This window comes from Natrix helvetica (genome assembly GCF_964273705.1).
Source record: "Natrix helvetica genome assembly, chromosome: 2".
Lineage (NCBI taxonomy): Eukaryota > Metazoa > Chordata > Lepidosauria > Squamata > Natricidae > Natrix > Natrix helvetica.
The window spans coordinates 298,437,970-298,502,378 of record NC_138552.1 but is presented as its reverse complement, the minus strand read 5'-3'; the positions used below and the strand labels follow the sequence as shown (position 1 = coordinate 298,502,378).

At 55.6% G+C, this 64,409-nt stretch overlaps 2 protein-coding genes across 2 annotated transcripts; both read left to right on the top strand.

Annotated features, from left to right (window-relative positions):
- Positions 1–3,680: 3,680 nt before the first annotated feature.
- Positions 3,681–36,891, top strand: DPH1 (diphthamide biosynthesis 1). Its single transcript, XM_081945524.1, has 12 exons — positions 3,681–3,773; positions 11,378–11,530; positions 12,544–12,607; positions 15,771–15,892; positions 19,696–19,850; positions 20,688–20,809; positions 25,193–25,261; positions 30,913–31,069; positions 31,522–31,622; positions 31,892–31,970; positions 32,157–32,288; positions 36,027–36,891. Exons 1-12 carry the CDS (start codon positions 3,719–3,721, stop codon positions 36,189–36,191), a joined length of 1,374 nt encoding a protein of 457 aa, XP_081801650.1. The 5' UTR covers positions 3,681–3,718; the 3' UTR covers positions 36,192–36,891.
- Positions 36,892–36,934: 43 nt separating this feature from the next.
- On the top strand, positions 36,935–39,472 carry OVCA2 (OVCA2 serine hydrolase domain containing). Its single transcript, XM_081945525.1, is given in 4 exon segments — positions 36,935–37,876; positions 37,878–38,020; positions 38,023–38,203; positions 38,205–39,472. Coding segments are annotated over 4 exon segments (945 nt in total). The 5' UTR covers positions 36,935–37,853; the 3' UTR covers positions 38,803–39,472.
- Positions 39,473–64,409: the final 24,937 nt, after the last annotated feature.

Below are 64,409 nucleotides of genomic sequence, written 5' to 3'. Positions count from 1 at the left end.
GCCCCAGCATTTAGCAGCATCAGGAAAGGATCAGCCGTTTCTCAGGGTATTTTCTCTCAAAAGCCCTCCTGCTTTTCCCCCTGCTCAGCTCCAGGATTCAAGCTTCCTGCCAGGAAGTAGCAGAAAGACCCCGGACTCCCTGTCCACCCACAGGCTGAAGCCCACAGGCCACCCGAAGGGGGCAGCCCCAGGGCAGGAGCCGTTTCTGAGAGGGCTTTTTTTGCTGGGGATGGGGACGGGCTGTGGACCTCCACTTCCTTGCAGTGACCCATAGGACCTGGCAGAGGGTCTGGATGGGACAGGACCCTAATGAACACAGACTGGAGTCCCCGGACCAGTCCTGGAATGGGCTGTGACCTTGACCCTTGGGGCTGCTGAATCTCCCTCTGGGTAAAGGGGAGCCATGCTGCCCAGTGGGGTATTCAGGCCTCTGGGCAGACCCCAGACGGAGGTCTTTCCCCAAGGAGTTTGGAGGTGCCTTGTCTCTCCCTTTTCTGCCCCCAAAGCTTCTGCCCAATTATTCCCTGGGGGCCCAAAAGTTTAGCCAAGGAAGTAAGAGCCACCCCCCCCCACCCCGAGACCACACCTGGGGACCGTACAGATCTAGCAGTCCATGGCCTGCTGCCCTCTTTCCCTCTGCCAAAGGCAGAACGACAGCCTTTGGAGGGGACACTGCCCGCTGGCTCTGCAACCCCCCCCAGCTTCTGTGGGTACATGACGAATGAGCCCTTCTGTTCTGCGTTGACGTTGGGGCCAACAGATTGCAACACACAGCACAGACTGTGTTGTTTTTGTGTTGCTCTCCTTGGAGGGAGGAGGCAGTTCTGGCCCAGATGCCGTCCTACCCTTCTTCCCACTGACCAAGACAGTCCTGGCAGGCAGGGCCAGAGCTGCTCCTTCTGTGGGGAGGAGGCAGACATGGATGGGGTGCACTCAGCAGGCCTGGGGGCTCAGACGGCCCAGCCACAGCTGGATTCTCCACCAGGAGACCCTCCTCTTTTGTGGTGAAGACCCCCTGTGTCACTTCTGTAGAAGCCCTCCAAGACCTGGGTGGGGAAGGGGCTCTCTTGCCCCAGATTAAGCCATGGGCTTCATTGATCTGCAGGAACCCACCCCCATCACGTGGCTGGTCTTAGCAGGTGGGGATCAGGCAGTCGGGGAGGGGGGGAAGGGGCTTCCTTGGCCAAGGTCAAATAAGGTGCCCCCTCCAAGAGGAGGAGGATAGCTGTGGTGAGTGGGAACTGCCAAGTGGTGGAAGCTGCAAGCAGAGCCCAACCCACGGGCTGGCCAGCCCCAGAGAGGTGTTGTGAATTACTCAAGCGCTGAGTAAGAGGAGCAGGGAGGGGGCAGAGCAGCTGTCACTCAGCCGGGGAGGGGGAGAGGGGTCTGGTTAGCATGTGATTGGAGGCAGGCCCACCAGGAGGGGAAGGGTGCAGGGAGCGTGGCCCAAAATGCCCCAAGGGGGGCAGCCAGCACAGGGAGAGGCAGCTGCTCTGGCTGGCAGGCAGGCCCAGGGTGGGGGGGGGGCCACCGGAGAGCCCTACTCCAGGGAGGCTGGTTGTGCTGGACTTTGGCCAGGGCAAAGAGGGAAGATGAATAAAGGCTGCCCCCTTTGGTCTGGGGAGCAGGTGGATTGTGTGGATGGAGAGAGATAAAGGGACAGAAAGATCATCCTTCAGGAAGGCAAGTTGCACCTGGATAAACAGATGAGGCAGCAGCAAGTAAGTCTCCTGGACTACAGGCTGGCCCTGAGGACACTGGGGGGGGGGGACCTGGGAGGGAGGGAAAGGCCGTGTATTTCCTCCTCCACCCCACCCCCTGCACGAAAGGGGGAGGCGGCCATCAGCTATGGTGGATCTGCTTATTCATGGGGCTGCTACAGAAATCCTGGGTGTCCCCTTCTCTTCCCTGCCCCAGTTCTGTTCACCCCTTTCCAGGGGGGCAGGAGAAAGTGCTTTCTCTCGGCTGGGGGGGACCTCCTCTCCTCCTCTTCTGGACGTGCCAGGATTGCCAGCCTGTATTGGCAATTAGATTTCCTCTGGTACCACTTGTGGGTGGCCTGGCTCCAAAGCTCCTATTTGTAGGGTGGCAGCAGGGTGGCTCCGGTGTAGCAAAGCAGGAGGGCTGGACGTGTCCCCCTGCCCACCTCCCCGGCTGTCCTGGTCAGGGAAAGGCAACCGAGGTCGGGCGTGTCCTCTTGCCCTCCAGGGGTCTCTAAAGAAGAACCTTTGGTCTGACCCTCGAGGGAAAGTCAGGGAATTCTGACCGCACGGATGGGTTTTTGCTGATTTGCAATCTCTGAGCTTTACCCCAAATTATATTTCTGAGCCCTCAGGATGTGAAATGAAGTGCCAGCCGCATGGGCCTCATTCTCACCCCCCTTTGAAACACCCCCCCCAATTATTAATGCTACCTTTATATGTCCTCCAGCTGCCCAGCTGCCACCTGCCTGGTGCAGGGGCCAACTGACAGAGGGATTAACGGAGGGACGCCTGTCTCCCACGGGGTCTGTCCTGCGGATTGAAGCTGAGAGGGCCAGCGCCCCCCCCCATCCCTTTGGTTAAACAGCACCGGACTTTGGGGCCCTGGAAGCGCCCCTGTCCTGTCCCTGTCCCCTGGAACGAGGCTGCCGAAGGAATCCACACAGCTCTGACCCGCTGGCACTCCAGAGGGCTCTTCTCCCAGGCTTTGGGGCAGGGAGGCTGGCACCCAACGTATAGAGGGTGTTGCTGCATATAATTTGATTTAATATAACTGTCTTTTCCGGAAGAATCTTGGGCAGTTTACAAAATCCATAAAAAAGGAATTAAACCCACAATGATAGCCAGGCCGGACGGAAGCATGGACCGTAGATTTAATGAAAGAAACAGTACAACAGGGGCACAACCAATGAACACCCCCCCCCATTAACCCCCAGCCTGGGAAAGTCTTCAAGGCTTCTCAAAATCCCAGGAAATTGGACACTGCCTGAATCTTGGGGAGGGGGCGATGGGGGCTGTTCTACATGTTTTGGCTGGATTTACCATTTTGTTCTTTTTAAAAAAAATATTGTTCCCTTCTTTAGCTTGTTATTCGTTTCTTCCCGAACACATATTGTATTTCAGTCCATAATCAGCTGCCCAGAGTTGACCTGGAACTGGGAAGCGCCTAAATCAAAGAAATGACATAAAACGGGGGGGGGGGGGGGGCGCAAACTTGGCAACTAAAACTTGTGGACTTCAACTCCCAGAATTCTCCAGCCAGCTCTGCTTCTCGGGGGCGCTTCTCGGCCTTAAGACCCTTTTGCTCGCCGCCAGCATTGCGGGGCCACAGGGGGGGGCAGTCGGGTCCGGCCCCTCCCCTCAAGGAGAGCCCCCCCGCTCTCCCTCGCGGCCAGCACCGGGGGCGAGGACGGCTGGCCGCGGGGTCGCCGGGCTCCCCTCCCCAAAGCCGGGTCGCAGGTGGGAAGTTCCCCCTCTGTGGACGGCCTGCGGGCGGGGATTATGGGAGCTGTAGTCCCCAAGAAGTAGCAGACGCCGCGGGAGCGATTGTGGGGAGGCTGCGAGGTCCGCTCGACCCTCGCTCCCCACCTTCTTCCCCGGCGGCCGCGAAGGCGCTCTGCGCGCACTCAGGAACCCGTCGCCTCCGCCCATCGGCGGCTCGGCGCTCCTCTGGCCGGCCTGGCTCGATCGGCGCTCGATCGGCGCTGCCTGGGCGGCTCCACGTGGGCGCGGCGGCCATGGCGGCGGACGCGGAGGGAGGCGGCGGCGGCGGCCCTCCGGCCCTGGCGGCAGGTGAGCGCTCCCCCGGGTGGGTGGGGGGCTTCGGGGCCGGGGGGAGGGGAGGGGAGGGGGTGGGGGTTGTGGACGGAGGTGGGGGGTGTCCTGGATGGAGGGGGGGCAGGAGGCTTTGGGGTGGTGGTCGCAGGCGGGGGGGGCTCCCTTTGGCAGAGAGAGACGCCACGGCCTTTATCCCCCTCCCAAAGGAAGCCTAAGAATAACAGGATTGAAAGGAACCTTGGAGGTCTTCTAGTCCATCCTTCTGCTGGAGTAGGAGACCCCATTCCAGGGCGTCCAATCTTGGAACTTTAAGACCTGTGGATGGACTTCAACTCCGAGAACTCCCCAGCTGGCCAAGGGCCTCCCAAGGCTGGTTAGATGTCAGAGGACAATCGCAGCATTCCCTGCGAATCCTCCAGATTCTTAGCCTGTATAGACAGCAGCCGGGCATCTTCTCATACAGACCTTCATGCCCCAAACCGTCATTGTTGTGAACCACCCAGAGTCACTGAGAGGGAGCGGTTGGCCATATACATCTTTCTTAATTCCTGTAAGAGCGCCAGGACCATATTTGTGGCTTTATCCACAGCTACGTCACCTATCCACTCACACTGAGCCCTTTACTAAATACTCCCGTTTTTTTCATTCGTGCTTTATTTCCAACGTCAACTTTTGCTGCATGCAGCGGCCAAGTGTTAATCCCATATTCACACGGAACATCCCACAATTCAAGGCTATGAATTTTATCCTGCGTTTTATCTAAATCTGCCTAAACTCACCTTCTGGCCCCTACAGGAGGAATTCTGCAAATGGCTTCCCACTCGTGGGTGGCAAAGTAATAATCCCCTTGGGGAGTTTGTGCTCCCTGTTGCTATGCTTCTCTTTGTGTAGGGGAACAAATTGACATTCTTGTAATCATCGGGCACAGACCCAATCGATGTCTCTCTCTCTCTCTCTCACACACACACAGAATGTGTCACACCACCTCTCTGCCAGCAAACCACATCCATGGTTTTAATATTTCTCCAGTTACACCAACTACACCTGCAGCCCTTTCAGCTTTCTCCTGGCATTTATAATTTTCTTTTTCCACTATCTCTTCCTTGGATGGTAATATTTATAGCAGGGCTGTCCCAAGCAAGCTTTGCCGGCTGGGGAATTCTGGGAGTTGAAGTCCACAGGTCTTAAAGTTGCCAAGGTTGGACACCCTTACATGTATAGCTTTATCTTCAAGTCTGCTTCGCCCCTAATAATTTAATCCACTTGGCATTTTTAATTGCATTTCATTTAGCTAGTGGTGTTTTGCTAAGTTCTTTGAGTTCCAAATCAGTATTTTATCACCATCAGAATTGCTCCACATTTTCTCTGCCTCTTTTAACTTTCCCCATTCCTTGTTTTTCTGCCTCATCCAGTCTTGTGACCCGAGTGGGCAGCAATTGCAGGTTGAAGTCTCGCGTTGCCCGATAGTGATGGGTGTTCTGCTCGTTCCTTGCCCTGAAAGTTTAACTCTTCTCTTCCAAATTCCAGGGAATGTTAAAATGGAGTTGCTTTAGCCACCCTTATGATGCTTCGTGTTCGCCTAACTGCCCACTGTCCTAGGGATATAGAATAACAGAGTAGGAAGGGGCCCTGGAGATCTTCTAGTCCAGGGGTGGTGAACACGCGGCTCTCTAGCCGCATGCGGCTCCCGGCCAAAATGAATGAGGCTCTTTGCCTCTTATCATTATTTTGTATACTGTGGCTCGGATCGCGTGCTCCCTTTCGGAAGCTGGGGAGGTTCTTTGCAGGCAGCTAGAACGGGCCGCCTGCAAAGGACTTCCCCAGACTTGCTTTGAGGAGCACGGGGCGACTGAGGCTAGTTGTGAAGCCCCAAAGCCCCCACCGCCACCAGAAGAACTGCTGCCACCTCCTCCTCCTCCTCCTCTAACAGGCAGCACTACCGGATTTGCCGCCCGGCGCTGCGGCTGAAATGAAGCCGCCAAAGCTCCAGCCGGCATCTCCGCGCGTGGCAGCAGCGCCTCCCCTCTGCTCGGAGCAGCTGAGCTCAGTCAGCGCTGGGTTACCCCTGCCCCCTCCTCCTCCTCCGCCGTGCTTTTGAGGAGCCATGAGGCTGCAGGAGCCATTAGGAAGGCGGGGGGGGGGAGCAGGGGAAAAAAAGCCTCATGGCTCCTCAAAAGCACGGAGGAGGGGGAGGGGGCAGAGGTAACCCAGCGCTGAGCTCAGGAGCAAATCTGGTGATTCTGTTGGAGGAGGAGGAGGAGGAGGTAGCAGCAGTTATTCTGGTGGCATCTCGTACTCGTCGGCATCTTCAGCAGAAGCCCTGCCCACAATGAAGAAAGCAAAGATGGAGCAGATCCACGCAGATGACGTTGCTGCAACATGACTGGAGGAGGAATTCTGGGAGTTGAAGTCCACAAGTGTTAAAGCTGTCAGGTTTGAAGACCTCTGCATTTTTTTTCTAGGGGTGGAAGGGTCTTGTAACTTGACAGCTTTAAGACTTCCATGCTTCAAATGCCAGAGTTCCTGAGCCAACAGGACTGGAGGAGAAATTCTGGGAGTTGAAGTCCACAAATCTTAAAGCTGTCAGGTTTGAAGACCCCTGGGGTTTTTTTCCCCTAAAGGGTTAGGGGTGCAAGGGTCTTGTAACTTGACAGCTTTAAGAGTTGCGTGCTTCAAATGCCAGAGTTTCTGAGCCAACATTTTGGTTGCTAATCAGGAGCGTTGTTAAGTGATACTGATATTATATAACACTTTGAATTAAGCGGGTACCTTGAAGAAACATAACTTTGAGTTTCAAATAATACTGATTTCGTTGTTGTCTTAGGTGACATCTGTGAAAAAAATTCGGGTGCTCAGGCATGAAAATGTGCCGCTCAAACACTATACTTTTCTGCTCACATCGAAAAAAAATTAGAGGGAACATTGCTTCCGGGTCTGTTTTGGCAGGTCACTGCGTGGTGTGGCTCTCTGACTCTCACAGTTTAAAATTTTGGCTCTTTTTGTCGAACTTGTTTGCCACCCCTGTTCTAGTCCAACCTCCTGCTCAAGCAGAAGATACTATATCATACTTTCAGACAAATGGCTGTCCAGTTTCTTCTAAAAAATCTCCAGTGATGAAGTACCCACAGCTTCTGGTGGCAAGCTGTTCCACTGGTTAATTGTTCTAACTGTGGGGAAATTTCTCCTTAGTTCTAGGTTGCTTCTCTCCTTGCTTAGTTTCTTTTCATCTATTTTCACTTCCCTCTTTATATTCTTTATATTCCAGGAAAGAAAGAAAAAAAATTAACAAGAAAATATTATAGAGCATTGAAAAGAGAAAAAGAATGAAATTCTTAAAAAAAGAGAAAAATAAAATCAGTCCAGTTTAAAAAATAAGCATTTGTAGAAATTCCAGCAGTAAAAGGATTAAAGAAAAATAACACACTAAGTTTGACTCAGGCTTAATCTCGCCACTTGACCTCTTCTGTCTTCAATTTTAGCTTTACTTTTGATATTTGGGGTGTTCTCTCATCTAATAGTAAAAAATTGTCTCACCAATTCAACACACTTTCTCTCCTGCTTGTCTTCCGTTTCTGGAGCTGTCCCAACTTTCAGCATCTTCAATGGCTGCATCTTTGTTGCCGGAAAAAAAGGCTTCTCCTGGATCTACGAGGGAATTTGCAATGTCCCTGGGATCAGCAGGATGTGCCCTTCTCTATCACCGTCTCTACGGGTTGGTTTAGGTCCAGAAGGACCATCCAGCGACAGAGATCTCGACGGCAATCTTGGAGCTTCCAGATCGCACGTTGTACCGTCGCTACGTCAGCCCCGCCTTCTCCTCTCCTTGCTTACTTTGGAGAATAGGTGGACCCACATCTCTTCTCCCTGATAGTCCCTCACACCTGCTATCATGTTTCCCCCCCCCCCCCCCCGCCCCGGTCCTTCTTTTCACTAGACTAGACATGCCCAATTCCTTCTCCGGCCTCAATGAAGATTGGGGGAGTGAACTGAAGAGCAACCTGTCTCCCTCTTTGAACCAGGTTGGTACGTCCGCAGAGGGGCCGCCAGATTCCTGCCGATCCTTTGCCCCCATGGACCACCCTGGCTCTCCTCTGGTGCTTTCCCCGTCCTTGGCTCCTTTGCTGAAGCAGGAGTTGGTTTTCTTATAAAGAATCAGCTCAGTTGTGCTTTTACACCAGGGCTGTGGAACTACGGCCCTTTTAGTGACTTGTGACTTCAACTCAACTCCCAGGATTCCATTCTGGCTCAGGATTCTGGGAGTGGAAGTCCACCAGTCATAAATGGGCCCATCGCCACCTCTGTTTTACCACCATTCTTGTGCCTTGTGCCCCTGCGCAGAGCCTTTGAAGAGGCAGAGACTGGCCAAAGGCTGCCCTTCTCTGGGCCTGTGAAGGGCCCGGCTGCGTTTTCTGCACCTTCTTTCCGTCCGTCCGCTCAGGCCATCCTGATAGAATAATTTTTGCTCTGGATCTTATTATTTAGAACGTTGTACGATTCCCCAGCCACCCACCTCCATCTCTGATTCTTCCTTCTCCCATCACCCTGAGGATCCCTGTTCCTCTATGCAACGTATGACCACAATTGAGCTCAAAATTCCCATTGCAAAGTGAGACACTAGTTAAGTGAGTTTTGCCCCAAGTTACGACCATTCTTACTATGGTTGCTAAGCGAATTCCTGCAGTTGTTACCGTGTTTCCCCGAAAATAAGACAGTGTCTTATTTTCTTTCGACCGCCTCCAAAATAAGCGCTTGGCCTTATTTTCAAGGAGGTCTTATTACTTTTGAGGTGCAGGAGGCAGCAAGCATGGTCACCTCATGCCTACTGCTGTGTTGCAATATTTTCAGGGATGGGCTTATTTTCAGGGGAGGGCTTATTTTAGCCCATGCGCTCAAAAGCCCGATTGGGCTTATTATCTGGGGAGGTCTTATTTTCAGGGAAACAGGGTAGTAACGTGGTTGTTAAGTGAATCTGGCTTCCCCGTTGAGTTTGCTTGTCAGAAGGTCGTAAAAGAGGATTGCATTACCCCAGGGCACTGCGACCGTCATAAGTATGAGTCAGTTGCCAAGCGTCTGAAGTTTGATTATGTGATCATGGGATCGTGAGTGTGAATAATGGTCATAAGTCACTTTTTTCAATGTTGTTGTAACTTTGAATTGGTCACTAAATGAACTGTTATAAGTCGAAGACTACCTGTGGAAGCAGTCCTTGTTTTACGACCAGTTCCAATGGACTCAGAGAAAAGGTACTAGGGGCCCCAGACTCAGAGTTTGGTGCCTCTTGGTCACGTGATCCCACTCTGGAGGCTCGGCAACTGACCTGCCCCGGTGGCTGTTTGCAGACCCTGTGGTGACACGACCCCAGTTTACTCTCTTTTTTGGCTAGAAACAGTGTTTATTCCTGGTCTCAGTGGCTTCACTTAATGGCAACGAAGGTTGGTTAACAACCATGATGATTTGTTAATAACTACTGCAAAAATGTCGTAAAATTTGGTTGGCCACATGATGTTTAATGACCAGCACAGTTTCCGACTGTAATTCCTGACTCAATTATAGGCAATCCTCAGCAGTTCATTTAGTGACGCTCAAAGTTATAATGGCACTGAGAAATGAGGCTTGATGACCATTTTTCACACTTGCAACCTTTGTATCATCTCCATGATCATGCAATCAAAATCCAGGCACCTGGCAACGGATTCAGAGGCTGGACTCGTATTTACGACGGCTGCCCTGTCCCTGGGTCATGGGATCACTTTTTGTGACCTTCTTGCAATAAAAATCAGTGGGGAAGCTCCATTCACTTAATAACTGGGTTACCAATTTAACAAAACTGCAGTTATTCACTTAACAACTGTGGCAGAAAAGGCAGAAAGTCACAACAAATGTCTCACTGAATGAAACGGGCTCCGTTTTGGTTGTAAGTCAAGGACTGCCTGTGTAGCCCCAGGAGTCTGAATGGCCCCAGTTGATCCTTTCTGATAGACAGCCCTTCCCTGCTGACCGAAGCCCACCCACCCACCCCCGCCATCCGGATCCCCCTTCCCTTCTGTTCCTGCTGCGGTTTTCCTGCCCCACATCTCTCGCTTTCCCAGAGGGGCTGCCTGCCCGTTTCCCTTTCCTCCCATTTCTTGTCTAATTCCTGCTTTTTGTCCCCTCTCCCTTTCTCATTCCCAGCTGGCAAAGGGCCAGGGGATGGCGGTTCCCACGGCTGGGCCACCTGGATGAAGGGGCTTCGCCCTGCCTCTCTGCCCACTGCAGCTGTGCCCGGAAAGCTTGCTCGGAGTTCGGGTTCTCCATTCTCTGCCCGTCGGTTGGCAAAAGAGCCAGTCTCTGCTTGCCCTCTGCTTCCTCTGGAGCCTCTTGTCTCCGGGGCACTGCCATGCAGCCGTCAGCCATCCCCCACCCCAATTTCTTCCCTCCCTCCCTCCCTCTCTCTGGAGCGCCTTCCATGCCAACTGCCCTCCTCCGTGAGGCTGTTGCTCTGCTGATTCACAGAACACCGACAGAGCTGTGCCAAAGGGGGAAGGGGCTGCGAGAGCCACTTGGAAGACCCAGGCCTGCTGGTCCTTCTGGCGTCGTGGGTGGCGGTGCCAACATCCCTCTTGAAATGTGTTTCGGCTCCTGCTGGCCGTGGTCCAACTGCGTTTCTCGCCCCTGGGCCCCCCATCCTCCCTGCTGCCCTCCGGACGGAGGGAACTGTAATGGGCCACTCAAGGCAAGATCCTGCCGGCCCTGGAAAGACACGAGGGCTTCACCCTTTGCGGAAGACCCTCTGCCGCCTTCTGCTTCGGTCCTGGGCACCATCCTCTTTCTCTCCCGCAGGGAGGAGCCCAGCCCGAAGACCCCGTCTAGGCAGCTTCCTTCCCCGCGTGGCCAAAGCGATGGGCATTCCTCTGTGGCAGATTTCCTGAGCAGTCGGGAGCCACCTGGACGGGAGAGGCCGAAGGGTCCTCTCTTAGCCCCACGGAGGACCCCTCCTTTCAACCCTGAGCTCCCAATCTTCTCCTTTGTCGTCTCCCCTGTCACACGCACGTCATAGGCTCCCCATCCCTGGGCTAGGAGGCCTTCAGTAGCAGCGGCCCTCAGGCCTACAGGCTGCTTCGCAGGGTTTTCCAGTCAGCAACAATTTGCCTCCTCATTTTACCGGCCTCGGAAGGACGGAAGGCTGAATTAACCTCAAGCCGGTCAGGATCGAACTCCAGGCGGTGGGCACAGTTGGCCTGGGATATTAGCCTGCGATACGGAGCCCCCCTCCCTCCTGTCATCCAGCCTTGCGTTTCAGTGGTGCACAGAGTCCGTGCCTCAGAGACCCTCAGGGTCCTCCAGCCGGATGGCGCTATAATTCACCAGCACCCAGAGGCAGCCGCTGCTGGGGAACGGTGGGCCTGGCCCCTTTTACAGCATGGGTGGCTTCCAGGCATCTGCTTCATCGGGGGGGGGGGCATTGGCCTGAGCAGCCTGGTTCCCTCGGCCATTCTTGGGGCTGAGTGTGGAAGCATAATGGCCAGGAGGGCCCTTGCCCAGGAATGGCGCTGTGAGTGAAGTAGGGAGGCAGGGGGGCTGGTGTGAGGGCTCGGTTTCCCCCCCACGTGGCCCTTGGCATCATTTCTGCCCTCCTGTAGCCAGGCGAGCCCCCCGACGAGTGGCCCACCATGTCCCCCAGGAGATCCTCTCTGATCCGGAGATCCAGGATGCCGTGGGACGCCTGCCTGACAACTACAACTTTGAGGTCTACAAAACGGTGTGGCGGGTCCGTCAGGCCCAAGCCAGGAGGGGTGAGTGCCTTGGGGCAGGCTCTGCACATTGGGCGGGGCGCCCCGGAGACCCCCAGGCCCACTTTGCCCACGGGGATCGGGCACTGAAGTATCCCTGCGTGGAAGCTCAGCTCCCCTCGCCTGCCTCGGTTCCATGGATGGCTCCCTCTGTGTGTGTGTGTGTGTGTGTGTGAACATGGCTCTAAGTGGGTGGCCCCTGGGGGTGGGGATAAGCCACACGGAGCCACGTGCGCTGTGGCTGACGGCTGCCACACGTGCCAAGGAGAGCTGCCTACAGAGCCCTTGCCCAGGCAATCTGCCTCCTGCCAGATAGCAGCTTCTCCGATTAGGATGCTGTGTGGGTCTCATGAGGTGTTGGCACCAGGGGGCTCCCTGCACCCGGATCTGCCTGCCCAGCTGTGGGTGACTGGCAGGGCAGCAGCTTTGCCCTCTTCCTGATCTCTCAGCGGCCAGAAAGGGCCAGAGGCCGGAGCGGGCAGCTGGATTCGGGGCTATGCAAGGGACCTGGGCATGCCTGTCAGAGCTTCTCTTACCTGCCTGCTGTCTGAATCTTGCCTGGAGCAGAGCCAGATGCCACCCTGTCGCTCCGCTTCTCTCCCCTCTGGGTGGTGCCAGGACTTCTCTTCTGCCAGCTCATCCTGGGGAACTGCAGAACTGGGCCACCCTTTGGCCTCACCCTGTCCCTGAGCTGCAACCTCCCCCACCCCCCACCCCCCACCCCCCACCCCCCACCCCCCACCCCCAACCCGATGCTCTCAGGTGGGAGTGCAGCACCCAGAATCCTCAGCCAGGGAGTCTCCCCAGGTCCCCTCCATTCTCCAGGCAGGGGGAGGTCAGCTTCTGCCAGCTTCCAGAGGCCCCTCTTGGCCGAGGTGGGAATGGAGGGTGGGGGGGCTGGGGGCATGCTTGGAGTCACCCCCCCCCCCCGAGGGTGGGCTTGAGCCCTGCTGGGGGAAAGGGAGCCCCAACTCCTGATGGGCCTCCTCTCCCCCCCCCTTCCTTCTTCCTTGCAGTGGCTCTGCAGATGCCGGAGGGGCTCCTGATGTTTGCTTGCACCCTGGCTGACATCGTTGAGAGGTGAGCTGGGGGGGGGGGGAGGCATAGGAGAGATGCCTTGGGGGTGGATTGGCGTGTGTGTGTGTGTGTGTGTGTGTGTGTGATTCAAGGCAGCCCCTCAGCTCTGCCGGCCCAGGGGCTGACTGCGGTGGGGGGGGGCTGATCTTCCCTGGGGGGCTGCCTCCGGAGCCAGCTGCCCCCAGTGCTTTGGGGAGCCGCCTGCCCAGCAAGGGGCCTCTTTGATGTCTTGACTTCAAAGGGGCCTGATTATCCAGATCCTTTTATCTGAAGCGAAGCAGCCAAGGGCTCCTCAGCCACCACCACCCCTCCAGAGACTGGGAGGAAACCAGTGCCCCTCCCCCAGCGACCCCCACCCCCCTTTTCCTGGCCCAGGAAGGGCTCCTTTTCTGGGTCTCCTTTCTGGAGCAGCTGCCCCCATTTGAAGGGGGCCTGGATGGCTTTTGTTTTATTCCTTCAAGGCCTTTTCTGCCTCCTCTGCTCCTCTCCCCCTCCCGCCCCACAGCCCTTCAAGGTAGGCCAGGCTGAGAAGGAGCTGCGTCCATGGCCGGTTCCTGCCCCCACCTCCCACCGGCTTCCACCCTCCTGGGTCAGCGGGAGGATCGTGACCCTCTGGTCTTGGACCCTTCGCAGGCACGCTCACAAAATGTCCTCTGCAGTGGCAGAGTCTCCTGTCCACTCCCTCACAGCTGCCCTTTAACCCCCCCCCCCGGCTCTCTTCTGGGCAGAGGGCAGGGGCACACCTCCGTTGCTAAGCAAGGCAGTTGCTAAACGAGTTTTATGTTTGTTTGTTTTTTGTTTTTTTGTTAAGTGAATTGCTGCAGTTGTTAAATCATGCAGTTTTAAGTGAATCCGCTTAATTCCATGCTGACTTTGCTTTTTGGAAACTGTCTGGGAGATTCATAAATGGCAATCACATGACACATACCCCGGGGGGGGGAGCTGTCCTAAGTCCATGCCAGTTGCCAAGTGCCTGAATTTTGATCATGAGGAATGCTGCAATGGTCATAAATGTGAGGACTGGTTGCAAATCACTTCTCTGTGTCTCTGTAACTTTGAACGGTCACTAAACGAAGTTCAAGACAAACTGTATGGCCGCTGAACCCATGGTAGGTGTCGGAGGGGCACAAGGCAGCTTCTGGAAGGGTGGCAGAACTGGCCCCGGCCAATTTGGATTCTCCTGGCAAGCCCTTTGACCGTTTCCTCCCCTCCCCACCTCTGCTCAGCCTCCTTTGTTTTGGCCAGATGCCTTCAGCCACGGCCTCCCCTCATTATCTTCCCCCCAGATTGACTGCTGCTGTTACTGGAGGCTCTCCGGGCGCTCTCCCTTAACTGGCAAGTTGCAGGATTTAGAGCAAGATGTCCACCTTTGGCCGCTTTAAGACCTGTGGACTTCAACTCCCAGAATTCCCCAGCCGGAGATACTCTCTCGTGCTAGCTGGGGGATTCTGGGAGTTGAAGTCCACAGGTCTTAAAGCGGCCAAAGATGGACACTCCTTATTTAGGAGGAGGAACTGGGGTGTGGTGGGGTAGGGAGTATTTTGAAATTTCACTCCACGCCAGGCAGGGGAGGCAGAGGGGCAGCCTAACCCCACGGCTGCCATCTGCTGCCCGGGAGGAGAGATGGCAGATTGGAGCTGCTGAAAAGAACAGCTACAACTGCTACCCCTGTTTGGCCCCCAAATTTCACCCAAATTTCCTGCCTCGGGAAGAAGCCAAACCCCTGGCAGCCCTGCACGCATTAGGCAGATCATCGTACCGCTTGGCTTCTCTGCCTGCTTCGTGGCTGGAGCTTCCTGGCCTGTCCGGCAGGAAAGGTGGCCTGCCCTCTCCAGGCCTTCTCTCTGCAGCCGTCGTCTGACCCTCTCGGCCCGGCCACAACCTCAGAACGGCCCCGGGTCCAGCCGCAGGGTAGCCGGTCTGCGTGGCCACTGGCTTCGTTCTTGCTTCGATGGCTTTCCCTCCCCTCCCCATGAACTTTGCCTGGGCTCCAGTCGCCCCCTGTGCTTCTAGAGTGGGGGGTTTGTGGTGTGTGTGTGTGTGTGTGTGTTTGCACAGGCCGAGCCTTGAGGGAATGTCACCCTCCCACCTTGGAAGATAGAATACTCCTAGGACTGGAAGGGAGCCCAGAGGTCTTCTAGTCCAACCCACTGCTTCCCTTGCAACCCCCCTGCCTTGAGAGCTGGAGCCCAGGGCCCTGGAGAGGAAGGAGCCCTTGTGTCCCCAGTCAGAGAGCTGCTGCAGGCCCTGCTCTATGCTCCGGCCTGGCTGGCAGCCGTCTATATTTTGGGGTACCCCAGCTGCACACGCCAGTCCAAGGCACAGACTCGGGGATCATGTGATCTGCTGTTGGCTGGGTGCCAGAGCGTCTCTCGCTTGAGTGCCGCAGCTTGACTTCTGGCAGTAGGGTGGGCATCTCGGCCATCCTTCCTTTCCCTCTTGGACCCTCTGCTGCTGGCACCCAGGGGGCACGGCTGGTACCCGCAGGCCCTCCACTTCCTTTGCAGCCAGATTGGGCGGTCTGTTTGGTGGGGGGGGGGGAAGGAGAGGTGGGGCCAGGGAGCCCCTGTGCCTGGGGTGGAGTGGAGCTCTGACAGTGGGGGGAGGAGGAGGAGGAGGAGGAGGAGGAGGAGGGGTGATGCCATGGCCGCCAGGCCCCTCTTCGCTCTGGGCCCTTGAGGGTGGGCTCCCCCAGGAGAGGGGCTGCACCCGAGCGGAGCCTCTGTCCTTCCGCCCGCCCCCTCCCTTCCTGGCCTCATTTCCAGGCCTTTGCTCTGGAAGGAATACCCCGCCCTCTTGCTCCCTTCCAGGGGTGGGGGAGACATTGGGCGCAGGCCCTTCTCTCTTTTGGGGCCTTGTGGGGCAAAAGGCCTGGAGAGGAGCTTCTGAATCTGGCACTGGCTGGACTGCTAGTGAGCAAAGCCTTGTCTTCCCTGGCGGAGAAGCTGCCCTCCCCTCTCCTTCAATCTTTAACTCCCAGAACCCCCAGAGCACCAAGAACCCCACAGGCCTCTTCCTTCTCCCTCCTCCCGCTCCCCCTCCCCGGCAGGAGAGCCCCGGGGCTGAAGTGGGCCACTGCGGGGCTGCGAATGGTGCCGGGCAGGAGCCCCCGTGGGGAGGGAGGGGTCAGCTGGACGGGACGTGCATTCTGCCTCTCCCCCTGCAGGTTCACCGGGGCAGAAGTCGTGGTGATGGGCGACGTGACCTATGGGGCCTGCTGTGTGGATGACTTCACTGCACGGGCCTTGGGAGCGGACTTCCTCGTCCACTACGGCCACAGCTGCCTGGGTACGTACAGGGTCCCTGGGCGGTGAGCTTCGTGGCTCCTCCTAGAGGGGGAAGCAGCACCCCCCACCCATATGGCCCCTGGAAAGATGCCAAGTCCTCCCTGCGCAGGCCAGATCCCCCCCACCCCTTTGCTGGGCTCTCTCCCCAGCTTGCCCATTGGGGAGAGAGGGAAATTCATGGATTTAGAAGATTTCTACCCAAGGGGCAAAATGGGGTTTAGGGGCTCAACGGCTTCTCTTTGCGGGGCCGCAGAAGTGCCCCAGTCCAAGTGCTCCCTGCCCTTCCACCCGGGTGGACTTCTGCCTGCCTGCCTGCCTGGCCCCAGCGATGGAAAGGGGGTCGCCTGCCCCACGTTGGAGGGCCGGTTTCTTCAGAGCCTTCGCATGTCTGGCGCTTGGCTGGCTGGCTGGCTGGCTGCGGAGGGGAGGGGAGGGGAGGGGGGGCAAGGGGAGGGGGAGCAGCAGCCTGCCGGCTCCCTAGGCGGAGCAGTACTCCAGATTCGGTTGCCATGGAAACTGCTGCTGTCCCAGATGCTGCTAACTTTGAAGTCCACCCAGGACGGAATTGGCTCAAAATCACAGAGAATTGGGCTAGGGGGCTGGGCTGCATTATCAGAGCCTCCCTGGGTTATCATCCCATTTTGTTGAGGGGTGTGTGTAGACGTGCTGAATTGGGGAGGGGGGCATGGGGCTGCCCCCCCCCACCCCCTGGGTGTGATCTGGTGGCCTCTCTCCTGACTCCCCTTCACACCATCGACCCCTGGCGCAGAAGCCACGCTTCATCCTCCGGCTCACTGACTGCCGTGGGGGGGTGGGGGCACGGGGGGGGGTTGCAGGTTGAGCGCCCTCCTTAAGCCTCTCATTACTGCCGAAGAAGAGCCCCCCCGCTCCCTCCCCCCGGGCAGAGGCTCTGCCGCACCAGCATTGCAGGGATGTTGCGGGGAGGGGCGCCTCCCGTCTCCATCGAGCCTGTTTGCGAACCACCCCCCTCGAGACGGTTGGGGAGGAGAGGAACGGAGCCCATATTCCACTTCCGGTGGCCTTTGCAAGTGGGGCGTCCTGCCCTCGGCTGCAGGCTGGCATCAGGGAAGCCAGGAGTCGCAGTTGGGGGGCCCCAGAGATCTGCCTTCACACTCGGGGATACAGGAAGCTGCACACCCAGTCGGGGTCTCCACCCCAGCCTGTCTCTGAGTTATGCCAGCAACCCAGCCGGATGGGCGGGAGACCCTCCGTTCCCACCCCCACCCCAGGTATCTGGGTCAGCCGCCGGGGGTCCCATCCTATGAAAAGCAGGTGGGAGGGAGGGAGGGAGGGGCTTTTCCAGGGTGACCCCTCCTTTTGCCCTCCCAGGCTGTCTATGGGGGGTGGGGGCTGCGTGGTGCCTCCGTGACCGGCCCCTCAGTTTCCCCCCCCCCCCAACCTGCAGGGCGGAAGCCTTTTTAGAACATACAGTTATGATTGCAACTGGGACCAGAACTGTCACTAAGTGAGGCAATGGTTAAGTGAGTCGCACCCAAGCCGCCCATCTCAAGCTGTGACTCCGGGCAGGGCACCTCACAAGCACCTTCTCATTGCGGTCGTTAATGAGTCACACGGTCGCTAAGCAAATCTGGCTCCCCCAACGAGCTTTGCTTCTTGGAAGCCGTCTGGGGAGATCAGGTGAGCAGGAAACGCTGCAATGGTCATAGCTGTGAGGATTGGTCATAAGTCCCTTTTTCCAGTGCCGCTGTGACCTTGCCTGGTTTTTAAACAGAGGGTCCTAAGTGGAGGGCCCTCCCTTAGCTCACCCTTGTTTTCTTGGTTGGGGTCTCAGAACAGGCCGAGTTAGGAGAGCAGGGGCAGGTAGTCCTTAACTTAGTTCATTTAGTGACCATTCAAAGTAACAACGGCACTGAAAAAGGAGTTGTGACCGTTTTTCACACTTACGACCGTTGCAGCATCCACGTGGTGACGTGATCAGAATTCAGGCACTTGGCAACTGACTCGTATTTATGACGGTTGCTGTGTCGCCTGATCCCCTTTTGTGACCTTCTGACAAGCAGAGTCAATGGAGAAGTCAGATTCATTTAACAACCATGTTACTCGCTTAACAACTGAAGCGATTTGCTTAATCACCATGTCAAGAAAGGATGTAAATTGGGGCAAAACTCACTGAACAAATGTTGGCAACAGAAATTTCCGGCTCAATTGTGGCCGTAAGTCGAGGACTGCCTGTGGATGCATTTGTGGAACAAGCCACGTCTAAACAGCAGATTAGGGTGGTTTGCATCAGAGGCCAAAACCACGGGGGGGGGGGGGCTTCCGTTGACTGGACCGCCAGCTCTCCTGCCCCATTTTCATCCAGCCCAGCCCCGGGGAGTGGGGGGTGTCAGGCAGAGCCAGCATCCCTGGCTGCCTCCTAAGGGATGACTCATTCAGGGGGGCACCAGCCACCCTCCCGTCTCAGGAGCAATTTCTGGCCAACAGGAGCAGGAGGGAGGGAGAGAGAGAGAGAGAGGGAGGGAGGGAGAGAGAGAGAGAGAAGGAGAGAGGGAGAGAGGGAGAGAGAGAAAATGGTGCAGCCTCTCTCAAATCCGACCGGTGACTCACTCAGAGGAGGCAACCTGGGGATTTGGCAGCCATCCTTGGCCGTTCGGATTGCAGGGAGGATGAAGAATGATCTGGACTGGACCACTAAAATGCACTGAGCTTTATTTTTGAACTGCCTCCTTCAGTCTAATAATTATTCCATTTTCTTCTCCGCCTTTTTGACTCCGAAGGCCCCAGAGAGAGAAAGGGGGTGGGGATTCCTGCCTGCCTCCCCTGGAGCCCCCCCTGGGCTTGGACCCTGGGTGTTGGGGGGCTGGCAGGCGCAGCCTTTGCTCTCTTCGGTGCAGGGAAGCACCCCAAAGAGGATCAGGGGGCTTGGAGGCTAAACCGTTTCATGAATAGAAGGACATGGGCTGACATGATAGCAGTGGCCCAATTCTTGAGGGGCTGCCCCAAAGAAGAAGGGGGGGTCCACCTATTTCCCAAAGCGCCAGAGGGCAGGACAAGAAACGACGGAAACTAATTGAGGAGAGAAACAACATGGAACTAAGGAGAAACTTCCTCACAGTGAGGTCTATTACGGTAACCAGGGGAACAGCTGGCCACCAGAAGCTGTGGTTGCTTCGACGCTGGATGTTTTCCAGAAGGGATCGGGGTCCCCTGCTTGACCAGGGGATGGAGCAGAAGACCCCCAAGGTCCTTTCCGACCCTGATATGCAGATAGGCTTGGACTTACACAATTGTTCAGGGAGCGTCCACAGTTACAAGGCCACTGAGAAAAGCGACCTTGTAAAGTTTTTTACACTTAGGTCTGTTGCAGCATCCCCACAGTCGGGATCAAAATTCAGGCGCTTGGCAACTGACTCGTATTTATGACGGTTGCAACATCCCCGGGTCACGGGATCCCCTTTTGTGGCTTTCTGACAAAGAAAGTCAGTAAGGAAAGCAGATTCACTTAAACAACTGTGTTGCTAACTTAACAATTGCAGTGATTCACTTAGTTATTGCAAGAAAGGTGGTATAATGGGGATAATACTCACTGAACAAATGTCTCACTTAGCAACAAATTTGCTAAGGCTCAATTGTGGTGGTAGGTTGAGGGCTACCTATAATATGTCAAAGAATAGAATAGAATAATAATAACTTTATTGTCACTTTGAATGTCCACAAATCGGCATACATTAAAATGAAATTCGGTTGCATGCAGCTTTCCAAGGGTCTCCTCCTCCTCCTCCAATGTACATGGCTACTCAACCATGTCCTCTGTCCCTGCAGTTCCCATCGACTCCACGCAGGGCCTGAAGATGCTCTACGTGTTTGTGGACATCAAGATTGACACGGCCCACCTCATCGAGACCCTCCGCTTCAACTTCCCGGTTGGGGCTAAATTGGCGCTAGTTAGCACTGTCCAGTTCGTATCTGCTCTGCAGGTGGGTAGAACTGAGCCCACCGGTCCAAGGGGTGGGGTGCCTGGGTGGGTGGGCATTTGTATGCCGGGGATGGCCCCCTGCCTCTTGCAACCAGGGCATCTAGGAGGTAGCATTGCCCCTCCCTGCCCAGTTCTCCTGGGGGGGGAGGAAGGAGCAACAGCAGTTCTCCCCCCCCCCAATCTTAAAGTAAGGGGGAGCTGGGTCTGAGGCCTCTCCCCTGGTTGTGGGTCTGCCTTTGCCTCCCACTGCGAACACAGGAAGGTCAGAAGGTCCTCTGGCCCCCTGTTCGCCCTCTGCACAGGGGCAGCCTCCCCTGCGGGGTGGGGTGGGGTTCATGTGTGACACCCTTGGTGCTCCGGAGCCCTGATGGTGCTGCCTGAGCGCATAGCCAGTGCTGCCTTGTGTTACCTGGTGCTTGTCTGGAAGCGTCCATTCTCCCCTAATTATACTTATGGGCCCCTGTGAAGGCCAGGGGAGCCTCCCCCACTCACCCCCGGTCCATCTCTGCTGTGTTCACGCCGTGGCTGTTGGAGAACAACAGATGGTGTGAAGGTAAGAAGGTGCCAGCCCCACATCAGGCCTTCGGGGTCCTCGCTGGCCAATGGGGAGCCTTTCAGAGGCTGCCAAGAGCACCCCCACCCCAAAAGGCCTGTCGCTGCCTAAGATCCAGGAAGGAGCAGCCAGGGACCCTCAGAGGCCGGATCCCCCACTGGGAGTCCTGAAATGAATTGCTCCAGTTGGCAATGTGCTACTCTAGGATCTCTCCCTTCCGTGTTCCCTGCAAAAGGGCCCCTGGAGCCACTTCACGCCTCCCTCCCTCCCTCCTTCCCTCCCCAGGCTGCCTCCCGGGAGCTCCAGCCCGACTACCGCGTCTGGACCCCCCAGTGCAAGCCCCTTTCCCCAGGGGAGCTGCTGGGCTGCACGGCCCCCCGGCTGACCCAGGAGACGGACGCCATCGTGTGAGTAGCCTTGCTGGTAGACTGGCATCCAAGGGGGAGGGCACTCGAGAGACCACCGCCCCCCCCCCCGGCACTGAAAAGCCAAAAGAGGGGGGGGGCTTTCATTAATAAGGCGTGGACAGGTGTGCCTTTGTTTTGGAAACATTCCCTTTCTCTCAAGCTTTCCCCACGTTTGCATCAATAAGCAAAAAGGATCTTTAAATGTTCTCATTAAGCTTAGTAAGTAATGACATTAAAATAGTTCTCCCAGGGCACTTTCTCCTAATTTGTTTCTTCTGATCCTCTGTTTTTGCATAAAGGATTGTACCGCAGAATGGGAAAACTGCACCAATGAAAAGGATAATTGTACTCCAGATTGCTTATTCGCACAGGGGGCCCAAAGTAAAGGCACTGAATTTCATACATTTTACCTACGTTCCAAGTTAGAGGGTAGATCACAAGGGGTTTCCCACCTTGGCAGCTTTACGACTTGTGGACTCCAACTCCCAGAATTCCTTAGCCAGCATGGTTGGCTGAGGAATTCTGGGACTTGGAAGTCCACAAGACGGTCTGAGGCTCCTGGAGTAGAACCCTCCCCTGGCTTGGGTTAAAATTTGGCTAGAAAACCCTCCAGAGGCTTAGCTGTCTATTATTCATTTGTGAAGCTCAGGCTTCTGGTCCTTATGAACCAACATCTGGGAGCATTTGGTGCGGTCCGTCCCTCCGGGCTAGAGGGACAGAGTGGCTGCGTCCCTGTTCAGCTGCGCCCTTCCCCGTGCCAGAATCCCCGGGTCAAGAGGCAGCTCTGGCTGGTGAGGGTGAGGCCTTCCAAGGAACCAGGAAGGGGGTTTTACGGAAAGCTCAGTGGGGCTTCCCTGCTCTGGGCCCGGGCTTAGCAACCCCAGGACCCATCGTGGGATTTGGGAGGGTGGGTGGGCTGGCAAGGCAGAGGCAGAGAGATTGCGAAAGACAGATCATTTGAGGCAGGAGAAGAAGCAATGGATGGAAACTCATCAAGGAGAGAAGCAACCTGGAATTAAGGAGACATTTCATGACAGTGAGAACAATTAACCAGGGGAACAGCTTGCCACCAGCATAGAATGGAATAGAATAACAGAGATGGAAGGGACCTTGGAGGTCTTCTAGTCCAACCCCTTGCTCAGGCAGGAATCCCTACACCACTTCAGACAGGTGGCTGTCCAGTCTCTTCTTAAAAACGTCCAGTGTTGGGGAAGCCACAACTTCGGGAGTCCACGTTTGTTCCACGGATTAATTGTTCTAACTGCCAAATTATGTCTGCTCCATCACTGAAAGCTTTCAAGGAGAGACTAGGCAGTTACTTGAAACGGTCGAGGGTCTCCGGCTTGAGCAGGGGGCTGGACTAGAAGGCCTCCAAGGTCCCCTCCAACTCTGTTACTCTGGGGTAGTGGGTTCTTACCGCCATGGTCCCCTCTGCCAGCCACGAGCTGTGCTCCATGCGGGGCAACAGAGCGAATGAGCCAACAGCCAAAAGCGGGATGGGCGGCTTCAATGCCACAGCTGGTGTCTTTCTCCTTAAGGACAGCAAATCAGCCAAGGCCCATAAGGCTGCAGGCCTAATTATTGGAGCAGTGGAAATGCTTAATGTGCTGTGAATGCAGAAGGGCTGGAGGAGGTGCAGAGGAGTGCTTGCGGGGGGGGGGGGGGAGTAGTGGGGAGCCCCTGGCCAGGGAAGGTGACCTTCTGCCCTGCCCCAGCTCCCCCTCCCCCCCTCCTGGGGCCCAGTGGGCCTTCTCCTTGCCAGCCTCTGTCCTAGGGAAGAACGACCCCCCTGGAGTTTGGCAGCCCCCTCCCCCTTTCAGCCTTGAAGACCTGGCTTCCCCCCAAGCTCTGGGAGAAAACTGGATAATCACACATTAGAAGTTTGATTTTGTGCCAAATTTTTGTTGGTTTTTATGTCTTCATGTTTTAATCGGCTTATTTTTATAGTTTAAATATGATTTTATATGTCTTTTCACCTGTGATTGAGAGCCAACCAAGAGTTGGTTGGAAGAAGGGCAGCTATAGAAAGGTTTTTGATAAAATAAATAAGCACTTGATCTTCCTCTTCATGCAGTTGGTTGGCATTGGTGGGCTTCCTTCTCTTCCTTCTCCTCCCTCCCTCCCTCCCTCCGTCTCTCTCAGCCCAACCCAACTCTCCTCACAGAATTGCTGTTCTCTGCACAGGAGGAGGAGGAGGAGGAAGGAGATTTATGTATGTTCACAGTTTTGTGTTGCTTATAAAAATAATAAACATGAGATAAATAAAATAAAATAAAACAAACTGGAACCAGCAGCCTTGAATGCCCCTTTGGAGAGAGGCCGCATGGCTGCAGGGGAGCTGCTGGGGAGAGAGGGCAGACCCCTCCACCCCCCCTCCACTCCCACCTCCCAGCAGGTGGGATTCTGCCCAGGTCAGAGCCAGGTGCTCAGCCCCCACCCCCCCACCCCCCCGCCAGAATGGCTTTGCAAATTCCCAGCCCTGGAAATCCTGGGGGTGCCGTTTCCAGAGACTGGCAGTATATATATGTCTGTGTGTGTGTGTGTGTGTTTCCCATTGGAAGGCAGCCAAGGCAGCTGGGGGCAGCCACCCGCCCAGGAGGGGTGGGCACTGCGCTGCTTTACCCTCTGCTGCCAGGCTGGGTGCTGCCACCTGCTTTTAGTTCAGCCGTCTCGGGGCAACTTTCTCTAAATGGCCAAATTAGATTTGACCCTCCAAATTGTCACCCTCAAATTAAAGACCGAAGCCAGCCAAGTTTCCTGTCTGGATCCATTTTCCGACTTCTCCCTCCACCAGAGCAGCCAAAGGGAGGAGTTGGCAGGGCAATTGCTGACTTGAAATAGGATTGAAAGCAGGCACCGAGATGCCTCCCATGCCCCTCCCATCCCGCAACCCAGCATCTCCCCTCATTCTCGGTCCGGCTGCTTTTGGAGAGTCGGAAGGAGCTTGGAGCTGCCCCTTGCCCCCCCCCTCCCAAGAGAGAGGGGCTTGTGGGGGGTCATCTTAGCTTCAAAATTGTTTGGGTGTTTGATGTAGAGCAGGGGTGCCCAATGTTGGCCAATTGAAGACCACCCAGCAGAGCAGAGCTGGGGAATTCTGGGAGTCGAAGTCCAGAGGTCGTAAGGTGGCCAACATTGGGCAGCCCTGATGTGGAAAGTAAAAAGCTAGTTTCCCTCCCCCCCCTCTGCCCCTTCAGCAGCCGAGGGTCTCCCAGTTGGCCCAGGAATAAGTGGATAAACAGCTGCTGCATCTTCTCTTCTTCCAGTTTATGGTTGCTTTTTTTAAAAAACATCAAAGCAGCCATGTTTGCTCAATGCAGCCCCCCATTAAGGAGGCAAAGAGAGGCCCTGTGTGTTTTCTTTTACCCGCCTGCGGGTGGAGTTTGGGTACTCCTCCCTGGGGGGGGGGGGGGGGCTTCCGAGTTTGAATTGGAGATCTGTGAAAGCAAAGGAATGAAAGGCTTTTCCAGATCCCACCTAGAAAAGGAGGAGGCTCAGGAGGGGCCTGGTGCGGCTGGGTGGTCTCGGCCAGGCTAAGCAGGGTCAAGGGCAGAGCGCCCTTGGGAGGAGGACTATAACCAGAAGGCAAATTTGAGGAAGGGGCTTCCGTGGCCAGATGCCAGCACCACACAGCCTTGCTCTGGGGAGAAAACCCGGGTGCCCAAGGCGAAGGTGACGCAGGAGATTCCGGGATTGTGGGTGCAAACGGCCCACTTTAAAAAAAAGGTTTCCTCCTGCCAGACTCTAGGGGGTGCCACTGACCTCCCTTTCTTATTGGAGGGAGACAGCTTTGTGGTCCTGTGGCCGGCATGATTGTAACCAAGGAGCCCAGAAGGCTGCCACCTTCCCACCCAAGGGAGGCCTATTTGTCTTCCCTTAGTCCTCGACTTATGACCCCAATTGAGCCCAAAATTTCTGTTGTTAAGGAAGACAGTCCTTAAGTGGGTTTTGCCCCATTTTACAACCTTTCTTGCCACAGTGGTGAAGTGAATCACAGCAGTTCTTAAGGTAGAGACACACACGGTCGTTAAGCGAATCCACCTTCCCCATTGACGTTGCTGGTCAGAAGGTCGCAAAAGGGGCCACCACAAGCGTCGTAAGAAGGAGTCCGTTGCTAAGCGGCTGAATTTCGATCAGGGTGAAAAACACAAGTCCCTTTTTTCAGTGCCGTTGTAACTTTGAATGGTCAATAAACGAATTGTTGCGAGGGCTGTTTCTACTTGCATCTGCTTTAGAGCTGCTGGGTTGACAGGCGGCTCATCCCCCCCATCCCTCCCTCCCTCCCTGCCCTTTGCCAGGCTCCCCGTGGCTCTTGGGCCCTTCTCAGGATTCCTTCCCACTCTACTCCCCTCCCTATTTGCTGACCCTCCCCCCTTTCTCTTGCAGCTACCTGGGAGACGGCCGTTTCCACCTGGAGTCCATCATGATCGCCAACCCTGATGTCTCCGCCTACAGGTATCTGGTGGCCGGGAGGGGAAGGGGCCTTGGCTGGGCTCTTGGTGTGCACCCCCACCCCACAGGGGGAAGGGAGGGGGCTGTGGCAAGAGGGAGTCTGGCCAGGTAACTCACCCGGGGTTCTTCAGTGGGGTGAAGCTGAGTCTGACCCAGCCGTGTCCCTCCCCGAGCAGATGGCTGCCTCCTCGCAGGGGCCCAAAGCTTCTTCCTTGAGAACAGGTGGCGGTGACAGGTACACTGCCTTGGGCTCTGGAGGGTCCATTTAAGACTGCCTGAGCCTGCAGTTGTTGCCCTTCTAGGCAGAGAATTCAGGGAGTGGATTTTCCTCGTCCCCCTCCCTCCCTCCCCCCCTCCCTCCCTCCCAATTGTCTCTTCTTGCCAGAGCTCCCCCCCACACACACACTGCCCAGATGTGCTTCTCAGGTTGGCCCCTGGCAGTCCTCCCCCCAAAAGCCCACTTGTGCCGTGTTTATTAACTTTATTATCAAATCTGTATAGCTGCCCTAAAGCAACCCTGGGGGGCACATGGGAACCGGATAAAAACTGCAGATAGAAAATCCACAGATACAAGAACTAAATAAATCTACATTAAGAAATAAATAGTACTGAAAACAAATAATGCGAAGCCCTCGGCGAAGAGAGGATGAAAATGGGCACCTCGGCCACGGAACCACCTCAGCCAAGCTGCTCTGGAGGGCTGGGCACCTTTGGCAAAGAGGCAGCCTTCCAACCCACCTGGTGAAGAAGTGGGGGGGCAGAGGGGTTGTTTTCAGGAGTACCTGGGGAGTTTGGGGTGGGTGGGAGGGAAGCGGCAGCCACCGCAGGACGGCTGAGCTGCTTGCTGCCTGTGAGAGTCGGTCCGTGAGGCGACCCGGTGCCCCCAGTGAGGGCAAACCCAAGGAGCCCAGACTGGCACGAGGGGTTTATCGCTGCTCGCCTATAGACGGGGATCTCCTCTGCTAGGCATCCTGGGCATGGCTGATCTGATGAGAAGAAGGACCAGGGGCGGCATGATAGCAGCCTTCCAGTATTTGAGGGTCAGCCGCAAAGAAGAGGGCAGGAAGCAGCGGATGGAAACCGATAAAAGGAGAGAAGCAGCCTAGAACTAAGGAGAAACCTCCTGACAACAATTAACCAGTGGAACAGCTTGCCACCAGAGGTTGTGGGTGCTCCATCCCTGGAGCTTTTTTCAGGGAGAGACTGGACAGCCCCTTGTCTGAAAGGGTCTCCTCCTTGAGCAGGAGGTTGGAGTGGAAGACCCCTGAGGCCCCTTCCGACTCTATTCCGAGTTGAAATTGAAATGACCTTGGTTGCCCTCTTCTGTCCTTTGCAGCCCTGGTGAGAAGGAATGCCTAACCATTCATGCCCAGCATGGAAACCGCCTTCTTCGCAGCTGACGGGCCCCTGAGGTGCCTCCGCGTAGTTCTCTGCTTTGTCCCCGAGGTCTTTTCCTCCAGTAGTTCCTGGCTGCTCAGCCTCAGTGTGAAATTTGACCGAGAGGTCTGCGATCCACACTTCCCCAAATCCCATGTCATGAGGAGAACGACAGGAGAGTCCGCCTCTTCCGGAATGCCATGTAGGGTCTGTGGATCCCCTACCAGTTAGAGAGGACCCTTGGTGGGGACAAAGCGGGGGTCTTCATGGCCGGCTGGCCTTCGCTTTGAGCTAATCGGCAGAATCCGGAAATGCCACTGCGAAGACCCGGGAGAGGGCTGGGAGAACAGGAGAGCCCTGGCATCTCAGCGTCATTTGGGCAAAAAACCAGGAAGCGGTTTCTGCCCGTTAGAGCCCCTCTCCCCACCTGAAATGGGGTTGCAGAAAGCCACGCTACGCCTGTCACCCGGGAGACCCTGAGCCCCTTCTTGGAATCCGAATTTCTGAGCAGGCCCTTGGTTACTGACAGGCGGAGGTGACAGTTTATGGGCTTGGAAGACCGGCCGGTCCAGCCTTCCTGGCGATGGGCAACAAATGGCCTGTTCCTGAGTGGCAGTGGAGGGAAGTGGGCAGCGGGCATGGCTGGCAGGAGAAGACCCACTTGGTTCATGGTCCTTCTGTGCCTCCCTCACAAGGCCGGCCTCAGTGGCTCCTCAGGGCTCCCAAAGCGGCTGGCACGGTTGAGGGAGTGCCAGGCAGGGGTCACTCCTGGCACAGGGCAGCGCTGGGAGGCAGCATTTCTGGGCAGAGGGACGCCCACTTGGACGTGCAGCTCTGGAAGAGACCCAGAGGCTCCTGCTGTGGGCCAGGCATCCCACTGACCGAGAGCGGGTTGGTGACCCAGGGATCTCACGCAGTGAACCAGGGTCTGTGTCTCGGGTCTCCCATCACAGGGTAGGCAACAGCCTCAAGCCACAAGGGCACACACAGCCCCCCTCCCCTCCGCAGGCCTTCCTGACCAGAACTGGGGTGTTTTCCTTCCCTTGGGGGCTCTTTGAAAAGCCCAGGAAACCACTAAAAAGAGGCTTCGTGTGGAACCACGGAGCCTTGCTTGTGGTCCTGGGGCCAGTTCTGGGAACCAGACAGGACAGGGATGGTCGCAGCCGATGCTCAGGAGGGCTGCCAGGATGGGGAGCACGCTAGGAGGTGAGAGGACCCCGTTAGGTTCCACCCGCAGAAGAGAAGCCACGGCCTCCGAAGAGTTATTGCCCAGAAGGGGTGGGGGGCTGATCTCTGTGTCCCCAGAGGGCAGAAGAAGGTGGTCCAGGCCAAAGGCTCAGCGCCAGCGGGAACTGATTTCCTGACCGTTTGGGCTGAAGCGGGGGAGGCTTCCGATGCAGGCTGGAGGGTCAGCTGCCAGAGATGCTCCAGGACAGGCCTTCTCCAAGGGGCTTTTGCGTCCGGTTTTGGTCACCATATTATAAAGAAAGACGTGGAGACTCTGGAAAGAGTGCAGAGAAGAGCAACAAAGGGGATTAGGGGATGATTGGAGGCTAAAACATAGGAAGGACGGTTGCAGGAACCGGGTATGTCTAGCTTAATGAAAGGACTGAGGGGCGACATGATAGCAGACTTCCAATATCTGGGATGCTGCCCCAAAGAATTAGGGGTCAACCCTCTTCCCCAAAGCACCTGAATGCAGGTCAAGAAGCAACGGATGGAAACTGATCAAGGAGAGAAGCAACCTGGAATGAAGGAGAAATTTCCTGACAGAACAATTAACCAGGGGAACAGCTTGCCACCAGAAGTTGATGTCACTAATCACTGTAGGCTTTCAAGAAGATATTGTGCAGCCATTTGTCTGCCGTGGTATGGGTTCTCCTGCTTGATCGGGGGGGGGGGTTGGACTAGAAGACCTCTAAGGTCCCTTCCAACTCTGTTATTCTGTTACTATTAGTATCCCAGGGCCATGGGGGGGGGGGAGGGAATGTAAGACTTGGTCCATGCGTCTGAAGGTGGTTGAGAGTGGAGTGGACCTCGCACTGACCGCATCCAGTTCTGTCATTCTTGTATCCTAAGAGCCACCGAGGACCGACACCCCCCCCCTTAAAAGCCAGGGAGGAGAGTGACCCAGTTAGGGCTGCGGTGAGGGGGGGGGCAGGTGACGCCAGGCTGTCTCTGTACAGAGGGACGTTCCTAGCCAGAGGCGCTCGATGGGTCCGGCCTCCTCAGCATCTTTTTTAGTGATTTGGGCGGGGGGGAAATGGAAGAACTGCTTGTAAGGCTTGGGACTGACGTAAAAGAGAGAGAGAGAGAGAGAGCTATTGTATTATTTTTGAAATCGTTAATTACACGCTGATGTGGGTTAGCAGTGTAATGTAACTGCAAAAAAAAGCAGTTTTAAACTGCATTAGCACAAAAATAGTTTCTGTCCAGCAGAAGTTGGCAGAGGCTCTAATTTGGGCTCTTGCCCCGATGATCAAAATGCCACCGTCCAGCTCTTGTGGTTATAAGCAGGGGTTAGTTACGTCCACTCTATTCTGCATTCCCAGCTTTTGCAGCTCGTGGCTGGCCGTGACTCCCAAGCAGGGGTGCCCAACGTTGGTCACCTGAAGACCTATGGACTTCAACTCCCAGAATTCCCTAGCCAGCTGGCTAGGGAATTCTGGGAGTTGAAGTCTGCAAGCCTTAAATTGGCCTAGCGTAGACATCCCTGCTGTAAAGGTAAGCGGGGCTTTGCTACTCCTAGGGTGGGGGAGTCCTAGGAAGTCAGAAAATGTACCCTTCCTGTGTGGCTTCAGGGTAGACCCACGGATGGCATGGAGTTGGGGATTGCCTTGGTTGGGCCAGCGTGTCCTGTGTCCAGCCTGGGCACCACCATCAAAGACGGGTTCAGTTAGAACCGGTTCCGTGAAGGGCCATGGGAATGATCCAGGGAGAAGAAAGCACTCTTTTTTTTTTTAATAAAAAAGTTTTATTGGTTTTTTTAACATTTATAAGGGAAAAGGTAATGGAAAGGTATACAAATTTTGGCAGTTGCAAAGTGTGGTAGGCGCCCCCTCCCTCCAAGCTCATAGTATACATCTGAATATAAAACATTAATGCATAGTCATATACAATCAGCATATTAATTCTATTGATACTTTCAATCAGTTTATACATTGTAATATATAATCCACATGTTAATTCCATTACTACTTTCGGTCAGTTTATATCAATGAGATTTTCTTATTCATTTTTGTGATCTGAGCTTTCTTGGTATTGCCCCTTCTCCCCCCGCTGGCAGAGCTCCGGCCCCTCCCGTGTCCTGCATATCCGTTGTAGGATCTTCTGTTTTTTCTAGGTGTATTTTGTTTTTTTCCATAAAGGCGGAGAAGAAAGCACTCTGAAGTGGCTGGGGGGGCCCCCTTCAGGCCCTGGATCTGGCCCCTGGGAGATTGGTAGAATAGACAGTTGGAAGGGGCCTTGGAGGTCTTCTAGTCCAGCCCTCTGCTGAGGCAGGAAACCCTACACCTCTTCAGACAAATGGCTATCCAACATCTTAAAGATTTCCAGTTTTGGGGCTTTCACAACCTCTGGAGGCAACTTCTGTTCCACCGATTAATTGTTCTCACTGTCAGGAAGTTTCTCCCCAGTTCTGAGTTGCTTCTCTCCTTGATTAGTTTCCACCCATTGCTTCTTGTTCTGCCCTCAGGTGCCTTGGAGAATAGCTTGACTCCCTCTTCTTTGGGGCAGCCCTTGAGACATCAGAAGATTGAACTCATGTTCCCCCTAGTCCCTCTTTTCATTCAATTGTGAGTGTGAATGCAGGAACCGCAATAGATGTTGAAGGCACCAGAAGGCAGGTTCCCCTCCAAAGCCCCTGGGGCCCCAGAGCCAGCACCTGGCGGGCCCCCAGCCAGGCTCAGCTGCCCAGCAGAGGCAGAGGCCTTCAGTAGATTCATGCCTTGAGGGAAGGGTCAGCCGTGGTGACCTTAAGGGTGACCCTGCTGCACAGTTCCCTCGGCCCAGGGAGCTACAGGTATTCCTCAACTTATGACCACAGTTCAGCCCAAAATTTATTTTGCTAAGCAAGGCAGTTGTTTAGCAACTTTACAGGCTTTCTTGCCACTGTTGTTAAGTGAATCACCGCAGTTGTTAAGTGATTAAAACGGCTGTTTAGAGAATCTGGTTTCCCCGTTGACTTTGCTCATCAGAAGGTGGGCCAAGGGGACCTCGTGGCCTGCAGGGCTTGGCCGCTGCCCACTCAGGGTCCCCTCCTTGTGCTCCTCCCTCAGGTACGATCCGTACAGCAAGGCTTTCTCCCGGGAGCTCTACGCCCACCAGCGCATGCAGGAGTCGCGGAAGGCAGCCATCCGCCAAGCGGCCGGTGCCCACAAGTGGGGCCTCATCCTGGGCACCCTGGGGCGGCAGGGGTCTCCGGCCATCCTGCAGGTGAGTCCTCTGGCCAGCCGTTGGACCAAGCAGGGCTGCTGCACCTGGCGGAAGCGAGGACCCCCGCTCGGCTGCTGCCTGTGCCAGTTGCCCATTGGGGAGAAGCCCCCTTTGGCCTTCTCTGCAGGAGGGGGGCTGGGTGGGGAGGCACCCCAATCCGGATTCCTGCCCCGGAAGACCCCCCCCCAAAGGGCTGCAAATGCAGCTTGGGCTTTCAGGAGACCCTAGCTGGTTCTGTGCAGGATGAGTGTGGGGGGGGGGAGTCCCCCCAAATGGAGTGAAAGGAGCTCCCCGCCCCCTCCTGCTCTCCCAGCTTCATGGGAATCCCTCCTTCCGTTTCGGAAACGTCCAACAATCAGCTGGCGAGTGGACCCCCCCCCCCACTCCCAAGCTCCTTGACCAAGGGGGAGGCAACGAGGGTCCTCAGGGTAAGCCCCTTCCTCTTTTGGCAGCACCTGGAGTCGAGCCTGGAGGCATCAGGGCGTCCCTACGTCCGGCTTCTCCTCTCTGAGATCTTCCCCAGCAAATTGCAGCTGTTTCCAGATGTTGAGGCGTGAGTACTGGGAGACCCTTCCCCACCTCTTTCCCCTCCTGGCTGCACGGAGTGGGTGGGTGGGTGGGTGTCAGGCAGGGACTGGAGAATCCCAGGCTTTTTGGGGTGGGGGTCTTTGCTTGGTGGTTTTGGTTTCCGATCCCTTTCCCTGGTGCTGCCCAGTTCCATGGGGGGCCCTCCTGAAGTGGGGGCTGGAACTGGACCAGGCCTGCCCCTCAGGGGAAAGAGCTGGGCAGCCCACCCACTCCCCATTTTCTCTCTCCACGCAGCTGGGTGCAGGTGGCGTGCCCCCGCCTCTCCATCGACTGGGGGGAGGCCTTTGAAAAGCCGCTGCTGACGCCCTATGAGGTAAGGGGGGGGGCACGGCGGTTGAGGGAAAGAGTCGGAAAGAATTCGCGATAGCCAGGGACCCCTCCCCCCAGAAAGGGACATATGGGGAGGGGGGGAACGACACACAGACATCCAGCCTCTTCTGGCCCCCAGGTGGGGGAGGGAGGCTGAGGCCAGGACCCTGATTGCTCCATCCTCTCCCAGGCTGTGGTGTCTCTGCAGCAGGTCAAATGGCAGGAGGTCTACCCCATGGACTTCTACGCCGGCCAGTCTCTGGGACCATGGACGGTGAATCACCCCAGCCACCGGCCCCAGAAAGGAGGCAGGACCAAAGAGGTAAGCTCTGGTCTGGCACCCATTCGGAGAACGGGGCTCGGCCACTCTGGGCACACAGACCCCTCCTGGAGTTCAAAGGGGCCTCCCTGCTCAATGAGGTGCTCACTTCTTGTGGCAGGCTGTTCCATGGACTAACCTCAGCCGAGCCTCCTTCCTTGCAGCTCTAGTCCTGCTCTTCTGGGTCAGGACAACCCCCCCTCCCCCCTAAAAAAATCTCTTCTGCAGATAGCTAGATCTTTTTCCTGGAAGTCTTGGTCCCCAGATCCCCTGCCCTCTTAGTAGCCCTTCCCTCCATCTACTCCAGTTTGTCACTGTCTGTCCTGAACTGGGGAGCCCCGAACCGCCCCCCCCCCCAAATAGGATCTGGTTCAGGGGGACAGTTGCCTGCTAGGAACATGGTCCCATTTATACCCCTGGGAGAGCATTGGCCTTTTTAGCAGGTGCGTCACGCAGGTGTCTCCAGGTGACCTTGGGGGTCAGTGAGGGCAGCCTGCTCCAAAGGGAAGGGGCTTCCCCCATCCAAAAGGTGATTTAACTTCCACTGCACATTTGGTCCCATAATTGGATGGCAGTTAATGGAGGCCCACCTTCCTTTGCCCAATTCTGGGTACATGGAAAAAAGAAATGAAGAAGAACAATAATGCAGTTGTTTTGAAGGCAGAGCTGCTGGTTCCTAAACTTTGAAAATAACGCTCAAGTATTTTGCCGTCTCTCAAGAAAGGCAATCTTTAAAACCTCTTGACCAGAGGATGAGAAGTCACAGTCTGAACCAGGCGTTATATTTTGGACGGGTCTGCCTTTATTTCATGCTCCACAGAGCTCAGAAAATAATCCGTCATTCCAGAAAGCCACCACACAAGGTGGGCTGGGCTATGGCTGCCTTAGTGGCATCGATTACCTCAGGCCCGGCCCCCAGGCCCTGCTAACCTCACTACTGAGATGGTCCCAAAGGTGGGGGCTTTTCAAGAGGCAACTGGACTTTCTGGGGGGAAGGAAGGATTTGCACTCCTTGCAGACTGCTGGCCATTTGCTTCCTTTTAGCCTGGTCTTTAAAGTCACCAGGAGGCTTCTCACCTGAGTGGTGGAGCCCCCTTGGAACTGCTGAGAGGGCCATGTTGTGGACTGGAGATGGATGATGTAGTATCCCCCCCCCCCCTCTGTTGAGAGGGAGGGCTGTTCAGTTTGGACACAGATGGCCTCTCTGAGCCCTTTTTCCAAAGAGTGGCTCCTCTCTGTCCAAAATGTGGGCTTTGCAGTCTTCGAAAGAGCAGCCTTTGTCTTTTAAACACAGGCGGAAGTGCTGAATCCAGTCCTCACTAGTGAGATGCCTCACTGACTCACTAAAGACATACGTCTCAACCCCAGCAGCTCTAAGTCATGTGGACTTCAACTCCCAGCATTCCTCAGCTGCCAGGTGGCCTGAGGAATCCTGGGAATTGAAGTCCACACATCTTAAAAGTTGCTGGAATTGAGAAACGCTGTTCCAGAGGCCCAGACCTCCTGACCTTGCTTTTAGTCCTGGTAGGCCTGCTCAGTTCAACAGCCGCCTTCTCTTCCAGCCCAAATCCCCCCATGCAAGTTATTTGAGACGACCCCTTGGCACATCCTTGCTCCCTCCATCATGGCATGCCCTGCACGGCCCTTTTGGCTCCAGAGGGCATCTGCAGTGGTAAACCTTGGATGGGCTCTCTCTGTGCACCCTGCCTGATGCCTTTCTGAGACTGGCTCTTCGGTGTATGTAACCTAAAGAGGAGAGAACCGGCTTCTGTCACTCCGTTGTCCCAGGGGAGGGCATCACACTATGGAGTCTCACCAGCTGTATTTTCTATGGGTTGTAATCTTTGGGGCAGATCCCATTCCGCCGACCTAATATCACTTTCTGTCTTCTACTTCTGGGTGCTGCAGGCCATGGCACCTGCTGAAGTCTTTCCAGAATTTAGCCCAGGGATATCTAACTTTGGCAACTTTTAAGACTTTGGACTTCAACTCCCAGAATTCCCCAGCTAGCAGGGGAAGCACGTAAAGTTAAACAACATAGTACCATGCTCCATTTGGGATGTTGCTGCTGCCACTGCTTGTGCTCATCTACCTTTGCAACGGAGAAAAAGAAAATCCTCCATTTATCTATGTGACCGTGTGATCTGTAAGCGGGTAAAGAAGGATGAAGGGGATCTAGTCCAAAAAAATCATAAAGCAAAAAGAGAGACAGAGAGAAATTTGCCAAGGTTGACACACACACACACCCTTCCATTTCGCCAATGTGGGGCTGGAGCAAGATTGGCAGGTTCTGCCTGTTTCCGCTCAGGGCGCAGATCAGTCGGGTGCTGCTGCTGCCCACTGAGCTTTGCCTGCCAGAGGACTGCAGCTATGGGGTGGGAATGGAGGGAGGCTAAGCTTCTTGCAGCCCCCCCCCCCCCCCAATAGGGCTGCTTGCCAGGGCCTGCCTAGCATGCTTCTCCCTGGGTGACGTTGGGCACTTTTAGCGTCTCTTCCAGAAGACGGAGAGGCGTTTTGAAAGAGTGCGTTCAGGGGAGACCCGGGTCGGGTCTAGGAACAGCTTCAGCCACAGGCTGTCTGTTAATGGCATTGACCGGCAGCTGTTTTCTCCATTGAGGCTGGCTGGGCAGGAGAGGAACGGCATCTGGGGCATCTGCCTGGCACTGCTGTTGAATTGCCCCACATGCCAGCTGTCCGGGCAGATGAGCCTTGAGCAGTTGAGTTTTTACCACATGACATTTTTCCCTCGATTCGGAATCTGTCTGAGTTATTCTGCCGCAAATCAGGGGAGGCCTCTTCATTTGCTTAGTTTACCTGTGCCACACACACTCTCCCCCTGCCCAAGGGCCTTGCTTAAGGCTGCCCTCGAGAGGGGGCTCCTTGCCTGGAGCATGGGCTGGCATGCGCAGCAGAGAAGGCCCTGCATTGATCCGTCCTTGGGTTATGGCCGCAGCTGTTCTGCCGAGAACGGAAGGAAAGGAGAAACCGAGAGATTACGGCACGCCCTCTGGGGCTGCTGGTTTGGCCAGTCGGGATGGGGGGGGCAGGCTTTCTGTCAGCCTCTGTTTCGCTATTTACTTTCGGCTGCCTTTGAAATGTGGGGCGGGGGGAGCTGGTATTTGGGAGGGGAAGTTTTAGTACAGGAGAGATTGTAAAAAGGGAGCTTGGGTCTCACCATCATGCTGGAGATTAGTGCTTGGTGTCGGTCACAGCCAACCGTCCTGCATACTAACCTGATGATGCTCTTTGAAGGTGGAACTCACATGACACCTAAGGGATTTGCAGATTGGACAGTGGGATGGGGGTTACCGGGGGGAGGGGGTTGGTCACACATTGATATGTATGATTTTGCGCGCTTTTGCCTCAGACCTTGCTTTGCTTAGCTGCTATCGTTTCATAACCAGTAAAAGTACTCTTAATTCTGCAAAATGGAGTTGAGTGGTTTTCTTTCTTGGTTGCTGAGGGAGGCCAGCTTGACATTTTCCCTAGTGAGCTCCATGTTGTGCCCCCATGTCCCTTGGTACTGGTTATCTGGAGAATGGGCAGTAGATCTTACTGGCTGAGCCCCTGGACAAAGGGTGGCAGCTTGTTTGCCTGAGCCCCTCTGGCCCGATACGCGGAGGGGCTGCAAAGCCTCTGGCCCGGATCGATCAGTCACAATAGTGCTTAGAAGTCCCCCTATGGAGATGATGGGGCGTTATGCCCGTGACGGCATTAATCTTGCGGTTTCTTGCTTTCCAGGTGAACCTGGCCAAATCCCTGCTCCCACCTGGGAAAGGAGCCCTGAAGAGCTGCTCCTGCCAGCAGCAGGAGGCGGAGGAGGAGGAGGATGCGCCATCGAACCTCGGAGTGGAGCTGGGAACTCAGACTGGTCCCAGGCAGTGTGTGAAGGAGCAGCAGCAGTAGGGGCCAAGCTTTGGGGCATACTTTGGGTGATTCCCCCATCCCACCCCCACGCTCCAGTGGGAAAAAGCAGTGCAGAGAGGAGGGTGCTGCGTTCCACTGCCAGCTCTTTGGGAGGCCTGGTTTTGCCTTTAGGCCTTCCTGCAGCCACCGACTTTTGGGGTTCAGCAGCTGGAGAATCAGAAGTGCCTTTGCTGGAGTAATTATTTAAGAAAACGGGGGCTTTGCCAGAGGCACTGAAACTGAATATTGACTAAGCACAGGCACCTGAAGCTGGGTGGCGAGGAAGGCCTGGCAGCAATAAGCAGAAAGAGGGCACGTGTGTCTGGCGGGGTGGAGAGAAGGGGGCCCACAATCAGAGGGTATCTGGGAGTGCAAGAAGTATCCTTCCATGCCTGTTGATACCAGAGGCATCCTTGCGTTTCTGCCTTCTGCTCTTGTGTTTTTTGGGTGCAGTCGTTAGAAGGCAGCATTGCAGGCCGACTGCCCACAGGCAGGAGTTCGAGGTTGACTCGGCCGGCCATCCTCCCGAGGTGGGTAAAATGAGGACCCAGATTGTTGTGCGCAACATGCAAATGATGCTGACATTGTAAACCGCTGAGAGCGCGCTGTAAAGCATTGTGAAGTGGTACCTAAGCCAAAATGCTATTGCTGCTGTTGACGTGCCTGAATAAGACTTGTCATCATTGCTATCAAATCAAAACTGCTGATTTGTTATTGTTAGGGACTTAAAAGGGAATGATAACCTGGAAATTTCTCGGTTTTATTTCTCCGGCCTCAGCAGGGAGAGAAATGTGAGCCAGCAGATGCCACTTGCAATGGGGGCTTTCTGGAGCAAAAAGCATAACTTTTTAAAGTACAAAAGCGGAGGGAGGTTGCCCTCCAACAATCTGGTGTCCCAGGCCCTTTTCTCAGCCTGGAGAGAAGCTCCTTTTGCAGTCCAGGGAATGCTTTGGACTGGAGGAGTGCCTGGTTATATTGACCTATTTTTGTTGTTATCCCATCCTATCTGCCTCTTGTATAAGACCCCTTATCTCTTTCCCATTGACTAGATTGGGGGAGGGGGTCTGGGGCTGTGGGAAGGCCACAAGACTCCACTTTTGATCCCTAGTTAATGCAGCTCCCATCCCGGTACTGAGGCCAGGGTGACGGAATTCCTCCTCTCCAGGCAGCTGAAGGGGCCCTGGTTGCATTGCCGCCTCCAATGGCTGCGGGACGGGGGGGGGGGCTAGTGCGGGGCCCGACACCCCCACTCGGGACTCCCGGCTGCGTGGAGGCGGCTTGCAGAGAAGGGCAGCCGGCGGTGCGCGGATTTTCTGCCAGCCTCTCCTCTCGCAGCGGATAAGAAGGTAGGGGGAGGGCTCTTCCCCTACTGCTTTGCCCCCGAGTGGCGCGTCCGTCCTTCGGGCCGGCTGGCTGATTTCGCGGGCGGCCTTTGCAGAGCCCGGCGGGAGGGAATCGACCGTGCGCCCTGCAGCTGCCCGCCTCCCACTGAGCATCGCCCCCGAGCGCCTGCCAGAGGAAAAGCGGGGTGGGGGAGGCGTCCGCGAGTAGCGCAGGTTCTTCACAAACGACGACCACCACGCCCATCATCCTCAGCAGATCGGGAACCAGAGGGGGGGGGGCTGCAATTCGGGTCCGAGGGCGCCAGGTTGCAGAAGTGACATGCGGACCAGAGGGTTGCGCATGCTCACTCCTCCGACGGCGCCCCTCCAGAGACGGATGGATTGGCCGCGCGTGTCCTTGCGCGGTTGCCAGGGAGACGCTTCCGCGTTCCGATTGGCCGGGGGGAAGGTCGCCGCGGGGCTTCCGTCGCGCGACCCGGAAGGGGATGGCGGAGGGGAGCTGCGTCTCCACGGCTACGGGCAGAACGCCGAGCGGTTCCGCGACCAGACCTGCGCGCTGCGGAAGGCCATGCGAGGCCGCGCCCGGCACCGCCTGCCGGACGAGGGGGAGCCGCGCGCGTGGTGGCCGGAGCGGGGCCCGGTGGACGGCCTGCTGGGCTTCAGCCAGGGCGGGGCTGCTGTGCGCGCTGCGGGAGGGCAGGGACGGCCGCTTCCCCTTCCGCTTCGCCCTGCTGGTCTCCGGCTTCCCCGTGGCCGAGGCGGCGGCGGCGGCGGCGGGATCTCTGCGGGCGCCCAGCCTGCACGTCTTCGGGCGGGACGACCGCGTCATCCCGGCGGCGGAGAGCCGGGCGTTGGCCGAGCGTTTCGCCCGCCCCGCCCTGCTGGCCCACGACGGCGGCCACTTCGTCAGGGCCGCCTACCTGGGCTTTCTGCGCCGCTTCCAGGGCCCCGCGGAGGAGGATGAGGAGCTCTGCTCGCCCCGACTACCTCGGACCCGCGCCAGGGCTCAGGCGAAGGTCCGGTGTCGAATCAGGCGGCGGAGGAGAACCCCGTACCGGAGACCCGGAAAACACCGACCCGGGCTCTCCCCCCAAGCGGTCGATAATGGCCCCTGCTTGGAGGTTGCCCTGCTGCAGTTAAGGGACTTTCTGGGGTACAAGACCGTCGGAGCCGCTGAAGCCCCCCTTGAGACGACTCCCCCGTTTGGAGCGCCGGAAGCCTCAGTGCTGTGTCTCGGGCTAGTTCTCCCAAGTGCCAGGCTTGGCTGATAACAATGGGGGGCCTTGCCAGGCACCCCGGTTGCAGATCTGCCTTCCATCTCAGTTCAGGGACAGATTTCAGGATCGGACTGAAGGGGGGGGGCTCACAACTGAGACTCCTGTCCTAGGATGTGGGACTTGCCGCTGGTCAGTCTGTTTGGAGGAAGAACGGGCAGCTCCCCTTGGCTCATCTCCACTGCTGCAAGATAAGCGTCTTCCTCCCAGATGAGAAGATTGCTGGATCTCCTGCTGTCTGAATCACAGCCCTGAAGGGGGTGTCAATAACCATCCTTTGTCCTCCTTGCCAGGTCTGATCCTGAGAGAGAAAGAGGAAGGCAGAGGGACTCTGGAGTCCTGGTGGGGTTTTCCACCCCAGTAGAGCCTCCAAAGCAGGTCTGGATGTTCCTGGAAAGCTAAAACCAAGTCAAAGTGACAGTGAATCAGGAAAGGGCTTTTGCTTTCTGGAATTGCTGTTTCAGCTTGCCCTCAAAAGTTGTCAAAATCACTGGAGGTTTTAAAAAAGAGATTTCGACAGCCACTTGCCTGGCATGGTATTAGGTCTCCTGCTTGAGACCTTAGAACACCTCCATAGTCCCTTCTTGTTCTATTCTGATTGATTGAAAAGCTTCATTTTAATAGAAGTTGAATAGGGGTAATTAAATGATTTTTGGACTTGTGATTCTTGATTCATTTAATGTTCTTGGCACATGCTCCATTTGGTGAGCTCCTCTTTGAACCCTCTTCCTCCTCATTACCTCCACCCAAAGGAAGGTCGTGTCTCCCCACACAGTCTGCCTCTCAAGTCTCGCTGTTAGGTAATATTTAAGGGAGATTATTGTCAAAGATGCTGCCTGTGATTCTGGGCTTGTTTTTTCCAGCAGTGATTAAGGACAGCAGAAGCTTAAAGCTTTTAAATAAAGTGTAATTTGTCACTGCTACATGCCGCTCCTGGGGGGAAGGAGGCAAGTTTTTCCATCCCACATATTGCAGGGCCACACCACAATTAAGGAGGTTGCTACCTTTTTTATTTGGAGGGTGGTCTACCCAGTGGTGGGTTTCAAATTTTTTTAGAACCTCTTCTGTAGGTGTGGCCTGCTTTGTGGGAGAGGCTTGCTGGCCATGTGACTGGGTGGGAGTGGCTTGGCAGCCATGTGACTGGGCGGACTTGGCCAACTTGTAAAATGTGGTGAAACTCACTTAACAACGCTCTTGCTTAGCAACCAAAATGTTGGCTCAGAAACTCTGGCATTTGAAGCACGCAAGTCTTAAAGCTGTCAAGTTACAAGACCCTTGCACCCCTAACCCTTTAGAAAAAAATACCCAGGGGTGTTCAAACTTGACAGCTTTAAGACTTGTGGACTTAACTCCCAGAATTCCTCCTCTCGCTCTTCATCTTGATGGGCGGATGGGCGGGGGGGAGGGAGCTGGAACCGGTTCTAAACGGCACTGTAGATTTGTGGAACCTTTTCTATAGAAGAGGTTAGAACTGGCAGGAACCCACCCCTGGGTCTACCAGGCCAGACTGTGGTTCCTCTCCCTGAGGTAAAAAAGGGTGGGGATTAGCAGCACAAATACTCCAAAGCGGTTGTGAGAAGGCCGGCCGGCCAGAGGTTGTAAGTCCAGAGAATTCCTGGAGTGGAGGTGGTGGCTCCCGATCTGTCTGTCCGCAGGCTGAACTCCTGGCTGGGCTTGTGCAGTTGTGAAAACTGTTAGATGTTGAAGCAAAAGGCAAAGAAACCTTCTGGAAGTGAGTGTGTAAACTTTCTTTATCCACAAGAGGGCAGTGCTGCTACCCGTCTCTGTATTTTTCCACCTGTAGGGCAGCGGTCCAGACTGAGTGAATTTAGAGAAAACTTGGGCCTGTGAGGAAACCCAGAGCTGAAGTAGGCAGGCAGCGCAGCCCATTTCTGGGATCCAGCGGGGTCTGACCTCCTGCAGCTGTTGTCTGATTGGCCTGGCTGAAGTTTGCAGAGAAAGTACCTCCCCCTTCCCAATGGATCACCCTGTTTGTATTCACCAGGAGAGGAATTGGGAGGAGAGGGTCTCCACTCTTCTACCCAAGTCTGTTTCCTCACCTGGCCACCTCCACTAGCCTTCCCCCACCTGGTGCCCTTCGGGTGTGTTCAGCAGGGGGGCCACATTGACCCTGGGAACTGCAGGTGGCAACAGGGACTTGGCCACGCAAGAGGGAGGGGCTTTCCTGCAGTGGAGCTGAGCTTCCCTGGCCCGGTTCTTTCCCCCAGCTGGGGAGCAGAGCAGCCTCCACCCGCTCCCTCGGAAGGGCGTCCTGGGTTCTCCAGGGATCTGGCCAGCGGAGGCTGAGGGTGGCATGGGGAACCAGGCCAAAGGGAGAGGCCTCAGCTCAGCAGGGCACCAGGGCCTCAGGGGTGTGCAAAGGTTCACAGCTTCCTCCTGCAGCCCTCAGTCTCCGCCCCACCAGCTTCCAGCCCCAGGAGGAGGAAGAGACCCTGCAGCCTCCTCGGTGGGCAATGTTGGATGGGGTTTTAATCCTCTGGATGTTTCCTCCTTTCTCTGAGGTCGGGGAGCCTCAGAGGTGGAGGGGGATCCTGCACAACCAAGACCTTGGCTTCTTCAGATGTGCCCTGAGGGGCAAGGTGGGGGGGCTGGGTGGCACCTCCCTCCTGGGCCTTCTCAGTAATAGCAGCAATTCACCTCCCCAAATCCCTTAGCAGCATGGTTGCCTGAGGAATACTGGGAGTTGAGGTCCACGTGTCTTAAAGTGGCCGCTGTTGGAGACCCCTCCTCTTGAACATTTCCACAGGGTAGGTCTCTGTCCCCCAAAACATCCAGGCCTGTCGGTTGGTGGGGAAAACCAGGAGATTTTGGCTTTGTCCAACCACCCAAGAAGGGGAATGTTGAGCTGCTCTGGGCTGTTTGGACCAAGGCCTTGGGAGCCTACTGGGCAATGCCAGGACTCCTCAGGGCTCCAGCCTCTCCTGCAGCTCTTGTCTGACCCTTGGCCCCCAGTGAACTCCCTGCCCCACAGACCATCAGCTCTGGGCCCTGCTGCTGTGTTGGAGCAGTTGCTGGAGCCTCGGAGGCCGCTTCCCTGCCCGTTAGAGGGTGCCTGAGAAAAGTGGCTTCCCTGGTCAGTTGCCCCCAGGAGTCCCGGTGCCCTTGGAAACCAAAGCTGACCAGAGCCCAGTCTCCGGAGCTTCTGACCAGAGGTCTGAGGGGGGGAAGGGTTTGGAGCCTATCGCTGGACCTGCGACGGGAAAGGGCGCTTGGGGGCCGGTGAGGAGGAGCAGCTTCCCGGCAGAGCGCTCGGCTCCTCTGAGCGCAGCACTCCTTCTCTTTCGGAGCTCCTTTCCAGCTACCGCAGCGGCCGCAGCTGGATTCTCGGGCTGGGCTGCTCTGGCGAAGCGGCCGAGAGGCTGGGGAGACACCGGGGCGGGGCTGGGACAGCGAAGAAATCCAATGTCCGGCCGAGGTGCTGCCAGGATGGAGCCAAGCGACGGGGCTGAGGCTCACGGTCTCTTACCGAGAGAGGCAATCCTGCTACCCCCCTCTCAGCGAGTGGCCAGAGGCAAAGGCTACTTCGCTCCCCCCTCCAGAGAAAGGGGGAGAGTAGAGAGGGGGCGATGAGATGCGCCCAGATGTCCCTTCCCCAACGTGAGCTCTCTCCCCGCTTGGTCGCCCCCGGGGGCTGCTGCTGGAAGAGTCGCGTCCGGTTCCCGTTCCATCCATGACCTGCAACGGCTCTCAGAGTAGCCAACGAAGCCCCCCCCCCCAGCCCCTCCTAGAGCCTTGGAGCGCGCAGGGAGAGGTAGAGGCGGGGTCGGCTCTGTTCTAGCCCGGGTGGGTTCAGGGCAGGCTGTCAGTAGGTGAGGGGCGGATCTCCGAGGCTGCAGGCTCTCCTGGGCGGCTTCTGACTGCCGAGGCTCTTCCTGCACGGAACCGGATCTCCTACTTCCAGGCAGGCCCACGGAGGCGCCCGTGGCAGAGCTCAGAGGGCGAAATCAGTTGTGAAGGCCTGTGTGCACAGCCATGTTTGTGAGGCGGTGATGGGGGGGGGTGGAGGGCTGTGGGAGTTTTGTCCCAAGAGCACCCTGGCCCACTTTTCCCTACAAGGCCTGCTCTGTTGGCCTCCGAGCCTTTCCCTGGCCTGGCCTTCCTGCTCGGCTGTGAGGCGCCAGAGGGCCAGTTCCCATGGCCACAGGCTGGGTGGGCAAGTGGGCAAGAAGTGGTGAGTGACACTTCCAGAGCCCTGGTGGCCTTGGGACACCCCACCCCACCTTTCTTACCTGTTGCAACTGGAAGGAAGGGAGGCCTTAAAACTGGATGGAGATGGAGACAGCAGTGCTGTTGGTTTGCTTCCCTTCTCAGCCTGCCCAGTCCTGCCCCCCCCTCGTGTGTGTGTGTGTGTGTGTGTATGTGTGTGTGTCCCAGAGTGTCAGCAGAGACGGTTTTTTCCCAACCAGTCAAAGGCTTCCTCTCCTGGGACAAGAGCAGCCAGGCCTGTTCTGCCTTTGCATTTGTGGGGTTACATGAACACTTTTGTTGCTCAGCTGATAGCTCCACCTCCCCCCCAATACATACATACATACATACATACATACATACATACATACATACATACATACATATATGAGGGGATTTCAACCTGCCGTCGACGGGAGCAGCGTCCGAGGTGGCTCGGGAGTTCATGGCTTCCATGACAGCCATGGGCCTGACCCAACTAATTCAGGGCCCCACACACGAAGGCGGCCACACACTGGACCTTATCTTTGTATCTGAGCAGTGGACGAGTGATCTGGGAATAGGGGATTTAGAGATTACGCCCCTGTCATGGTCAGATCACTCATGTCTCCGGCTGGACTTCCCTGGCGCTACCCTCCACCGTGAGGAGGCGGAGCCAGTTTGTTCAAGCTGGTACCGCCCCAAGCACTTGATGGAACCGGACAGGTTCCAGACGGAGCTTGGGCCTTTACCTGTAGCCCTGACCCGCGCTCGGTCGGAGGACCTAGTCGACGCCTGGAATAGGGCGACGGCGGGGGCCTTGGACCGGGTTGCGCCTCTGCGACCTCTCCTACGGCAACGACCCACCCGGGCTCCCTGGTATACCGAGGAGCTTAGGGTGATGAAGCGCCATAGGAGACGTCTAGAGAGCAGGTGGAGGTCCTCACGCTCCGAATCTGACCGAACACAGGTAAGAGCCTATTTACGGACCTACCTTGTGGCATTGAGAGCGGCCAAACGTAGACATTGTGCCGCTCTCATTGCGTCTGCGGATAACCGCCCTGCCGCCCTGTTTAGGGTGACCCGCTCTCTCCTGTCGCAGGAGACGCGGGAGGCACCCTTGCAGGGAAGAGCAGAGGAGTTTGGGGAATATCTGCAAGACAAAGTCGCTCAGATCCAGAGCGGATGGGCCCCCCTCAGTGGACCGGACGAGCCGACATCAGTGAGTCTTGTGAGCCCACTCTGGGAGGAGTTTGACTCTGTTGCCCCCGAGGATTTAGACGGGTTGCGTGGACGGCTGCGACCCACCACATGTTCAATGGACCCGTGCCCCTCCTGGTTGGTACTGGCATCCTGGGAGGTGACGCGAGGCTGGCTTCTGGGCCTGGTGAACGCCTCATTGAGCGAGGGTTTCTTACCGACTGCCTTGAAAGAGGCGGTGGTGAGGCCCCTGCTCAAGAGGCCTTCACTTGACCCAACGGAGCTAGCTAATTATCGTCCAGTCTCCAACCTCCCCTTTTTAGCGAAGGTTGTTGAGAATGTGGTGGCGCAGCAATTTCCACGTCACCTCGACGAATCCGTATACCTAGACCCACGCCAGTCCGGCTTCCGACCCGGGCACAGCACCGAGACAGCCTTGGTCGCGTTGGTGGATGATCTCTGGAGGGCCAGAGATAGAGGTTGCTCCTCTATCCTGGTCCTATTAGACCTCTTGGCGGCTTTTGATACCATCGACCATGGTATCCTACTGCGCCGGCTGGAGGGGATGGGAGTCGGAGGCACCGTTTTACGGTGATTCGGCTCCTACCTCTCCGGCCGGATGCAATATGTGTTGACTGGGGGGCAGAGGTCAACCCCGAGGCCACTCTCTTGTGGGGTGCCACAGGGGTCGGTCCTCTCGCCCCTTCTGTTCAACGCATACGTGAAGCCGCTGGGGGAGATCATCCGTGGTTTTGGGGTTGAGTACCATCTGTACGCTGATGATACTCAGTTGTACATCTCAACCCCAAGCCACCCCAACGAGGCTGTCGAAGTGATGTCCCGGTGTTTGGAAGCCGTCGGGGTCTGGATGGGGGACAACAGACTCAAACTCAACCCCTCCAAGACTGAGTGGCTGTGGCTACCGGCACCTCGGTTCAGCCAGCTGACTCCATCGCTGGCCATAGGGGGCGAACAATTGCCCCCTGTGGAATGGGCGCGCAATTTGGGCGTCCTCCTAGATGCCCGGCTGTCAATGGATGATCATGTGGCAGCCGTGGCAAGGGGGGCGTTCCACCAGGTTCGCCTGGTGCGCCAATTGCGCCCCCTTCTGGACCGTGATGCCCTACGCACAGTCACTCATGCACTGGTGACGTCTCGCCTGGACTACTGTAACGCTCTCTACATGGGGCTTCCCTTGGGACGCGCCCGAGGACTGCAGCTAGTCCAGAACGCAGCCGCGCGGGTAGTCATGGGGAGTACTAGGTACTCCCACGTAACACCTCTCCTGCGCGAGCTGCACTGGCTACCTGTGGTCTTTCGGGTGCGTTTCAAGGTTCTGATCACCATCTTTAAAGCGCTCCATGGCATAGGGCCTAGTTACCTGCGGGATCGCATCCTCCCACATACATCCCTGCGGCCAATCCGCTCTCACAGGGAGGGACTCCTCCGGGTGCCGTCCACCAAGCAATGCCAACGGGCGGCGCCTAGGAGTAGAGCCTCCTCTGTGATGGGCCCAACCCTCTGGAATGACCTCCCCCCTGATATCAGAACCACTACTGACCTCCGCTCCTTCCGACAGAAACTGAAGACACACCTGTTCCGACTGGCTGGTTTGGCATAATTTTAACGTCTACCTCCTGGCATACACATTCTTACTGGTTTTTAGAGGGATATTGTTTTAAATTTAACTTGATATTTTAAACTTTTGTATTGATTTATTTATTAGCTGTACAGTTTGGCATATTTTACCCTCCTCTTATACATGTATTTATATAGTTATTTCTATGTTTTAATCTGTTGTATTTTAATACGGACTGTACACCGCCCCGAGTCCCTTTCGGGAGAGGGGGCGGTATATAAACGCTAATAATAAATATATATATATATATATATATATATATATATATATATATATATATATATATATATATATATATATATATATATATATATATATTTATATATATGTTGTATTTGTACTGATAAATAAATAAAGGGAGACTAGTATAGATCTATTTCGAGCTAATTAGCTCTCATCAGCTAGCCATACCCTTACTGGGATTATTTATCAGTACAAATACAACACAAATATAATATAAAAAAATAAAAATATGGTTTTCTGCCTGCATGGTCTTCTGTGATAAGCCGAAGGACAGAAAGAGGGAGTAGTGACCTTCCTTCCCATATTTAGTCATACCAGGGGTTGTAACACAAATACATACATACATACATATATATGCTGTATTTGTACTGATAAATAAATAAAGGGAGACTAGTATAGATCTATTTCGAGCTAATTAGCTCTCATCAGCTAGCCATACCCTTACTGGGATTCGAACCTGGGCTGTATTATATCTTAGGCAGGAGTCTTAGCCACTAAGCCACAGGCTCGTCTCCTTATCAGTTGAGCTAATTAGCTCGAAATAGATCTATACTAGTCTCCCTTTATTTATTTATCAGTACAAATACAGCACAAATATAAAAAGGCAACATTAAAAATAATAATATGGTTTTCTGCCTGCATGGTCTTCTGTGATGAGCCGAAAGGACAGAAAGAGGGAGTAGTGACCTTCCTCCCATATTTAGGCATACCAGGGGTTGTAATACTAATACAAATACATACATACATACATACATACGTACGTACGTACGTACGTACGTACGTACATACATACATACATACATACATATTTGGGGCTGTCATTGAGCGGGGGAATGCTTTTGCTGTCTCCCTGGGCCTGTTGAGATCAGCCCTGGATGCCTGGCAGCTGCCCAACTGGAGGGCACAGCCTAGCGGCCGCCTGTCTCAACTGATCTCCCCACTTGATTGGGGTCAAGATCCTTCTAGCAACGCCCAGCCTCTCCAGAGAGGAGTTCTCTCAACTGAGTGCCAGCTTGCATCTGGGGTAGTTGCCCCACCTCTGCTGTCCTTGAAAAGTGGCACTTTTCCTGGGGCATCGTGTGCAACCAGTAGAGACGGAGGGAATTACTCAGAGTCCAAAGGAAGGCATCCACGGGGGTGGGGTGGGGTGGGAGAGGGAAGAGAGGCTAGAATAAAGTGGAGAAGTTAGAATAAACTCTGCACTTTCACACTCAGTTTAAATGGCTTTTCTTGCTCTGAGTGAGCAGTTGGGATCTCTTCTGATCATCCACTTGGAATTCATTCTGGCAGGTTAAGGATGAGAAGTGGAGACTGCAGATGGAGATCTAGTCATTGCAGGAGATTCCGAGGCGCAGAGGAAGGGAGGGTTATCTGGAAGTCTTTTCAGAAAGAGCTACAGGAGGAATTGAAGCCTGGCTGAGCCAAACTCCCTCTCCTGCCCTGTTTGCAGCTGCGCAAGGCTGCCCTGCGCAGGGACCTGTCGCACCAGCTGTCTGCAGAGCCTTGGGACTTGCTGGGAGGAGAGAGCCCATAAATAGCCCCACTGGTGCTGGGGAGCCTCTTTTCCAGAAGCTGTGCCTGCAGCCCTTCCACAAAACACCCTGCAGCCCCATTCAGAGGGTCCCTGTGGCTCTGCTGCCCCCCCCCTCTGTGAGGGTAATGACTGTGAAGGCGGAGCTCTGTGTGTGAGAGAGAGAGGGAGGGAGGGAGGGAGAGACAGAGACAGAGACAGAGAGAGACAGATTAATCGTTTTCTAGTCAGGCAGGGGAAGACCTTCCTCCATCTGACCTCTTTAACCAGAGCAGTTGTGGGGCAAACCTGGGTCCTCATTCTTGCACAGGGTTGCCTTGGCATTTGCTGGATGATGAATCATTCTGTGCCCCATTGCCCCATGCCAGGAGTGGAAGCGTGGTGCTGTCCTCTTGCTTCCTGGCATTCAGCAATTCATCCAGCCCTCGGTGGATCCAGACAGTTCAATGGACACACAGGTCTGTTTGGCGACCGAAGAGCGAATAGGGTTTTCTCAATGCTGCACAACCACAGAGACCTTCAACCACGAGACTTCAGAGAGGAGGGTTGCAGCCACAGGTCTGCTCCTCAATCGCTTCAGCTGCCTTTTGAGGTGGAAGGAGGTCCTCTCGGGGGGGGGGCGAAGCAGTGCAAACAGAAGCCCTCCCCAGCCACCCTTGGCCCCATCTCCCCACAGGGAAGCGAGGGAGGGACGAGTGCCCCCTCCCTCCCAACAGGCGCACCTGGAATGCTCAGGGGAGGCATGTGGGAGTCACCTCAGCCCCTTTCTAGGCAGCCCCCCCCCCCATTCTCCTGCTCTCCACCTTCGCCGATGCTGTGGCGTCCAGTCCGGGCAACCATGGCTGTAGACTGTTACCAGCCCACATCCACACAGTAACAATCTAAGGCCACGGTTGCCCTGGAGACGCAGGATGAGCTGGTGTGGTGAACGGCATCCTGAAAACTCCATCCTTGCTAGGAGCCAAGAACAGAGAGATCTGCCCTGCTGGGAATCCAAGGACTCCGGATCCTTTCTCTGATCTCCCCCTCCCCCTCGGAGGCTCTCCCCAGCCCTCCCCCCCATCTCCAAAAACATTGTGTGAAATCCCAAAGGGACAGGATCCCATCCTTTGGACAGGATCCTGGCCATCTCTCACCAAATCATTTCATCCAGGCTGGTCCAGAAATTCAGGCAAAGCTGAAAATGGGGGCAGAGCCCTCTGATCGTTGAGATGGGGGGCATCTCCCTCTTTCGCCCTCCTTTGCTTCCCCCCTTTCCTTGGCATCCCATTTGTGTGGGTCAGCCACGGCCCTTCGGCTGAAGCTGGAACCCGGAAGAGGTCACTGAAAGGTGCTCTGGTGAAGGAGTCCAGTTTCTCCTTCCTGCCAAGAAGATTAATTGTGAGCCTTTCCTCCTGGGCCTCCCCCCTCCCCCACATGCAAGAAAGGTTTCCCACCCTCGGCTAATAATGCTAATGACCTAGAGATGGATACCTATCCTGCCTACCTCCTGTCTGCCTCATTTTATAAATGGGCTGCTTCACCATCCCAGCCACATTGCCCCCCAGGAAGCCTTCTGAGCAAAGAACATCACAACCCATCACAATTTCACAACATGAGTCCTGGCTGGACTTCTGGGACCAGAAAGCCACTGAATTTTCAAAAAATTGTATTGCTTCACTAGGAAGTGTCTGATTCTACAGGGGTGTATCTAGGAAGGGAGCTCTAAAGCAGGCCTGTCCAACCTCGGTAACTTTAATCCCCCCAGGCTGGTCCATAGGTTAGCCAAGGATGGACACTCCTATTCTAAGGGAAGTCCAGGAATGCAAGAGACCGGATGTTGGGCTACCCCAAATGGTCAAGGCTGGAGTTCAGCACCGTGGACAGCGTCCACAGCCAGTTCCTTGGGTCCTCCATGCAACTCAGCGCTAGGCCAGGGGGAATGTGGATCTTAACAAATAACAGAGTTGGAAGGGACCTTGGAGGTCTTCTAGTCCAACCTCCTGCTAAAACAGGAAACTGTATATCATTTCAGACCACATCTCTCAGTCTCTGAAGGATTCAAAGTCCCTTGGAACTGCCGAACCAGACTGCCGGATGCTTCTGCTTATCTAAAACTTTTGAGTGTCTTTGTCCGTCCGAAAGAGAATTGGAATAAGGTCTTCCTTTTTGATTCTGGATGATGAGCGCTTTCTTCACTCTAAGATGCACAACATCCTATTGTAGAACCATCAACGCACCAGAATCCTCAGAGACCAAGAGAGAAAAAGGAGCCAAAAGCAGATGGACAGCTCAATCTCATTTGGTGAAGCAGCTGTTAACCCTTCAGTTCAGCCGTTGGGGAGCAGGTTCAAAGGATTTAAAGGAATTCACAAGTGCTTACAAGTAGCGTTTTGACTTACCACCACAAATCTCTGTGGCTAAGCATTTTATGGCCTTTCTTGCCACAGTTATTAAGTGATTAGTTGTTAAGTTAGTAACATGTTGGCTGTTAAGTGAATCTGGCTTTCCCACTGAGTTTGCTTATCAGAAGATTGCAAAAGGTGATCACACGACCCTGGGACATTGCAACCGTTATAAATAGAGCCCAGCCGCCAAGTGCCTGAATTTTGATCAGGTTACCATGGGGAGGCTGCAATGGTCATAAGTGTGAAAAATGACCATAAGGCATTTTTTCAGTGCTTTGTAAGTTTGAATGGTCACTAAGTGGATTGCTATAAGTCAAGGACTGCCTGTATTTGGTTTCCGAGATTCTGTATCTTTTCTCCTGGGTTTCAATCCATGAAATGAGATTCCTGGAAATCTTGCTTCATGGTTTCGCTGTTAGGGGCTTGAGATTAATCTTCCTTCTCCTTTTAGGGGAAATTCTACTCCAGAATCCTTTAGTTGGGAAGTTCCATTGAGGTCATCAAGTCCAACTCTCTTCTCAGTGCATGGAAAGCATCCCAGCAAAGGGGATTCCATTTGAACCTCTCTAGCGAAGGAAGCCCTCCATTGCCTGGCTCAATTGTCAGTCTGGGGAAAATTACTCAGGAACTTTTTTCCCTATAAATCTGCTGTCCTATAACTCAGATCCATGACTCCCCCGTCTTGCCCTCTGCAGGGTGGGAGGCCTCGATCCCTGGCTGACTTTCCTCAAGAGACTGAACCTCCCCATCTGTCCCAGAGAGTTCCATTTCTAGTCCTCTAATTGTCTCGTTCCTCTCCTCTGAAGCGATCCTGAATTCTCTGTGACCAGAAAGGGAAGTGCTCAACACGAGATCCAGGGCTCGGTGGGCCTGGCCAAAGCAAAATAAAGTGGAACACCTCACCTGTGGTTTGGAAATTTTACTTCTGCAGATGGAGACTAAGCTTAAATTTAGCTTTTTTACAGCCATGTTGGCCTACTGACTTGCAATTCATTTGTGGTTCGCTAAAGCCCCAACATCTATTTTCACTTATAATTGTTTTTGCTACTCATGAATGAAGGCGAATCTACGTCTGCCCAGGGTCATGTTGTAGGATGCAGTGTGGGTCAATCACCGGGACAGAGGTTTGGCCTTCCTGGCTTTCTGACTGGTGCTGGAGCCCATGATCCCGAGGGGACTTCTCTCCAGCGAAGGGTGTCACTGAAATTCCCTCAGGATGATGGGATCCAGCACCAGTCAGAAAGCTCGGAAGGCCAAACCTCTGGTCCCGGTGACCGACTCACACTGGATCCTGCATTATTTTTGCTCTTTATTAGCAATCTGGGTCCCTTCATTTGATTTCTGTTTCCTAAGTAGAGAATTGTGCATTAGATTTCAGGCTGTTTGCTTAATGTATCAAGATTGTTTGTAATCCTAATCCTTCCTTCTAGCATATTATTTATCCCAGATAATGCCACGCTATTTGAAAATATGAAAAGTATTCCCTCGTCTTTTAATCCACATGATTAATCATGCTGAAGAAGGAGAGCCCAGCATGACTGAACCTTGCGATAGCTCTCTCTGTTTTGAGCAGGAAACATGGACAAGTAATTCTGGCGGTCTTTTCAAGTCAGATCCAATACGGATCTCTTGAATTCTCAACCACCCAAACAATTAAACAGTTTCCTAAAGAGCATAATATGGGGGTACTTCGTTAGTTGCTTTGCTGAAATGAAGATATATAATGTCCACAGCATTCTTACTGTTTTAACTAAATTACTTGGCAAAAATAAAGTTTAGTCTGATAGGTTTAGTCCATTTCTAATAGTTGCGTAATTCCCAAGATGCCAACTGTTTGATCCCTACATTATCAGCTCTAGAATCTTCCCAAATTGCAAGATTTCCCTTTTAAGGCTTCCATGCTGTCTTTCTTTCAGTAAACCTCATTCACGATGTGGCTAACACCTGCATATTCGATAAACATTCCCCCCCTCCATGGCCTCCTTCATATAATTGATAAATATATTGATGAGAAGAATACTGAATTTATGCCAGCCCTCAACCCTTTCTAGTTTGTTGAGGAACCATGGCCTGCCTTTGGCCACTCGTCAGATCAGCTGTGTAATCACTTTAATATAAGGAAATCCACTTCCCATTTAACTAGACAGAACCATTAATCAGTGGAAGTTGTGCTTGCTCCAACCCTGGAAGTTTGTATGAAGAGACCGGACAGCCATTTGTCTGAAATAATTTTGGGTTTCTTGCCTCGGCAGGAGGTTGGAATAGAACAACAGTCACCAACTGGTGATCCATGGAGCACTGGTGGCCTGTGAGAAAATTTTGGTGGTCTGCAGAAAAATTATTTGCATTTTTTATATTGCAATTAGGGGTCCTCAAACTACGGCCTCTGGATTGGATATGTGCAATGAACGTTTGTGTTGCTGCAGAGTCTCCCCCTTCTGGGTCTTTTTCTGTGGGTCAGAGGGGGGCAGAAATTCTGACTTGGGGTCTGCCTCAGCCTCCTGGTGGGGGGCTTTGGGCAAAGGCTGGAGGGAAGAGCCACTGGTGGCAAAGAGACAGAGGGCCTCATTCCAGTGGGACTGCATCATGGCCTGGAACTGGCTGACCATCTCAGCCCGCTGAGCCTCCCGGGGCCAGTACCTGTCCTTGCCCTCCAGCAGGTCTTCCCTCTGCTTGAAAAACCTATGCTCGTAGTCCTCAGTGAGGTGCTTCTGCTGAGCCGCCTCCTCAGATCCAATTTGAACTGAGCCAGCTGTTTTGTCAACTCTTTTTCCTGGTGGCTGCTTAGCTCCAACAACTGCTTCCTGTTGGAGCCCTAAGGAACCCAGGCGGGCAGGGGAGGGGCAGGTAGAGGCTGTTGAGGTGCCCCTCGATGTGAGTGACATCGAGTGGGCAACACCCACCCAGTCAGATGGCTGCCCTGCCACGCCCACCCAGCTGGTCATTAGGCAGATCATATTAGTGGTCCGCCAGATTTAAGATTATGAATTTATGAATGCCTGAGGTCCAAATGGTTGGTGACCCCTGGAGTAGAAGACCTCCAGGGTCCCTTCCAACTCTGTTATTCTATGATTCTGTTAGATTGCTAATTGTAATTTGAAACTCAGCTTTGTAGAAATGAAATGAAGAAAGAAAGAGCTAGGCACCTACAGCATATCCCCACTCTCTACGGAGGAAACTGGCTGATCAAAACTCCTGCGAGAGCCGCTTGATCAATTGGTTAGTAACCGTTTCCAAGCTATCTACAAATCGAGGCTGCTTTATCTTCCAAAGATCCAGGCATCAAACAGTACAAGAAGAACAAGTCTCTAAATGCTTTGATTTCCCCCTCCATAGAAACCTGAAAGGGAAAATGTTTATAACAATTCCTGTATTGCCACCTTATAAATCTAATTAATTAGATTCCTAATAAGTCTGCTAAACTCTCAGGCGCCTGTTTCTTGGATTGCAATCCTAGTTATTGCCAGAGAAAGCAGACAAAACCTGGCAAAGCTTCTCCTCCTCAGATCAAGACCAGCCATCGCCCTGTTCCTTCAAAGGCGCTTCCACCTTGATCGTTCCTTCCTCATTGTTTTCCTCCTGCTCTGGAGTCTTCCTTCATCTCCACCAGATTGATGTCTATGGAGAGACTCAACCATCCAGCCATAGTCGTCCCAAAGATGTTTTTCCCAAAAGGCAACTGGATTTCCTTGGCTCTTTTTCCTTGAAAACATTTTGTTTTTCATCCCAGAAGCTTCTTCAGTCCTGAGAAGTGAAATGTTTTGGAAGAAAACACTAAGGAAGCCCTGTTGCCTTTGGGATGAAGGATCTTTGGGCATCCGCTTGAGGGTCTCCAGGGACCATCCTTTCCTCCCTTTCTGAAGACTGGCCCAACTGTTGCTCCCCTCCAGTCCCCCCTCACCCTCCATGGGGTCCCCAAGGTTTATCGGTCAGAGACGACCCAGGAGGGCTGAGCTGGCTCCCCCGTTTCCCTGAGACTCCAACACTTTGGCCTTTGAGATCCTTGTAACAACCGGAGGCCTTTGGTTTACGCCAGCAACTTCCATTGTGTCCATTGTGCCCATTGTGGGTAATGTACAAAACAGATAATCCTCAATTTACAACCACAACTGAGACCAACATTTCTGTTGCTAAGCAAAACAGTTGTTAAGAGGGTTTTGCCCAATTTTGCGACCTTTCTTTCCACAATTGTTACGTGAATCACTGCAATTGTTAAGTTAGTCACCCGGTTGTTAAGTGAATCCGGCTTCCCCATTGACTCTGCTTGTGAGGAGGTCGCAAAAGGGAATTGCATGACCCCGGGACGCTGCAACCGTCGTATATATGAACCACCCACTTGGCAAGTGTCTGAACTTTGACCATGTGACCACGAGGATGCCACAATGTTGTAAGCAACATGTCCCTTTTTTCAGTGGCACTGTAACTTTGAATGGTCACTAAATGAACCATTGTAAGTTAAGGACTACCTGTATTAGAAATGTTCAAAAAACATTTAACAATTTTAAAAACTGAAAAATGTTTATAATTCTCCCTGATCCTGTTTCTTACAATCTCTGGCTTCCATCTTGTCTTTTGGGTCTCCCGAAGGAACACATATTGCTTGTGTCCCCCCAAATAACAAAAATGGGGTACCTCTGCCTTTGTGGCCTTTAGATTTTACCTTCTGAAGTGAAGCCCTGGCCTCCTGGTTTTTTCCTTCTCTTCAAGACGACCAAAATAAGCCCTTTTTTCTTCCTGAGCGTCCGTGCCCCAGGGGTATGGGATGTTTGGGGCCAGCCGGGGGTTCTCTCCCCTGGATCTCCCTCCTTCCAAGACCCCTCAGCCCCTTTGGCCTTCTCCTGTTGGCCTCCCTTCCTTTTTGGGTTGACCACAGAACCTCCAGTGCTGCCCTCTAGGGGTCATCGGGGATCACGAAATGATAACCATCAAGGCCCCCCCTGCAGCTGCCCTCCAAAAAGAGAAGACCTCCCACGCTGCAGGGCCACATTTCTCCCCCCCCCCCCGTGTCCCTCCACTGCCCCCTCCTCACCCAGTGCCCTGCCTGGAGGACAGCTGGTCCTCTGCTGCCTCCCTCCCCCACCAATGGAGAAAGGAGCCAGAGAGACACAGCAACCATTCCGTGGCAAGGCCTGCCCTAGCCGCCCCCACCCCTGGCCCTCCCCCGGCCCTTGTGAACAGCCTCCCCCCAGCCTTGGTTTAAAATGGGCTTCTTTCACTCTTGGCCAGACAGAGCAGGAAGCACCCCGAGGGTTGGCTTTCTTCACAGAATAGCAGAGTTGGAAGGGACCTTGGAGGTCTTCTAGTCTACTCCCTGCTCAGGCAGGAAACCCTACCGTTTCAGACCTATGGCTCTCCAAACTCTTCTTGGAAACCTCCTGGGATGGAGCCCCCCAATTCCCGGAGGGAAATCTTGGGTCAGGCTTCCATAGCTCCGCAGCACCAACAAAGAGGAGAATTTAAAGCTGCAGATACAAGTAGCAGAGAAAGCTGCCCAAGGCTCAGAATCGGATGAAGGAAACTCCATGGTCCACCGATCAGCCCATTTGAAAGGCCAGGAAGATCAAGGGCTACACCCAGCCCTACCCCGGTAGAGGTCAGCTGGGCAGAGAGAGGGGAAACTCAATGAATAAACTGCTGGGGTGAAGGATAGCAGCGAAGTCCCATTTCTCAGCCAGGAATCACGTGACTTGCCCGAGGTTTCCACAGCCTCGGAGCTTCCTTGTGCCGGTGGGGAGCCCTGCTCCTTGTCCCCCCACCCTAAACGGCCGCTGGAGAAAGCCCCGTTGCGGCTGCCAGACTTCAGTGGCCATGACTGTAGACTGTTACTGTGTGTCTCACACCCGGAGCAGTAAGCAGTCTAGAGCCAAGGTCCTGACGAGCTGACCGGGGGCGGGAGGGGCGGTTCGGGGGTCTTCGGACAGAGCCCCCAGGCCACACTTTCCTTTCTCACCAAGGGGGGGGCAGGGGCACATGGTTACTTCCTGGGCAAACCTCTCGGCAGGCAAAGACCCCAATAACCGCCCCCACCCTTGGTCTCCGCTGCTGTTGTGCCATTCAAGGTAAACACGCTCGCTCTTCTCCTTCACACGATCGCGGCTAATCTTGGCTCCTGGCTTACTCTGCGCCTAGAGTCTAAGCGCTTCGGACCCCGCCGACCGCTTGCCTGTCCCCGGGAACCTCCACAGCTGGACGCCCAGCGTCAAAGGTCCGGGGATGTTTGGAGGGGAGGGGCTCCGCGGCTTCTGCTCCACCCTTTAAAAACTCCGATTCATGATCACAATCCGAGTGTCACTTCCGGAGCTGAGGACGGTCTGTGCGCGCAATGAAGGCGGCAAGAGCGCGAGCCCCTTCCCTAGACTTTAAGCCCCCATCCACGCACAGCCCTCCCCGAATGGATAAGGCCTGGGGTGGGGGGTATCTGGCCTTTCCTCTCCCCGTCTTGCCAACCCTGCATTTTGGGGCACTGCCCGCCCTCCCTGGGCGGAGACAGAGGCGAAAGCTTGGCTTGGCGGGCCGAGGGAGGGGGCAGAACTGGCGGGCAGCTGGCGCCCCCAGTCTTCCGGCTGCCTCTCGTTCTTCGGCTCAAGGTGATTCGAGCGCCTCCGTAGCAAACGCTGCTCTGCCGAGGCCACCAGCCTTTCAGATAGGTTGGGGGCGGAGAAATAGGAGTCCCCCCCCCGCGGCACTGAAAGAGGCAGGGACGGCCGGTGGACGCCCGGCAACAGGTAGCAGCGGAGGAGGGGCGGATACGCAGGAGGGAGGAGGGGCGCCAAGAAGGATGATCTCCCAGTCCCGTCCCCCCCTTGTGCTCTCTTTGGGTTAGGGAGGTGTGACCATGGCTAAAGGTAGCCCCCCCCCCCCGCTCATGTTTGTTGCTACCAGACTCTAAGAGGCTTTTGACCGCGGCGGAAACCCCACGCGCGGGACTTTTCGGGGGAAGGGGACTCGGACCCGCTGCCAAGCGGGCTGCTCTCCGGGCCCACGTGCTCGCCTTGGCAGCCAATGGGGTCCGGGTGGACTCCCGCGGCGCCGAGAGGGACTTCGGACCCCACTCCGCCTGGGACCGCAAGCGAGAGGGTTCGGAGATGGCGCTCCGTCGGAAGCCAGACGGCGTGGGGGGTGGGGCAGCAGGCCCCGCGCTGCCAAGGGGCCGGGAGGCGCGGATCCGTCCGGCCAGGGGCTTTGGGTGGCCCAGCGCAGTTCTTACCTGCCCGGGCGGCAGTCGATCCCCGCCGGTCTTCGGGCTGCGCTCCTTGCCGTCGTCTCTCCCTCCGGCCGTCCCGCGGGCAGCTCGCCCTTCCCGGCAGAGGAGCGGCGACGTCCTTTGGCGGCGGCAGGGCTGCGGAGCTGCTTCTGGCGCCGTCGAGGTTTTTATAGAGACCGGCTCGTAGTAACGGGGATCTCGCGGCTCATTCACAGAAAAGCAGCAGCCTACGCAATGACGTGGGCGCGACGTCAGCGGGAAATTTAGGGAACGGGCAGAGGCAGCTATTTATAACCGGCGGACGGGAGGGGGAACGAGAGGGAGTATTGTGGGGGGAGGCCGGCCAGCCGGTCGGCTAAGGAAGCAAGCAGCCAAGTTGGGGTGGGGGCACTGGAAGGGGCTGCAGGATGGGGGTCCCGCCTGGGAGAGCTTCGTGGCCACTGTGGAGGCACCGGACATTCTTCGGAGGGATTCAGCCAAGTCCGGCAAAGGATGGAGAGGAAGCGATGCCTAGTGGTGCCAACATAGCTTCCATCTACCACTCCTCCTTTGCCTCCCAGATCCTGGCTGCATGCGGGGAAAGGGGAATCGACCCTGGAGAAGAGAAGCGGCGCCTGCTAAGGGGGGTGGGGGTGGGGGCTTCTTCTCGGCTAGTGCCGAACTTCAGTTAACTTTATTTTCCTTTCCAAAGTCTGGAGTCATTTCTCAAATGTGACTTGGGGGAGGGGCCGTTTTTGGCAGGAGAAGATCAGACTGGACCTTCCCACCTCTCGGTCTCTCAAGTCCAGGCAGCGTCCACTGCTCAGCTCAACACACCTTTCCTTGGCTCGCCCTCTGGCTTCTCCAGGTGACTCCTGTCAGTCAAGCCACCTGCAAATCAGGGGAGGTGGGGGCAGCGATTGGTTGGACGTGGCATTTGGGATGCTTCGGACCCTTCTACACACGAGACTGGGGAATGGCGGGGCAAAGGCAGCTTGGCTGCTTCCTCTGCCCAAGTTTAGCGAGTCACGAACACTTTAACGTTTCCTTTTCCCTATTAGGAACAGTAAAACAACTTGCGGTCAGTTGCTGCTGTTACTACGGAGCTCCCCCCCCTCCCCCGCAAAGTGAGTCCCGAGGAGCTTGGCTGATCAACCGGAGGGCGGAAGGAGGGGCCGGCCTGACCCGAGGGCATCAGCACTTCCTTGGGTGGACAGCTCCCCCATGTGAACCACACAAGTTGATGGGTGTCCCGATGTCCCCTTCGTTCCCCTTCTTTACCTGCTGGGCTCTTGCCATCTGTTCAAGTGCCTTCCCTCTTGCTGACAGCAGCAGCCCCCTCCCCTGACCCTGGGGTCCTCCCCTGACTCCACCTTCAGGCTCACCTTTGGGAGAGCATCAGCCACAGAGGTACAGGGGGACGGTCTGTATTAAGGCAACCGTGGGGAAGGAGGAGGAGGAGGAGGAGAAAGAAGAAAGATGGAAGGAGGAGAGTGAAGGTAAGAAGAAGGAAGAAGGAAGGATGAGAAGAAGGAGGAGAAGAAAGGAGGTGAAGGAGAAGAAGGAGGAGGAGGAGGAGGAGGAGGAGGAGGAGGAGGAGGAGGAGGAGAAGGGAAGACAGCAAGAGAGGCACGGTTGCTAGCCCCCACTTGCCCCTCTTCTTCCTCCCTTTCTAGGAGACAGTTGTCAGTTGAAGAAGTCCCAGGGCTCTCCTCCTTTGGCCCTTCAGTCACTGCCCCCCACTGCTGAGCTTCCATAGTGGAGGCAGGTCCAGGTGGCATGAAAGAGGTGAGCCTTCCCCACAACATTCCCCCATCAGCTGCTTCCAGCTTCCCCTTCATTCTGAACCAGCCACAACCTTACCTCCAGCCCTCCAGGGCCCCAGTCCTATCCCTCCAGACCAGGGGTGTCAAACTCAAGGCCCAGGGGCCGGATTTGGCCCATGATGTGCTTACATCTGGCCCAGGGGCCACCCTGGAAACAGCAACAGACCGGCCCACGGGGCTCTGCCAGCGAAAACGGAGCTCAGGAGGGCCGTTTTCTCTGCCAAAGGGTTGCTGCTCACGAGCCTGCTTTTGCTGGCAGAGCACTTGGGCCACCACAGCCCCCCCCCCACACGACTGATGTCAAGCTGGCCACGCCCCCTTCCCCCCAACCTGCTGTCCCCCCTCAGTCTAAACACAACCCTGAGGTGGTCCTCAAAGAAAATTGAATTGGACACCCTGCTCCAGATGGACCGCATCTCCCAGGGCCCGTCCACTTCTGCCTCCTCTTCTAGCTGGGCCCACCTGGGCTGCCAGGCGGCTGGGCTCCCCCAGAGTTGCACATCGGATCAGTGACTTTTTCAGCCATTCCCATCAAAGGGTGTGTGTGTGTGGATTGGCAGTGTGCCTGGTTAGACACTTGCTTGCAAAACCTGGGTATCACCAGCCTACTGGTGGCTACTTCAGGACTAACCTTAAGTCATTTATTTACCGATTACAGTAAACATGTCTGCCCGTTCAGAGGCTCAGGTGAGGCCACTTTGCAGAGCTGTGAAGGCGCTTTGCTGCAGTCTCCGCTGCTTCTCCGGTTATCTCATGGTTGAGAAGTTTGGGCAGGAACTGTTATCCCAAATAAGTGAAAATCGAGGAAGGGCAGTTCTCCAAAACATGTTGACCCTGCTAAGGATTCTAATAATTCCCAGATCTGAATAAGTTCCCCCGTGCTGGAAACTGGCAGGCTAGAATTTAAATTAATGAAGAGGAGAGGGAGGGAGGGGGGAGAGGGTGGGACACAGGGGGAGGGAAGGAGGGAGGGAGAGAAGGAAAGAGGGACGGGGGTGGGGGGAAAGAGAGAGAGAGAGCAGGGAGCATCCTCTATTTGAGAAAACAAGTAGCCTTCCCTCCTCTGAAGCACAGTGGAAAATTCCATCTGAATCAACTCCCTCCTTCCAGCAAGGGGACAGTAACCTCGGATGCACCTGTCTGGGCCAAACGAAGGACCTTCTGGTACCTGATGAACCACCCAGAACCGGCTGAGAGGCAACCGGGCAGGGTTGGGCTGAGCAGTTCACAGGGAAACAGGCAATTCCTTGTTCTGTGCAATTAAAACTCCTCCCTTCCGACCCGAGGCCTACCTGTGCACTTGCCTCATTCACAAGGTGACCCAGACAGAAGACCCCACAGCTCCTCTGACCACGGAACGGGTCCCCCAGAGGTGATGGAGAGGATCTTGGCCATAGACAGGGAGGTCGTTGCCACAAGTGAGTGCTGCCATTTCCTGGGTCCCCCCAACAGCCTCACAGGCTAAAAGGGTTCATACCAGGAGGCAGGCAGGGAACTGGGCACATGAGCGGGCTCTGCGGAGGGCAGCCTGAGGGCTTCATTTCCTTGGCCATCGGCTGAAGCCTCCCAGGGGCTGGAATTGCTAAGGCCTACAATCAGGTTGCGTGGCCCAGAGAGGCCATTGCTATGGACTGGCAGGACACCACCTCCTGCCACTCATCTCCGGTCCAGGCATATGCCCAAGTGGCCCTTGGCAGTGGGCAGGGAGGTATCTTGCCTTTTTGCTGGGGAGTTGTGGCCCACCGCCCCACCCTCTGGACAGGAGCTGCCTCAGAGCCGGGCGGTGCAGACTCCTCCAAACTTCAGCATTGCAACTCAAAGCCCTGCCGGATGCAGTTCTGCCCCCCCCCCCCCGCCATCCCACGCAGCCTTTGAGGGGGACTTGTCAGCATCCCTGAGTGGGCAGCGACAGCCCCCTCCTCGCTCTCCCTGCTGCCTCCAGTCCCCCATTTAAACAGGTGTTGCTATATGGCATTTATCGGACTGGGTTTATTTATTTGTATTTATATTAAGCGGCAGACTTAAATCCCACCTCAGCTAAAATTTAGCATTTTATAATAATCCAGACCAGCAAATCTGTTGTGCGTTTATTTATCACTGATATTTTATTGTGACTCGGCCTAAAAACAGAAAAACGTACAAGTGAAATCAAAGGGAGTTGAACAGGCCTCGTTGAAGGAAATACCCCCCCCCCTCCATGTTAGTGTCCTTTACAATCACGTGACCGGGTTTATCCATCCGACCGAGTCTCGATTTCTTTAGGTCGGTTAGGAATTGGCCGATTTACACAGCAACGTTAAGCCGAAACAAAACCGACCGTTTTGCGCTTCTACCATTGGCCTTTGCTTCTGGGGCCGCCAATGAGCTGCTTTCGGCAACCGCTGCACAATTCCCCCTCTTCCGAAATTTCCCAAGGACCGAGGGCCTTGCCCCCCTCCCCTCCACAGTCCCAGGCCCTACTGCAACCTCCAGGGACGCACCTAGCCTTACAAGTTTCGCACGAGCGTTTTGTAGGCCAAACGCCTGGGGGACGCCTCCCGTCCGGACAACCGTCCATTCCGCCCGCCCCCCCCCCCAGCCTGCGAGCGATCTCAGGGGCAGGGCCGTCTCCCCACCAGGGAGCTCGAGCTCCCTGCATTGCAGTACGACGGGCTCTCTTCCTGCGGGAATGTGAAGTACTTCGGCAGGCGCGCAGTGTGGGCGGCTGGAGTGTCCATTATTCCGCAGAGAAGGGAGCGCTCCGGGCAGGCGGCACCAAGCAACCTGCGGAGGGAAAGAGGAGCCCGAGCGCCTCTTGTTCCATTGGGCGGGGGGAGAGGGAGGAAGCGCAGGTGCAGAGGTCCTTTCAGTGGCTGGACATCCTGTCCGGGAGACAGGAGGGGAGCGATCTCCCTGCGCGCCTGGAGCCACGCCAGTTCCTCTAAGGCTCGCCATTGCCCCCCCCCCCTCCGAGCCGCGGGTCAGACTAGATGGCCCCTGGGAGTAACGGCGGCTGCCGTCTCGTGCCTCAGGCCCTACAGCTACGAATCGGGGCGGGACAGACCCAGCGCGCCTTTGGGGCGAGAGGGGCTGATGACAGGAGCTTCACTCGGGCCTGTGAAGGGCGAGCTCTCGTCCCCTCTGCCGCTCGCTCGTTTTGAGGAATGCCGGGGGAAGAAAATGGGTCTGGGGCGTCAGTTCGCCCCGCTCCTCGCCTGCCTTGTTCCCCACAACAACCCACAGCGCTTCGTGGCTAATTATATTCAGTAGGAGAAAGCCTAAGCCACGTTCGGCAGTTACGCAAAAGCACCGGAACCGACAGCCGAGCCCTCCCTTCTCCGCCCCCCCCCGCGCGCAACTTCTGCCTCCGGCGGGGTCAAAGCAATCCTCCATCCAGCGCAAGCAGAAAGAGGGACGGGAGGGGAGGCTGCCCGGGCTTCCTGCAGGACCTCTAGGGTCTAGGGATTAGACGGGTCGGATTAGATGATTTCGGAGGTCCCTTCCGCCCCGAGTGGTCTTTGGCGACCCAGTCCTACCTGTCAGGCGTCAAGGGCGAGGAGGGCTCCTGAACTGCCTGCCAGGCTCTCCTCCCAAGCCCCGCGGCTGCCCGGCCTGCGCCCCCTTCCGCCGCTCCCCCCTGAGCCCAGCCTGGCCCCACCGTGGGAGGAGGGCGGAGGAGGGGAAGCGGAGAAACCGGCGGGCGTCGCGGGGAGCCTTTTATTCCCGCTGCCCGCGCTCCTGAGCCCCCCCCCCCCTCCCGCTTCTGCCGCAATGAATGGCGAGCCGGCGCTGCGGTGCCCAAAAGGAAGAGCGGCGCCCTCCCCACCGGCTTGGACCTGGGCCGGGTTCTGCTCACGGGGGAGGCGTCCGTGGGGGATCCGGGCCTGTCCAAGGAGAGGCCCGTCTCCTCTTCTCGGGGGGGGTTGGCATGCCAGGGGCTTTTCGCCTAATTGCGCCCCCCCCCCGACCCAATAACGGGGCGGTTCTGGAACGGCATTTAGATTCCTGGGCTCGGACTGCGCCGGGAGGCTGCGTCGGTCCAGGCTGGGACGGATCCCCGGGGGGGCAGGAGAGCCGCAGGGCCCGGGCCCCCCGCTTGGCTCATCCACTGGGGCTGCGGCGCCCTTGAGAAGCGCGGAAGAGATTCGCTTTTCTCTCTCGGGAGGGCGGGAGGCGGGGAAATGATTTTCCCAGGAAAGTCCTGGAGCCGCGGAGGATGGGAGGCCGGGAGCGAGCCCCCTCCGCGCCCGCTTAGAGGGGCCTGGAAGGCGCGCTCGGCCTCGCCCCCCCCCCACCCGACAGCTTGTTTGCGTTGGAGGCGCCCCCCCTCCCCCTGACCTCACTCGCTGCCCTGGAAAAGCATCCGCACTGTCGCCATGGCAACCGCGGATGGAGGCGGCTGCGCCAGTAGTCTGCGGAGCGTCGCTACCGGCCCCTCCCCGGGTGGGTGATGCCAGCCGTCCCCCGGCTCCTGGCTCCGAGCCCCCCGGAATCCGCCTTTCCTTGCGGCGGAACTGTGGGGGGAGATCAGGGGAAGAAGGGCCTGCGAGGAAAAGGCGGCGGGGGTGGAAAATCGGCCTTGGTGCCCCCCCTTCCGCCCTGCCCCCTGGGGTCCCTTCGCCCCGCATTATTGAAAGCGGCTTCGATTTTAAGCGCAGTCACGGCGTGGGACAGGGTTTCTGGAGCATGGGCAGAAGGCATTTCTTGCCAAAAGAGTCAGAGCCCCTCCCCCCCCCGCCTCGTTGGCACCTCCAGTCTAGGCGGCGTTGGGACAGAGGCCTTTTGTTAGATCTGGGCAACGAGAGACAGACTGCGGACACGAAGTGACTTAACAGCTCTTTATTAGTAGTAGTAGTGATCCAGCTTGCTCTGTGGTCGGAGGGTTCCCCTTTTATAGGGATCGGGTACGCCCCTCGACCAATCAGAACGATACCTGTTTCCCGCTGTAGCAGCGGACCAGAGGGGAGACTTGCCACGATATATGCTAATATCTAACACCCCTCCCCTCCTAGACGGAACGTTGCGGTAGGTAACATAGTCTTTTAGGTATGTGGGGGGTTGCCTTACTCGGGAGGAACGTCGTGGTTCTGGTTGGTCAGAAATGGTTTCCGGATCGGATGCTTTTCCCGTTCCACGTTCGGGAGGTTTCGTGCCCTCGTTGCTAGGGCGTTCCGGAGTCTGCTCGGTTTCGTTGCCTGGGGGTTGCTCTGCTTTGTGCGTGCTTTCTTGTTCCAAGCTTGGTTCGCAGGTGTCGTAGTTTTCTATGATGGGGCTCTCGCGTGGCTGACTTTCTGTAGGGAGGAAAATCTCGTCTTCGTTTCGAAGGTCTGAGTGTGCTAGGCGACCCCGAAGTTGATCGATGTGCCTTTTCCAGTTCCGCCCATCTTCCAGTTCCAGCAGATACGATCGTGGACCCGTGATGCCAATG

Coding starts and splice junctions, on each gene's coding strand:
- DPH1 (XM_081945524.1), top strand. CDS start 3,719: ATGGCGGCGGACGCGGAGGGAGGCGGCGGCGGCGGCCCTCCGGCCCTG. Junction 3,774..11,377: donor CCCTCCGGCCCTGGCGGCAG/GTGAGCGCTCCC, acceptor GCCCTCCTGTAG/CCAGGCGAGCCCCCCGACGA. Junction 31,971..32,156: donor CGCTGCTGACGCCCTATGAG/GTAAGGGGGGGG, acceptor ATCCTCTCCCAG/GCTGTGGTGTCTCTGCAGCA.